Below are 72,089 nucleotides of genomic sequence, written 5' to 3'. Positions count from 1 at the left end.
GGTTCGATGCTCTTTCATTTCCCTGGAGAAAAGAGTGGGCATCCCAGGGATATCACCTGAACATAGCCCAGCAGGATGCAGTAAGGACAATAAATAAGTAATCCCTCATACGAGGCTGGACAAGACAACCCATTCAGAGGAAAATGATCCCAAGAGCTTACAAAGAAATCAGAAACATCCCCCGCTGTCACTGTTAGGAGTCCCAAGCTAACCAATCCTAAAGTATATGCAGAGGACCTGGCGCAGACAGACCCTTGCAGGCTCCACAATTGCCAGTTCGCTCTCTGTGAGCCCCTTATGTGCCATGCTTAGTTGAGTCTGTGGGTCATGTTCTCCTGGTGTCCTCAACCCCTCTGGCTCCTACAGTCCTTCCTCCCTGTCTTCTGTGGGGTTCCTGGGCTCTGCTTACCATGTGGCTGCAATCCTCCGCATCTGCTGCCATCTGTTGCCGGATGACACCTCTCTGATGACAACTGAGCTAAACGCCTATCTATGAGTTCAGCAGAATATCATTAGGAGCCATCTCATTGACTTATTTTTCCTCAGTCACATTTGGTTCTCTGCCCTAGGTCTCTAGTCCTTCCAGATCCTGACCACCCCAGCAAATGTCAGTCATGGGCTCCCTCTTGTGGTGTGGGCCTCAAGTTACACAGATCATCTGGTGGCCACTCCCACAAGTTCTGAGCCACCATTGCCCCCAGCATATCATGCAGGCCAGACAAGTTGTAGATGGAAGGTTTGTGGCTGGTTTGGTATTCCAGTCCCACCCCTGAAAACCTTGTGTGGTTACAGAAGATGGTCAATTCACACTCCGTATCCTCCTCTACTGGGGGTCCTCACTAGAGTCAACCTCATAGATTCTTGGTTAAAGTCCAGTGGTAGCACCCTGCCGGACCGTAGGCCTTCTAAATATTTATGTTTATGCCTATAGATCTGGGTTGCTCTGAACCTTGATCAGAAAACCTTCTTTTCAAAGTGGACGACAGTCAGTGTTGACATGATTAATTGTTCAAAGTATTGAGACTGAGTGTTAAGTCTTAAAAAGGTATCTTTAGCAAATCCTACCACCACTACCCTGGACCTCCCTCACCTGCCAATACTTAAGGGAAAGAAGAAATAGAAATAAGCTAACAGTCAGAGGAGTTGGAGGAGTTCTAGGAAATGCTGTCTTCTGAATGGGATATGGCTAACACACATGTACACACATGTGTAGAGGTAACCAACACACAGCAACTAGAATTACCTGTACAAGACCAGTCCAGCAAATATTCCAGCAAAGAGGTGTTCTCCCATTATATGTGGCCACACCCAACTTCAAGGAAATCTGGGAAATGTAGTTTCGGTGTGTGCTCAAGTGGAAGAGAAGAAAATTTCAAGAAACAACAATGCAAGCCATGTACCCTGACCAGTTCCCCATCCTTTACTCTTCATTTGAATTCATGAATGTAACTTTGGTTTTTTTTTTTTTTTTTTTTTTTTTTTTTTACCTCCAGAACAGGTTGAACTATTGACCCCAAAATTCATCACACCATCCAGCTTCTCCGTTAAGCCTTATTTGGAGATAGTGCTCTCTGAGTGTTTAAGGATCTCAAGATGAAATCACCCTTGACACTTTTTCTCAGAAGATAAAGGCTGGGCAGGAATCCCTAGAGGTTGTAGAGAAGGTTGAGGAAGATGAAGAGGAGGGAAGGAATCGGGGACATAGACATACCACATAGGTGACATAGGAGCATCAGAAGAGCCTGGAGCTGGAAGAGGAAGAGCTGAACTGCCCCTCCAGCCCTCAGGAGGGACACAGCCCTGGCTACCATGACCATGACAGGGTACAAGTCCGACATCTTAAAGCACTATTTTGTGGAAATTCACTGTAATAGCTGGTGTAACCCATACAGCCTTCCTCCCCATGACCTCCTGCCGGCCACCACGGCCTGATGAACTTTACCTTCCAACATCTCATGCATTCAGCCTGCAATCCATCCTACACTTTGAAGGCCTCTGTCTCGATAGGTGTGGTGGTCTGACTGAGAAATGCATCCTGTGAGCCCAGATATTTGGACATTTAGTTCCCAGTTGATGGCATGTTTGGAGAGATGGTACAGCTTTGCTGGAGTACATAAATCACCAGGATGGGCTTTGAAAGGCCATACCTGTCTTAGTCAGGGTTTCTATTCCTGCACAAACACCATGACCAAGAAACAAGTTGGGGAGGAAAGGGTTTATTCAGCTTACACTTCCACATTGCTGTTCATCACCAAAGGAAGTCAGGACTGGAACTCAAGCAGGTCAGGAAGCAAAAGCTGATGCAGAGGCCATGGAGGGATGTCACTTACTGACTTGCTTCCCCTGGCTTGTTCAGCCTGCTTTCTTATAGAACCCAGGTCTACCAGCCCAAGGATGGCTCCACCCACAATGGGCTGGGCCCTCCCCTGCCCCCCTTGATCACTAGTTGAGAAAAAGCCTTACAGCTGGATCTAATGGAGGCAGTTCCTCAACTGAGGCTCCTTTCTCTGTGATAACTCCAGCTTGTGTCAAGTTGACACAATACCAATCAATACAATAGCCTTACCCACATCCAAGTTTACTCTACTTTGTGTTTATGGTTGTAGATGTGAGCTCTTAGCTCCCTGACCCTGCCGCCGTGCCTCTCTCCCATGGTGGATCCTTAGCTCTCTGGAACCATAAGCTAAGATAAATCCCCTTCTCCTTACGTTGTCTGGTCATGGTGTTTTATCACAGCAACAGAAAGTAGCTAACACAGTAGTGTTCTCCGGTTTGCTTCCTCATCTTCTCCATTTCTACAAGCTCCAATCAGGCCAGAGCCCATCTTGCTGAACATGCACCAGAAATCATTGCTGCCCCCTAGAGAAGAGAGTTGACCTCCCCACTGAGTCCTACAAACCTGGACCTAGCTCCCTGCCTCACACAGCCCTTGCCACTCTCCAAGCTGCCAGGTTGCTTCACAGCAGGCCCTACCATCCTCTCCCTCTGCCAGAAACACAGCCTCTCACTGCTTGAACCCTTCCTCCACCAGGCTTCCATCCCTTCCTTAAGACTCAATTAATGTCCCCTCTACAGGAGGTTGTATTCATGAATTATCCGCAGGCCCGTGTGGGATTCCTGCACATACAGTTTGAGTAACACGCCATCACAGAACCCTGTATTGGGCGTGACAGCGCCTCCCCAGGTAGCCAATGAGACAAAAAGTATCCAAAGCGTAAACCGGCATTCATTTCTTTAACCATGGCAACATACTTCCAATGTAAACATCATTTCCATTTTACAGAAGAGGAAACTAAGGTGAGGGAGAAGCAGCTGGCTCAGGAGCTCCCAGTTCATCCTGCTGTGACAGAGGCAAGATTCAAGTCCAAACCACCCGGCCTTTGTCCTTCCCGACACAAGGGAAGTATTGCTGCTGTTTGCAAAAACCTACAAGTCACTACAAATACGTGGGGACCCCTTGGCAATAACCTGACCCATAAAGAAAGGGCACTGGGTCAAAACCAAGAACATACAAACAGGTTCATCAGTTAGACACAAGTCAACTGCTAAGAAAGCAAAAGCAAATGGAACCAGGCACAGGTTACACGGCTTCTCTGAACAGTCTTGGAAACTGTTTTCTACACTAAAGCTACTCTAAAATTAAAAGCTTATTTAAAAAAAATACTCTGTCCCCTGCCAAATGCATAAGGACAGAATTTCCACAAAAGAGGATTTCTTCTCTCCAGCTTCAGACTTGAAGTACTGATTGGCTTTGCGTGACGAGCTGGAGAAGGTGGGTTAGGATGCAGTTTTCTGTGGACGGTCCTCCTGGACATTTAAACTCTGAAGCTGTTGACTTCTGTGTACATTTTGTTCATGGAAACTTTCCTACGAAACTTGTGTTAATTACTCGAAGATTTCAGACCATGTCTTTGGATCGTTGCCACTTCTCCCACCCCTCCAGCTAACTCCTCCCAGATCCACCCCCACATCACCACACCCCACAACGACCAACTTTTTTTTTTTTTAAACAACCCAGTTTGTGCTGCCCATAGGTTCATGGGTGTGGGGCCATCCGCTACAGTGTGGTCCACCTACTAGAAGCCACACCCAAAAAGAAAACCGACGCTCCCTCCCCTAGAGGCCATCTCCTGTCAGTTGGTCCGGCTAGAGGCTCACGCTAGAATGCTAACAGATGCAAATGCTTTAAAGAAGCAAAGAAATGTAGACATTAGCACAATGGTTTTAAAATCTGTCAGGCTAAGGATGGAATTCGGTGGCAGAGCATTTGCCAAGTGTGCACAAAGTCCTGGGTTCCATCCTGCAAGATAAAAAAACAAAATCTATCCACAAACACTTGGATACTCCTCCCTTTTTAGAATTGGAGTCTTCTTCTCTCCTTGACACCAGCATCATCTCTAGAGGAGGTGAAGGTAACATGGTAACAGTCACTTCTGAAGCCATGTTGGACACTGCGTTTGGCTTCTTCTCTGCCCTCTCTCAGACATCACCTGGTCTCAGTAAGATGATGCTAGGAACATCCTGGCTACCCTGAGGTGTGTCCATAGGCCGAGGTCAACGACCACCTTGAAAGCAGTGCCTTCAGCCCAGTCAGCCCTTCAGATAGATGCAGACAGCCCCAACTAATAGTATGACTACAATCTCACAAGACAGCCATCTGGCAAAGCCATCCCCAAATTCTTGGCCCACAGAGACTGAACAAAAATGAAAGATTTCTAAACACTCTGTTGGGGTGATTTGCATCAGCTCAGCTGACAATCGCTCGGTCCACCAGCATCCCTATTCCCACCACAGCCACTGCCCACAACACTTCACCTCCACGCAGGACTTTTTGTACCTGAACCATCCTATAAGTAGACTGGTTTCTTTCTGTTGGTATAAAAAGCTCCCAGAAAGCTCCTGACTTAATGAAGACAGAGTTATTATATTATGGTTCTGGAGACCAGAAAAAATAAATGGGTCTCTTGGTGTTATAATCGAGACGTCAGTGGGACTGTCTCATCCTAGAGGCTCCAGAACAGAATCTACTTTCTTGACACCTCTGGCTTCTGGAGGCTGTTTGTATTCCTTGGCTGTGACACTACCAGTCAGCAGTCATTTGACTTCCATCCACTTCTGCTCACATAGGTACAGCTTCATCGCTGACATAGAACCTGACATCCACGGCTTCCTTCCTTCATCTTAAGGATGTGGGGATTCTTCCACGTCCGGTTACTCTTTAACACCAGCAGATTAACAACCTCAATTTCTCTGCAACTTCAATTCCCCTCTGCATATGTTAATATTCCACAGTCTGGAGAATTACCTGCCAGCCAGTCTGACAAGTTTCACTGACCCATTCTCAGAATTATGCTTTTAAATGTACAAAATACAGCACACAAGATTGGAGGGGGAAAAAAACTAATTCTCCTGGATGCAGTTATTAAATTTCTCTTGAAATTTGTGATGTGGTGAAACATGATTTTCTAATAACAGATTATAAATAAGACTGTGATAATTAACTTCCACTGTCAGGTTGTTGAGGTCCAGAATCACCTAAAAGACAAGTCTCTGAGAAAGCCTGTGGAGAATGTTTACATTAGGTTATTGCGGTGGGAAGACCTGGCCACTGTGGGTAGCTTCATTCCCTAGGCTGGGAGCCAGCTGTGTAGAAGGAGAAGATGAGTCATAATTCATTATTCTCTGCTTCTTGACATGTAACATGGCCATTGCTGTCTTGACTTCACACCATGATGGATTTTAATCCAGAACTGTGAGCCAAAACAAAGCCCTTTCTCCCTTTAGTCAATTTTACCACCGCAACAGGGAAAGTTACTATGACAAAGAGCTAACAGTAAATCAGTAGTTTCTTTAATTTCAAAATGTATGTGAATGCTAATGACGTTCCAGAATTGACTGTGGTCACGTAGTATAAAGAAGTCCCTCAATCCCAGGTGCCGATGCTGTTTGTAACCCCTACAAGCACAAGCCAAGGTGAGACTAGCTTCCTGCTCTGTCTTCTCCCAACAGATTCACTCACATGAGTGAGTGTCCTGGGGCAGGGGAAGGGATCAAGGTACTGTTTGACTCTTTAACAGTATAGTTCATCAAGTTAAAACGGAATTAAAATCTCCCTGTCCAACTCTAATCAGGCCGTTAAGCACCAATGTGTACTGAAAACATCATGTGCTCAGCCCAGGCAGGAAAGCAACCACAGTAATGGAAAGTCTGCGACTGTGTGGGAATGGAGCCAAAATTCCAGGAATTTACAGAGGAAAAATCTTCCCTCAAAGTGGACTTATTTGTATTATGACTCTAATGAAATCAAACCAGGGGAGGGAACCCAATTAGCAAACAGCAATAGTGACATCTAGTGGGGATCGTTGGTAAAGTCACACCATGGCCCTCCAGGAAGCAGCAGGGACCCAGAGCTCAAGGTCATTAGGCATTTGCTAAACACTAAAGGAAGTGACTAACAAGGCAGGAAATGCAGACCGTGCTGGCAAAGACAGACCCCTGGAGTATACACACTTCTGTGCCCACCTTGCAGATGGAAGGCACCCAGGGTCTGTTCTTCTAAATCTTGTCCTTCGGGAAATGGTAAACCCTGGTGGCCAAAGCCCAGTGTCAAGGGAAGCCTCAAACACCCCAGAACTTAAGGAGTTCCCGCACCCCAGGATGCAGATTTGAAAGCTAGAAGGTTAGCTTCCAAGTAGACAAATACCCAGTCCCTTACACCCTAGGTAAATGGCCAGAAACCACCAAGAGAAAGGGAACCTCTCGTCAAGATCGAAGGTCAGGCTGTTGTTCCCTGGGCTTCCTCTCCATACTTCCTGGTTCTCAGGATTGACAGCAATCACAGGAAAGAAGGAAAAGACTGCCAGTAATTAACAACACACATCAAAGTAGCTAGTGGGGTGTCCAGGGAGGTACTTTTTGGCTTCGTTGGTTTTGGCTATTAGGTTTTGTGTTTCTGTCTCAGTTAGGTTTGGTTTTGTCAGCTGTACACAAGTTAGAATTATCTGGGAAGAGGACTCTTAGTCCATCAGTTGAGAAAGTGCCTCCATCAGATCCCATGGAGACAAGCCTGTAGGATACATTATTAATGATTAAGGTGGGAAAGCTTAGCCCACTGTGGGTGGTGCCACCCCCTATGCTGGTGGTGCTAGGGTGTGTACAAAAGCAAGCCGAGCAAAACATGGAGAGAAAGCCAGTCTGCAGAATTCCCCCATCGTCTCGGCTTCCGTTCAGTTCATGTCTTTAGTCCGTGCCCTGACTTCCCTGGATGATGGACCACAAGCTGTAAGATTTAAACACTGTAAATGAAAATTCTGGCTGTGAACAAAGAACTCCTGGAAGGAATCTGTGTCTTCATTGACTGGTGGACCAGTTAGAATTTCAGTACTGTGGACAGATTGGAGTTTTGAAGGTTCAGAGGTTAATTGCCTTGGGCTACCTTTAGCTTTAACAGTTATTCCTAACCCTACTCTGTATCTGACCTAACACTGCATGATAATGAATGGAAACTCTTAGAGGCTCCCAACTTGGCAGAACACTGCTTTCCACCATCTGAGAGCTAAGAATGTCAGTGTCTTGGGCCTAGAGAATAGCTTCCCCATCTCATGCCTACTTCTCTGCTGTGTCCACCGATGGATTTTAAACCTGCCTTGATTTATGACTTTCTTTGTTCTGTCAAACTATTAAAAAAAAAAAAAAAAAAAACTGTGAAACTGCTTCCATGTAGAATTTGGGTCACTTAAACCTGTGTCCCTGGGACCACAGACACTCCTAATGGCTTCAGAATAAACTACTTCTTACTCGAAGCCGAGAGCTGTGGTTCTTTAAATTAACACTTTCCTCCCTGGGTTGCTTTTAGTCATAGTGTTCATCATGCCAAAAAGAAACCCAACCAAGCAAAACGTACCATTCTTTCCACGGGGCTAAATGTGTCTGTCCAGGGGTAGCCTCTGCAGACAGAACAAGCCAAAGATGACAAGAGTGGAGAGGGACACAGGGGAAGCCCAGAATCCAGCCTCCAGATTTCTCAGCTGGGTGTTTGTTCTCCCTGAGCCAGTAGTAAATGGCATCTTCCCTTGCGGTGGGAATTCTTCTCCATCCCATTCTACACACTGATGACACAGGAGAAGAACAGCTGGTTTCTCAGTTCAGAGACCCACTGTCACCAAGAGCCCCTCGGTGCTGGTTAGGGCTCATCAACTTGTCACAAAGTAGAGTCATCAGCACAGAGAGACCCTCAATAAAGGACTGCCTCCCTCCAATTAGCCTGTGAGCAAGTCGGGCGAGAGGGAGGACATTTTGGGGGGAAAGTGAGTACCTAAGAGGATGCCTGAGAATGCATTTCCCGAGTGCCTTGCTCAAACAGGGCTGCCTATGGAAAGGTTTGCCTAAGCCGGTTCGCTTGTGCAAGCACCGAAAGGCCATCATAACCATGGCCAAAGCAGAACTTGGTAATCATCCACGGGGTGAATGAAGGAGTTACAGGTCATCAACGCCCACCCCAAGATCCCAGCAGACCACGGTGAGGCTGATGAATGAATGTGCAGTAGAGAAATCCTGAGCACACCATTTGTAAAGCTGTGGTGGTAAGCCTACATCACAGCGGGGACACCGGGAAGTTAGCAATGCCAGGGACACTGGGTGGAGCTGAGGAGAGAGAGAGAGAGAGAGAGAGAGAGAGAGAGAGAGAGAGAGAGAGGCCATGTATACCACAAGCATAGGCTATAGACGCAGGCCTACTCAACCTCTTTGGAGTTTAGACAATGCCACCATTAGCCCTGAGTTCTGGACATGGAGGCATATCATCTTATGTCTAGCTTTACTGGATTTGGGTCTAGTCCCATCTTTCATTGCCATAGCCCCATTCCTCCCTGTTTGGAATGGGAAGATTCACATTGGATATTAGAAGGAAATGGCTTTGTTTTCAGTAGGAAATCATTGCTAAGAGTTTTTCTTGAACTCCAGAAGATAGGACTTTTGGCTTTTGACAGTGTTACCCTTTTAAGACTGTGACTTTTAGGGTAGTGGGGAGATGAATCGGCAACTAAAATCATATGCAGCTTTTCTAGATGACTCAAACTCCGTTCTCAAGCACCCACATCCAAATCCAAGGAAATCTGAGATCTCTGGCCTCTTCAGGTACCTGCATATCCTCACTGTCAGGGTTTCTATTCCTGCACAAACATCACAACCAAGAAGCAAGTTGGGGATCAATGGGTTTATTCAGCTTACACTTCCACACTGCTGTTCATCAGAAAAGAAAGTCAGGACTGAAACTCAAGCAGGTCAGGAAGCAGGAGCTGAGGCCATAGAGGGATGTTGCTTACTGGCTTGCTTCCCCTGGCTTGCTCAGCCTGCTTTCTTATAGAATCCAGGTCTACCAGCCCAGGGATGGCTCCACCCACAGTGGGCTGGGCCCTCCCCTCTTGATCACTAGTTGAGAAAATGCCTTACAGCTGGATCTCATAGAGGCATTTCCTCAACTGGGGCTCCTTTCTCTGTGATAACTCCAGCTTGTGTCAAGTTGACACAAAACCAGCCAGCACAGACACAATTAGACCTAATAAAAGCAAACCCCTTCCAAAAAAGCTGTTTGACCTTTGAAATTAGACTGGATATATATTGTATTATGAGCTGTTACCTGGGGCACAAGATGACCATGAGCTCATGGGTACCAGAGACATTATAATTACATAATGGCTTATAACATCATGTGTCTCAATAACTAGTCTCTACTCAAAGGTACAACTTTGGGGGTTGTAGAACCAGCAAGGCCCAGTTAGAAAAGTCAGGGCACTATGGGGAGGACCTTAAAGGTTCTAGTCAAGTCCTGCCTCTTGCCCCAGCGCTCTTTGCTTCCTGGCCTGCGTCTATGTGAGGAATACCACGCAAACTACTGCCCCTATAAACTCCATCATGCCTTCACTGCCATGAGGCACTATATCAGCTCTAACCCTGAGCCCAAACACATCTTTCCTCCCTTAAATCCCTTCTGTGGGTATTTTGTCACAGTTACAAGAAAAGTAACTGATACAAGTTAGAAAGGAAACACATTTATTTATCTCTCATAGAGGCTGGGGAGAAAACCATGGGTTGGTTGTATGCGGGGGAGAACCTGGGAAGGCAGAGGCCCCACAGCAAAAATAAGGGATGCAATCTCTTGGTGATTTCACTCCTGTGAGGTCAATAACCCACGGCTGTGAGAAGAGCATTAATCTATCTATAAGAGCTCAGCCCCCGTGACCCACAGAGTTCCCAGAAAGCCTTGCCTCCCACCATTGCCGCAGAGGGAAATTCGTGTTCTGGCATCAGAACTGGGGGAAGGGATATAGTTAAACCATAAAACATGGCAGCCCCAAACAGGGAACCTGCCCGACTGTTTCAGCTGAGTCCTGAGCTTCTTGCTAGAAAGCACCGCATGCAGCATTACCACAACTCCCTCTGTTTTCTTCTGATATCTTCTCAGTGGCAGACTATCAGAAAGGTAGGCCAACTGCTTGGGATTCACTCGGGAACTCTCCCAGAAGGTCAAATGGGGTTGTCCTCCAATCATGGAGAGCCCATTCCCTTGCAGGAACTTTCCAGATGAGTCCTACATCTTCAACTACTATCCACATCTTATTAAGCAGTGAATTGAATGCTTACATTTTTTTATTCTATGGGCGTGTGCACGTGTGCACAAGCACATGCCACAGTGCGCATGTGCAGGTCAGAGGACAACTTTCCTCAGGGTGTCTTCCTTTCATCATGTAGATTCCTAGGATCAAATTCAGGTCTCAGGACTTGGCACCAAGTGCCTTTATCTGCTAAACCACCTTGCCAGCCCATAAAGAACATGCTAGTGCAAATATTTGCCCAATAAAAACATTGATGCCTGTGTTTAAAGTACAGGGCAAAAAGTCATTTGAACCAGGGACAGTGATAATGCCTGCAATCCCAAAATTTGAGAGACTGAGGCACAAGGGTTATGAGTTCTAGGCCAGTGTAGGCTTAGAAATGTTTTCACCGTGAAGCAGGAGGATTGAAGTTGTGCTCGCTTAGTCCTGACAAGCTCTGCAGTGTTCCGAATAGTCTCTTCCTACAGCCGAGTATTTTCTTCAGTCTAACTGATTGATTTTATTAGTTGTAAGCTATTGCAGAAAGCAGTGTGGCATCTTCAAACATATGTCTTCTAATTTTGATCTCCTAAATTCCCTCATTCCATGCATTTCCCTACTACCTACCTTCTCTGATGTCTTCTTCCACCCTGGAAGGACCACCTGCTTCTGTTTTCATCTCTTACCCCTCCCCCACTTGAGATGTCTTCTTCCTCTCTCATGGCACCCTTTGTATTTTCTTTTATAAATATGTTGTCTCCTTAATATATAATTATATCACACACACACACACACACACACACACATACACACACCCCTTTCCCTTCTCCCAACTACTCCTTCCATGTAACACCTACTCACTCCCTCTCAAATCCATGGTCTCTTTCTCTTTCATTGTCTCTGTCACATACATGGATGAGTACATACATATTTAAGTAAAGCCTGCCTAGTCCATTCAGCAGCCTATATGTACATGATTTTAGGACTGGCCAGAAGAAATCACATAACCAGTTAGGCTCATCCCTGGAATAACTACTTCTCCCTTTCTCAGCAGTCCTGGTTGCTTATAGTTCTTTGTCTTGGGGTGGATACCATAAGATTCCACCCCTGCCCCCACCCCGTCCTTATTAGCATGTCTAATGGCACTGTCATTGTACAGATCTTATTTAAGTAGCCATATTGTTAAGATATCACTGGGGTAGCTTCCCTGTCATTTCTAGGAGATATTATTTGTATTGGCTAGTTCTGTGTCAACTTGACTCAGCTGGAGCTATCACAGAGAAAGAAGCCTCAGTTGAGGAAATGTCTCCATGAGAACCAGCTGTAAGGCATTTTCTCAACTAGTGATCAAGGGGGAGGGCCCAGCCTATTGTGGGTGGAGCCATCCCTGGGCTGGTAGACCTGGGTTCTGTAAGAAAGCAAGCTGAGCAAGCCAGGGGAAGCAAGCCAGTAAGTGACATCCCTCCATGGCCTCTGCATCAGCTCCTGCTTCCTGACCTGCTTGAGTTCCAGTCCTGACTTTCTTTGGTGATAAACAGCAATGTGGAAGTGTAAGCTGAATAAACGGGGCCAAAAGTAGTTACACAAGCTTCCAGGGAGGGAAACATCTAATAGTTCTACCCAGCTGCAACATCTAAGGGACAGAAATGACCAGCACGGCAAAAATGTCCCTAAAGACGCAGTGGTGGCATACGTACATTGACGGTACCCAACAGGTGTCTAATTGGACTTACCAGCCCACTCAGGAGGAGGGAAGTCATACCTGACGCTGGGAGCCTTCCTGCTGGGGCAAGAGAGGTCATGGATCTTAGAGGAAAGCCTTCTGCTGCTACTCTCCGAAACCAGCACAATTCTTAACTCGTTCTAAATCGAGCCTTACACTCACTGATAAGTACCTCTCTGCCCTCATCAGGGAAGCTTCTCTTTGCAGCCAATAGAAGCCATTAAACACACACACACACACACACACAAAACTGGTCAAAGTGCAGAGAAAAGCTGATTCTGCAGGGCTCAGACACATCTAAGGCTCATATTTTACACATGCTTTTACGAATGCTAGTATTTTTGGAGGATATCTTGAATTTTACTTGATTTTTTTAGTTGTCTATTGTGGGGCCTTTCATCTACATAGTTCTCATTTTCTGGGCTGATTTCTACCTCCAGGAGCTAAGTATAATAGTTATGAAAACTTTAAGAATATTACTAAAAGTCTTCATTCCTTTGTTAAATTTGTGTGCAGGCATGTGGGTGCATGGTATGCATGTGTGCCAATGTGTGTCCATGTGATGCATAAGTATGTGCATGACACCTGTGTGTGTATATATGCCACGTTTGTATATGTATGTGTGCATGTGTCTAGACCAATTGTATATATGTGTCTACAAAGCCAGAAGGATGTCAAATGGCCTGGAGTTGGAGTTACAGGCAGTTGCAATATGAGTGCTGAGAGCTGAAGTCTGGCCCTCTGAAAAAGCAACAAGCATTCTTAGCCCCTGAGACATCTCCCTAGCCCTTCTTTTAAAAGGGGGGGGGTGGTATTATCTCTTATTTTTTTAACTATCCCAATAAGACAAAACTCAGAAAGATAGCTTAAGTCTGAGCTATCCTCAGACTTGGCAGATGTTATTTGGTGCCTACTTGGACACAGGCTCTGAAGACAAATTGATAGACATCTACCTCTCTCACAGATACCTCCTCCCTATTTGATAAAGGCATCTTCCTATGAAAAACATGCCACTAAAGAGAGAAGCCTCAGCCTCAAGGGATCAGGAGAAGAAACATCGGTTCGCATTTTATCTTCCTAAGTATTGGCTGAATGTCTGCTTTTAGATGCGCTTTACAAAGTTCATGAGACCAGAGACCTTATCTTAGTTACCACTTTAGCTCCAACACTTAGAGCAGTGTCTGTAACTTAGAAGATATTCAACAAATAGTTACTGGATCCAATAAATAGTTTGAACATAATATTCCTGGCAGGTGATTGGAATAGGGAACCTCAGAAGTCAGCTCAAGACACCCCAAGACCAATTCCTCAGCATAGAGATTTATCTTCTCCAGAGGGACAGAGATTCAGGAGTAAGAAACAAAGACAGGAGACAGAGGACAGGGAGAAGAGACAGGCAGAAAGAATATTTGTCCCAGAGGATAGAGAGGAGACAGACATGGCCAATAGGCAGCTTACAAAGGTTAAAAAGGAAGCCTCGTATTAGGATTTAGCATTTAATTTTAATTGACTATGTTAATTAGGTGAGCCAAAGGGGGGTTTTAATTGCTGAACTTGAATACTTTGATAGTTGGACCTTGGTGGTCAGCCTCAGGAGGAAAAATTGGCCAACTAAAGGACTAGACCTTGGTGGCTAGCTTTAGGAGTTTAATCTAATGGTTTTTAGCCAGCCAGTGGCAATCAGAATGGAGAGAAACATATCCTGCCAGAGAAATGTTTACCATGCTTGGGCTGACTAGAGTCCTTACAATAGGCACTCATTTAGAGGTGGTTGGGTGAACAAACAGGTAACACATGAGTGGGTAAATGTGGAGGTCAATTAATGGATGTATTAAAAAGTAGGTTGGACAGTGGCCGGTGTTATAGTGTGAATGGAACTGCTCTTCACAGACTCATGTGTTTGAAGTCTTAGTCCCCAGCTAGTGGGTCTGTTTTTGAAAAAGATGGGGCTTGTGATGTAAGATACCAGCTGGTGGAAGTAGGTCACAGGGGGTGGACCTTGAAGATTATAGCTTCCTCCACTTCTGTTCTTCACTCTCTGCTTCCCAGCTGGAACCACGTGACTAAGCTACCAACGCAGCAAGTTCCCACCAGCAGCTGCACTACTGTCCTTATCACCAGCATGAACTGAAATTCCCCTGAGCAGAAAGTCATGGCTGCTTGTTTTACCTTCCTGGTGATTGGCTCTATGTCTGCTTTCACATCTGCATTACAAAGCCACCAGGACAAGGACCTGTAGCATTTTGCACAATACACACAGTGCTCTCTCTGCTCATGGCAAAGCACATCAATAGGTGCTGTTGTCCACACGCAGACCAACACTGAAACCAGAACTCAAGTGTGTGCGGCCCTGAGAGCAAGGAGATGGGGAAGGAAGATCACAAAGAGGAAAAGCCCTAAAGTGTTCATGACCAGGATGTTGCCAGAAGAAGTGGAGGTTCTGTCTCTAAGAATTCTGGGAAACCTTGTAAAATATCAGAGTTGTCTTGCCTGAAGACAAGAAAATTAAAAGCATATCCACCAACTCTGTCCTCCCTTATCTTAAGACAGGTCTTAATGGCGTTAATTTTCTCTGTCATTTTGGCTTATGTGGCCTTTAAGCCAAGAAATCTAGCTAGAGAGGCTTTTTCAAAAAGCTATTCACTGTGGTAGTAAAAGTGCATATCAGAGGCAAGCTACTCACCTCACAGTCAGCAGAAAGGGAGACCAAAGAACGCATGTGCAATAGGACACATTCCCAGTGACCTACTTCCAATTAGGTCCTACCTCCAAATGTTGCTACCATATCCAGACAATGTCATCAAATTATGAATCCATCAGCAGAATAATCCATTGATTAAGTCAGGTCCACCAGCTGGGACCAAAACAGATGAGAGTGAGCGTCATTGGGGGAACACTCCATAGTCAGACTGTAACATAGTGGCCATAAAGGGAAGGGAGGTGACAAGGGAATACAGTGATCTTGTCTTCTTATTGTTATGATAAAATATCATGACCAAATGGAACTTGAGAAAGAAAGGGTTTATTTCATCTTACAACTCCTAGGTCACACTCTCACACTGAAGGAAGTCAAGAAAGGAACTGAAGGCAGGAAGCTGGAGGCAGGAACAGATACAGGAACCATGGAAGAATGCAGCTTGCTGGCTTGCTCCCCATGATTTGCTCAGTCTGCTTTCTTCTGCCATCCAGGACCACCTTCCCCATGTCTGGGCCCTCTGACATCAATCACTAATCAAAAAATGCCTGACAGAACTTGTGTACAGGTGATCTGATGGAGGCACTTTCTCAATCGATGTCCTCTTCACAGATAACTCTAACTTGTATGAAACTGACATAAAACAAACAAACAAACAAAACATAGCAGCAGTCTACCGTGATCTCCTTCAATTCCCTGACTTTTCTTTATTTATACACCTTGAGTAGACAGACGTAGGAGGAGAGGGATCTAAAAGTCAGAATGGAGAAGAGATAAGGAATGTTATACATTATACAGCAGTCTAGGGTTAAAGTTGAACAGAAAGCAGAAAATACTTCTTGTTGGCACTTTCAGTCATAAGGATCTAAGTGAAGTCCATGAATCAGAGGTAACTTTTAATATCTATGAATCAGTCTCAAGGTTATGTTCTACCAATAGCACATATGGACTGGTTCTAAGGAATCTCCTGTCTTTGTTGCCCTCAACCAATCTCCCCACTGACAATAATATCTGTACTGCTTCAAGAGACACCTACTTTTTCAATCATATTCTCATGGTTAGATATATACTATAATGTGGGCACCCCGCAATTTGCTCCTGGGAAATAGAAATTTAAAGACCCAGGGTATTCTCTTCCCACTGTGTGGAATGAAAGGCAGCCATCTACAGCACAGAAGGATCTCCCCAACACTCAGTCCCACACTTAGAACCTGTTGGCCTGTTAAGATGATTTTATGCTGTTTTAAGCCACAAGATTTTGATGTCTTTTATTTCTTTTGCAATAACCCAACCTAGCTAAGATGCCTTCTTTAGCTCTTCAGCTCCTCATATGTACTGACAACATTGGGCATTCCTCAAGTTATAACTGAATCATCCTTTTCTTTGAATCCATTGTTACACACATTGTCTCCTTGGGTGTCTGTGTCTCCTCCTCTTACATGCCACTCTGAATATGTACCACTGTCCTTTTCTTAGTGACTCTCTCGACTCCTGCTCAGACACTTCAATATTTATTAAAATTATTTCTTAATAAAATTGTCTTCTAAATAAACTATCATTTTGGATTGAGGTCTATCTACCCAATGCCAGTATAGTTTGATTATACTTCTAAAGACTCTACTTCCAAATAAGGTCACATTCACAGATACTGGAAGAAAGGACTTCAACACAGCTTTTGGAAGGACTCAGTTTACCCTATTAACAGAAAAGATGCTTGAAAACATATTGAGCTCACTCACTCCATGACAGTATCCTGGATGAGCCCCTAGACCCATGATTCCCCTTAGTTTTCATGGTTGCCAAAGTCTACTGGGTAAATTTCTCATGGCTCTGTGGACCATACTCCACATGCTTACCATAGACTTCATTGTTTCTACTCTTTAAAGGTTTATACTACCTCTTAAAGGTACCATACTATCCTAACATTTAGAACCAATCCTCTTTAAGACATTGAGGTGGAATGTGTTTCAACACCCATCCCCATCACCTTTTCCATATCCCTTTCTCCAATAAACCTTGAAGAGTGAGCTTGACAAGACAAAGTGAGGGGTTCCTTGGTCTATCTAACTAAAATCAAAATATGCTCAGTGCTAATCATTGTTGCAGTAAATATTAAATAGGTTCTGTTGTTATCAGCACCGTGGTCTCACTCTGAGGACATTGCTCTAGCCAAGCACACCTGGGCACTATCACATGATCCGCAAGCTGCCCTCTTCACCTGGCTCCCTTTCCATTCAGTTCACTCTGCCCTTTCTAGCTGTTTCTGTCCCAGGTTTCACACACTGTCCTCGACTGCCCAGTAAAAACATGACTCTACCATCATTAACTTATCGAACAGGTTTATATGTTAAATTCTCAATCCACAATCCCTCTACACAATAAGCTTACAGTCAGTTGACAAAGATATAAACTGCCCATCTAGATAAGATAAATTGGCCCATAAAAACCCGTAGAAATAGTGATAACAACCTAATCCATCTAGAGATACACTGAGAGAAACATCCATGTCTGCTTCCATGTTGCCTCCTCCCAAATCTCCCCTTTCTCCACCTCCTCTCTCCTTACCAGAACTCTGTCTCCCTGCACTCTCTACTGACCAATCATGTACCACCTTGACATCAACCTACAAATTGTCTCCTTGAGAAAACCAAGAGTCACTTGGAAGAAGGACCTTTGTGAATATCGGGGGGGGGGGAGCTATCTTGATTATGTGAAATAAGGTGGGATCATGGACAGTGTAAGAGCAAAGAAGGATAAGCTGAACATCAAGCAAGCATCCATTCATTGCTTTTGTCCCCTTCTGAGTTTGGTTATTATGTGACCAAGTTCCCTCAAGTTCCTACCACTGTGACCTCCCTGCCATGACAGGCTATAAAATATGGGCTATGAGCTAGAATGAACCCTTCCTCCTTTAAGTTGCTTTTGTCAGAGTATTCTATCACAGCAAGAGAACAGAAATGAGACCATTCTTACCCATATTGTGTTGAATTGGTAATTCTTTTTCTCCAGACTTTAGTTCAAGACTTGATGTTCACCTGTTAGACCATAAAGAATCTTCACCCTAAAATTACCAGAGTTATTGTGAAAATTAAAGCAGGGAGGTGCGTGAATGTTTAACATGAACCAGTGTTCATAATACTGAAAATGCAGTTCTTTAATTGAGGAAGCTCAAACAGTAAATTTTTAGATTCAGAACAACCCTCTGGTTTATAACCACCTCCTTGGCATGGTTTGCTTTCCTTGCTGAACATTTCTAATATCTGAAACTACATTTTCTTTGTGTCTACCTGATCTGTCTTCATTCTTCTTCACCAGAAGGTACTTTCTAAGAAGATAAGGACTTGACTTCACTCACCGACTCATCCATGATGTCTAGAGATAGAACCTAGTCAGCTGAGAGGGGCATGTAAGGCTCCTGGGACAACCCGTATCCCTCCCAGAAATGAATCAAAGGAAGCCAATGAAGAGAATTCTTTAAAATTGTGATAAAGATGCTGAAGTTCAGCTCTCTACAATAGAGGGCTACTGAAAGGAGTGGATTGAGGAAGGACTCCTTTTCTTTAAGGGTCTGGCCACCAGGATTTGGAGCATGCTCCATGGGCTACATGGACAACACAATTGGATTCATGGGTTGTGTGTGTGTGTTTGTTTGTTTGTTTGATCTTCTGGGGAGCATGGAGAGACCACATGGGTAGGGGAGCAGACCTGAGAGAAGTAAGGGTGATCAGAATGCAGTATGCGAGATTCCCAAATAATCAATAATCATGTTTTTAAAAATATCATGTTTTAAAAAGGAAGGCAGTAAGTACAGCATAAAGAGATAAATGGGTGGATCAAGCTCCAAGTATACTACAATGTTTTTATTGTATATGATTTACTTTCATCAGTTTTCATTTCTCATCAGTGCTACAAAGATAAGGTGGGAGTGGTGGCTCACACCTGTCATCCCCACACTGGAGAGATGGGGGTAGAGGGGCCACTACCAGTTTGAGACCAGCCTTATTACATAATGGATTCCAGACCTGGGTTACACAGTGAGACCCTTTCTTAAAATCTCATAAATGATAACATAGATGATTTTTTTTAAATCTACCAAGTTAGATTATTACAGGAATTGAGATGCACTGACCCTGATTAGTCAAATGTAGCCTGCATTGGCTTCACCTGGAAGCTTGCTAAAATAAAACATCCCAGCTCTAGTCAAGACTCTCGATGAATCAGAATTTATACTCTAACAAAATCTCCCAAATACCTAATGCACATTACAGTTGAATATCTCTGAGCTAATGTACCTGGGAATGTGAAGCATAAGGCTATAAATGCATGTGTTGTTATATTTTAAGTTGTCTGGCATGCATCCCTATTCTCTCGCTTATGTGTCCAATGCAGAAAGCCGAGACCCTGGCAGAGCACTTAAGAAAAATACACGTATTTAGTACAAGTGCTTTGTATCACTTCGTAGCGATAATATTTTGAAGCTCTGACACGGTACTGAAGGGATCGTGTAAACAATCTTTTGGGTAAGAATTTTGGTAAACATACAAAAACCCCATAGCATATAATCTTTGATATAACCTAGGTATGTGGTTTCATCATGAGAAAGTACTTAAAATTAAGCACATACACACACAAAAAAAAGTAGCACAGGATTATGTTGAGAGAAAATGAAAATTATTCAAAATAGTAGAGTCAATGAATTAAATAAATTAGGATGTCCAACAATGCAAAGCTTGACAATCACATCAAGCAACATGGTAGACAACCAAGAGTGATGTTCTACAGTAAGAAAAAAAAACATTTTTATCATTTGCCCTTTTATCCTATGGGTGTAAGAGAAGGAGCGTGTTTTTCTGTCCATATATTAAAGTGGGGGAAGCCTTTGTGAGACGTACAGGCTCTGTTATGTTATGGAAAACGTTCCAGAAACAACTGCTGGTGGAAAGCAATCTCAATCTTGTAACATGCAGTCCAGTTCTGCATAATGAAACATCAATCTTGGAACAATTAAAGTTCCTCCTTCCTGTTGTTCGAAACGTTGGCTCACAGAGCTACATCTTAATGGAGAAGCAGGGCAGATCATACATGATGGAAGGCTGGGGAAGGTGGGGAACATGGGAAGGACACTCTAAACAAAGGAAGAGAAGCAATGAGGTGCCCCTCAGTGATCACCAGAAGCAACTCTAGCAAGCCCTTGACAGCAACAAGGTCTCAGACCCTACCAGAGATCTGCACAAGTAGTGTTGCTTGTGAGTGCAGACCTTGAGCTGCTGGAAGATTTGTACCTTAAATAAGGGTGTGTTCAAATCTTGAATTACTACTTAGTGACCAGGCAACCAGGGGTGAATCGCTTATGCTTCTTAAGCCTCGATCTCCTCATTTGTATAAAGATGCTTTCTTAGACTCTGAGGAATGATGACAGCTAGGCACTGTGCCAGAGGCACACAAAGTTCTCCCCAAACGCTGGCAGTGCTAACAGCTGCCCAGTGACCCAGAACACCTGCAGCTGGCCAAGCACCAGAAGCAGCTGTGCCATCCACAATCTGTACCAAGGATCTGGGGCACCTGCCTCATCCAACTGGAGGAAGTACATTGTTTTTCCTCCGGACAATGATGCCAGATCTTGGCATGTCTCAGAGCCACAGAACTAGGTTCAAAATGGGATCTGAAGAAATGCCTTCATTCAGCAAAGAGCTACAGACAAGGACTTCAAACTGCAGGGCATTTTGAACATACACTATTGCATGCATTGGTCATGTGGATGCCTCGGGTCTTTATAACACTGTTGCAAACCAGGGCTTTGGATGCTTATACCATCTTGACTTTAAATGAAGTGGTAGTTTCTTTCACTCTAGCCCAAATTATAGAGTTCTCAGTCAGCTTGGACCTCGAACTGTATATGAGCTTTCCTAGCGAAGGGCAGCTTCTCCCATCTCTCATCTTGGCATATCCTCTCTAGCAATCATGCTAGTTTGAAGGAGACATCCCCCATAGACTTGGGTAGATAAACATTTGGTCCCAAATTAGTGGTGCTGTTTGTGGAGGCTCTGTAGACCTTGGAGGAAGTGTGTCACTGGAAGTGGGCGTTGAGAATGTAAAGATTCTGTCATTTCCAGTTTGCTCTTTTTCTTACTTACAGTTCAAGGTCTGAACCCTCAGCTTCCTGTTCCTGCATTCATGGTCTCTAGCCCTCTGGAGACTTGATTCCAAGTCAACTTTTTCTTCTGTAAGTTGTCTTGATCGTGTTGTTATCACAGCAGCAAAGGAGTAGCTAATGCACCAATCTCTGCTGCTACAGGCAAGAAGTAACAAATATGAACAAACATTCTGCATGCCCCTTACCACGTTCTCTAGTATTACTGCCTCTCTCGGCTGGCGATATGCATCTCAAATATTACATATGCCACTACCCTATCTATAACAGCTAGAAAAAGGAGATCTGCCTAGATGCCGATTAATAAATAACAGATGATGAAAATATGTACCTGTATGTAATAGATTATTATTCAGATGTTTTAAAAAGTGAAATTTACATAAAAAGGAATATAATTGGAAAACATTACACTAAGTGAGGTAACCTGGCCCAGAAAAAAAAAAGTACTACATGGTCTTTCTTATGCAGATTCTACCTTTGGGTATTTAGATTTATGTGTCTGTCCTAGCTTTGAGTATTAAGATGTATGAGTCTAATTTGGAGTGTCTGCAAAGGAAGTTAGAAAGGATTAGCTGCAGGGTGAGGCTCCTAAGGAGGTTAAAGACATAGCACAACACACATGATGTGAAAACAGGGAGGAGGGATACAAATGAAAAAGGAAGAAGTCAAAATATCACTATTCACAGATGAAATAATAATATACCTAAGTGACCCCAAAAAATTCACCAGGGAACTTTTACAGCTGATAAACACCTTCAGCAAAATGGCTGGATATAAGATTAACTCAAACAAATCAGTAGCCTTCCTCTACTCAAAGGACAAACATGCTGAGAAAGAAGTTAGAGAATCGACACCCTTCACAATAGCCACAAAGAATATAAAATACTTTGGTGTGACCCAAACTAGACAAGTGAAGGACCTATATGATAAAAACTTCAAGTCTCTGAAGAAGGAAATTGAAGAAGATCTCAGAAAATGGAAAGATCCCTCATGCTCATGGATTCGAAAGATCAACATTTTAAAAATGGCCATCTTGCCTAGGGCAATCTACAAATTAGAAAGAACAATTTACAAATTTGTTTGGAATAATAAAATAGGATAGCAAAAACCATTCTCAACAATAAAAAAACTCCTGGGGGAATCACCATTCCTGACCTCAATTATAGATCAATTGTGATTAAAAACTGCCTGGTATTGGTATAGAGACAGGCAGGTAGACCAACGGAATAGAATGGAAGATTCAGAAATGAACCCACACACCTATGGTCACTTGATCTTTGAAAAAGGAGCTAAAAACATTTAATAAAAAAAGGACAGCCTCCTCAACAAATGGTGCTGGTTCAACTGGCCCGACAGCATGCAGAAGAATGCAAATCAATCCCTTTTTATCTCCTTGTACAAAGCTCAAGCCCAAGTGGATGAAAGACCTCCACCTAAAACCAGGTACACTGAAACTAATAGAACAGAAAGTGGGGAAGAGCTTAGAACACATAGGCACAGAGAAAATTTTCCTGAACAGAACACCAATGGCTTATGCTCTAAAATGAGAATCGACAAATGGGACCTCATAAAATTACAAAGCTTCTGTAAGGCGAAGGACACTGTCAAAAGGACAAAATGGCAACCAACAGATTGGAAAAATATCTTTACCAATCCTACATCTGATAGAGGGCTAGTATCCAATTTATACAAAGAACTCAAGAAGTTAGACTCTAGAGAATCAAATAACTCTATTTAAAAATGGGGTACAGAGCTATACAGAGACCTCCCAACTGAGGAATATCGAATGGCTGAGAAGCACCTAAAGAAATGCTCAACACCCTTAGTCATCAGGGAAATGCAAATCAAAACAACCCTAAGATTCCACCTGACATCAGTAAGAATGGCTAAGATCAAAAACTCAGGTGACAGCAGATGCTGTTGAGGATGTGGAGAAAGAGAAACACTCCTTCACTGTTGGTGGGTTGTAAACTGGTACAACCATTCTAGAAATCAGTCTGGCGGTTCCTCAGAAAATTGGACATAGTACTACCTAAGGACCCAGCTATACCACTCCTGGGCATATACCCAAAATTAGCTCCAAATTCTAACAAGAACACATGCTCAATGATGTTCATAGCAGCCTTATTTATAATAGAAAGAAGCTGGAAAGAATCCAGATGTCCTTCAACAGAGGAATGGATACAGAAATTGTGGTACATTTACACAATAGAATACTACTCAGCTATTAAAAACAAGTTCATGAAATTCCTAGGCAAATAGATGGAACTTGAAGCTATGATCCTGAGTGATGTAACCCAGTCAAAAAAGAGCACTCATGGTATGTACTCACTTATAAGCGGATACTACTTCCCCCACCACCACCCCCCCCAAAAACACCTCAAATACCCAAGAAACCATCCACAAAACCTATGAAGCTCAAAAAAATAAAGGAAGGCCAGAATGTGGATGCCTCAGTCCTTCTTAGAAAGAAGAACAAAACAGGGAAGGAAATAAAAGGTCAAATAGAGGAGCAGGGATTGAAGAAAAGATCTACAGAGACTACCTCACCTGGAGAACCACCCCATATGCAGCCACCAAACCCAAGCATTATTGCTGATGCCAAGAAGTGGTTACTGGCAGGAACCAGATACGAATGTCTCCTCAGAGGCTCTCCCAGAGTCGTATAGGTACAGGTGAAGATGCTTGCAGCTAAACATTAGACTGAACACGGGGACCCCAATGAAAGAACTGGAGAAAGAACTGAAAAAGTTGAAAGGTTTGCAGCCTCCTGGGTAGAACATCATCAGCCAGCCAAGGCACTGAGGTGGAGAGGGCGATAGGGAGAGGGGGCACCTTCATTCATGTAAGCAAGTTGAGGGGGGGAGGGGAAGGGTATGACCTTTGAAATGTAAATACAGAGACTATCCAATAAAATTGAAAAAGAACAAGAAAACAGGGAGGAATACTGGGGGCTAAAGGGTTAAACAGTGGTGAGATGAAGTGGATGAGTCCAGGTGGAGGGAATACTGAGGGTGGAATGGTTTAGATCAGTTGTGGGAATGGAGGAGAAGAAAGGGTAAGGGTCAACCAAATAAAGAGTATATGTAAATCCAAAAACATATGCACTGACTTAAAGTATTTTAAGGGATTTTGGATTGAGAACCTTGTACGGATGGACAACACTGCTCCTAGACACCACGTGTTATTCATTAAAAGTCACTGTGGTGGGTGTGGGATGCCTCCCTGTGCGTTACCAGGGAGGCTCCAGGAGTCCTCAAAAGAACGCAGCTGTTGCCGTTCTTACTGGTTGCCTACCAGAACTAGAGAGAGTGGCCATATTGCTAAAGTCACCACATAGTTTGCTTGTCAGACATAGAACAATCAAGCTTTCAGAAACATCCCCCTGCTGGCTAATATCATGGTGTTGGCATGTGCTGTGCACGCCATCATCGGTCTTACCCACGGTGGACTCCACACGTCAGGCACGATGTGCTCGCGGATACAAAAGAAGCTTGGAAGTTGTGAGGGTTCAAACAACGGGTTGGGTCTGAGGTCCACTCCCAGGAGGGAATTCATTTCTGGTGCTGTAAACAAGATTAAGAACCATGGTTCAGGAGGTCGTTCTGCTAACTGAACACGCTGTCAAACTGCTTCCTAACTGTGTTTTTTCCATCATAGCGCTGCTCTCAGCCTTGGTCGACCAAACTTCTTCAGTGGGTGACTGTTAACTTCAAGGATTCATAACTGGTCAAAGGGATAAGAATAAGAAGCTGCTGAGCATTGAGCCCTCGAAGGAGCTCTATATCAACCCCCAATCCAAGACTCAAGAGAGTGTCTGAAGAATGGAAGAGTAGAGGGGGGAAACGTTATGAAATGCTGGCTTCTGCCTTTGACACAGCCACTGTGGTCATGAATCCGTAACAGCTGTGGTTCATGACACATGGCCTGTACAAGCTCAAGAGCTGGCCAATGTTCCATCATGGATGGGAGCGGGGCACATGACATCATACTTCTAGCTGAGGAGCTAATAGAAGTTAATGATAGCTCGGAACTGGAGGAGTCATGTCTTTGAGGAGTATAGCCACAGGCAGATTGCTCATGATACAGTAACACCACATCCATACAAATATTTTATTTAGGATACACACACTGCCATTGTCAACTCATATTGAGTCTTGACAGTGTTTCCATATATATATAGGAAGAGAGAGAGAGAGAGAGAGAGAGAGAGAGTATGGTTTGAGCAAGAGTATATTAGGAGTCATCACCTTCCAGTCTGAAATGTTTGTCCCACCTCCCCTTATGAATCTCTAACATCAGCCTTACTTCTAATCACCACATTCTGTATCAGGTGTTGGGATTCTGTAAACCCCACCCCTCAGTTACCTAGCAACAGCCAGGTATACCCCATCCCTCAGTTACCTGGCAATAGCCAGGTATGCTCCGGCCCAGTTACCTGACATTATAAAAGGTGCTGCTTGCCCCCTGCTCTCTCTCTGGCTCTCTTGCTCTCCCCCCTTGCCCCTCCTCTTCCTCTTCTCTTCCCCCCTCTCTCTCCACGTGCTCATGGCCGGCCTCTACTCCTCTACTCTATTTCTCTCTCTCTCTCTCTCTCTCTCTCTCTCTCTCTCTCTCTCTCTCTCTCTGCCTCTACTACCCTCTTAACTCCCCCATGCCCTGAATGAACTCTATTCTGTACTATACCGTTGTGTGGCTGGTCCCTCAGGGGGAAGGGATTCCCAACATGGGCCTCCCAGAGGCATCTCCCCTGCCTCCAGGCCTCACCACACCTCCGAGGGCCATAGTCTGCCGCCCCGCCCCCTTCATCGTTTTCCTAACATTGGTGCCGAAACCCAGGACGTCATCTTTTAACAACATCAGGTACAAATAACAGAATCCACCATGGCTATTTGAGCAGAAAAATAACGAAGCATCAAATGCAGTGTCTTTGAGTAGAGCAAGCAAGGGGCGGAACTAGGTTATTAACAGTCAGGCTTGAGGACTGACTGGAGGAAGCCGCAGATGCCTCTGACCTCAGCTTCAGTGTGCTTGCTGCTGAGGCACCAGCCAGCACGGAGGGCACTGAACAACTGCCACCAAGTTAGTCACTCTGCCGCCATCGGGGAAGATGACACACCACCCCCGCCCCCAGCACATCCTGCCTACTCAGCCTTACCTGTTTGTGTGCAGCTGAATGAAAAAGCGTTAAGTCAGCCTGGAGCAGAGCAGCAAGGGCAACCAGGCGGCCTGAGCTCTGACTTCTAGACTACGACAGAGCCAAGGGGGTTCCCACAAACGTTAGATCAGATCTTCCACGGATGGGAGGCAGCCCTGAGACTATCCGCAGGTTACCGCCGCCGACGACGGAATATTCTAAAGGTACAATGGTGATGTATCTGGAATCCTGTCATAGAACCGAGTAACTATTATCTCCGGGGAAGGAAGATTTATAATCAGGGGTAGGAAGAAGACTTAATTACCACTGTGTGTTCTGACTGAGACACTGCAAAAAGGAGTAGGCGGCGAAGGCTCCCGAGAAAGGAAAACTGGCAGCCATGTTTCCGTGAGCGTCTGCAGCATGGAGTTTGTAGGATACCTTGTTACTCCTTTACCTCCATGTGGGGCCTGTGCTCTTTCCACTGTGGCAAGGGCCACATTTGACCTGAGCATAAAAGGTGTTGGTGAAAAGACTCCAGTGATTAAAAAAAAAAAAAAAATCTTCGTCTTTACAAAAACTGAGCACGCTTTCTCAGCTGAACCCAACTACCTTCGTGTACATCCTAAGAAGGCTATAAAAATAAAATCTTACGTATCTGCTTCATTCCTTACTTAGTTGCCAGACTTTTTAGCATACTTAAGCTAAAATCTTGTCGTAGAAACTTACATTGGGAAAGATCCCATTCATCTTAACAAATAAAGCCATCAGTCAGGACAGGCGGGTCACCTCTTTCCTCCTCAAGCAGCTGTCTCAAGCTATCTATCAAAATCAGTGTGCAGTTTAACGCCGGGGCGCATCTAGTGGACCGGAAGACTTAAAAGAGGGTAATAAAAGATGTGTTCTACTAAAATGCCGCTCACCATACAAACCTGAGGACCTGCGTTTGATTCCCCCCAGAACCCACATGAAAAGCTGGATGTGGTGACTCACATTTGTAGTCTCAGCACTACAGTTCTGTGCAAGACGTGGGTGGGGGGTCAGGTAGACGCTTGCACAGGTAAGGCAGTGGCAGGGGGGGTCAGGTAGAAGCTTGCACAGGTAAGGCAGTGGCAGAAATGCCTCAAAAACAAGGTGAAAGAACAGCAGACTACTGAGAAGTTCTCCCCTGGCCTCCACACACGTTCATCATATGTCTCACCTCCTGCACTCACGTGTGTACACACATACACACACACACACACACACAGAGAGAGAGAAAGAGAGAGAGAGAGAGAGAGAGAGAGAGAGAGAGATTCTCAAAATACTATCAAGATCTCGTTTGAAGAAAGCATCACCTCTTTTCTGTACCATGCATGGGTAGATGATACTCCTCCCAGAAGCCACAGGTTATTAAATGAAAATCCCAGGGCCAAGTGTAAGGTTCTTCTGTAAATACTTCTGTGTGCATTGTTGGTAACTGACTTTTGAGGCTCAGAAGGCACCAAAGTGATACAGTCTGTTGTTGCTCCTCGTTCCCCATCAGAACTACATGGTAAAGCCCTGCTGCTGGAAACACCTCACACTTTTGTTGCAAAACCAAGAAGTCACGTGGGAAATGACTTAGAAACTTCTTTCTCTCTGGCTGGTCCTGAAAGGTGCAACGCAGGCTTTTGGGGGCAGAAAGTCACCAACAGTCTTGTCCAGCTGTAGACTGCATGCTACGGTAGCAGGAAGCCAGGCAAGATGTGCGCACTGGTACAACAGCAGCATTGAAAGATAGGGGAGTAACCATCCAGTTACTGTCAGGTTTCGAAGTCTGCTCCACAGGATGGAATTCATGTCTGATACAGTCAACCTGAACAGAAGCCCGAGCCTAGGGAACCTTTGAAGAACACACCACTGCTATTTTGCTAAATAGGCAGGTTGTCAAGCTACTTTAAATATTCCTGTTTTTACCTATAATTTAGTGCAGTTCTCAGCCTTGGTCGGAGATGCTTCCGTTTGCAGTAGTTAATGCAGACGCTCAGACTGAGTCAAAATGATGAGAATCCGTGACTGAAAAGGGATGTACCGAGAGGTACATCTATGCCCCGCCGCCCTCGGGGATCAGGGCCCAGCGGAAAGGGGGTAAAAGAGCGTAAGAGCTGAACTGTGCGGGGGGCGGATATGGTACAGACATGCAGCTCATGAATCCACAGCAGCTTCGATTACACGTGTGCATGCAAGCAACCCTGGCTACGCTCAGCGTGTCACCAGAGATGGGGGCATGGGGAGAAAACAGGTGAAATGGCAGAGTAGCTTGCTAGGAAGAAGAGGCCTGGTAAAAGTCAAAGAGTGAGAGGGGAGGCAACTGTGACCACACATGGCGAAGCTGTCAGAGACTAGTAAGGAAATAAGTCATCTTCTCTCCGATGCCAATTCTCATGCCCCACCTCCACCCAGCCACCTGGCAGAAGTAGACGTCTCCATGTCCTATTGTTCGTTACACTTAAAATCTGAAGATAAGCCACTGTGTGTTTCTGATTTGTGTTACCACGTCTAGGTCCACGTCTAGGTCCACGTCTAGCTAACACAGTGACTAAGAAAATACATAGGCAAATTGAATCCACTGCCGATAAATATGTATTCATTAGTTAAATGAAAGACTCGGTGTTTATTCTGCTTGTGTTTTAAAGGAGGAAAAAGAGGTGTGTATGTGTGTATAGGTGTGTGTGTATGTGTATATAAGTGTGTGTGTGTATGTGTGTATAAGTGTGCGTGGGTAAGTTTGTATATATGTGGGTGTGGTTGTGGGTGTGTGTGTGTACTTGGGTGTGTGGAAGGATGTGAAATGTTGAAGTCCAGAATGCACTTTCCAGTCCATTTTGTACTTGTGATCTCTGCTCATTTCGGAAAACTTTAAATAACCAAGTGATAGGTAAAATTTTATATCACAAGTCTAGGATACATACTATGAAAGAAAAATCACAAAACCAAACAAGGTAGACACAGAATAACACGTCTATTCTGGGCATAGTTTTTGTTGTTGTTTTTAAATTATATAATCCAAAACGGTATGTTTTCCACATAATTTATAAATGAATATATATCACATTAATCATGAACACATGCTTCATGTGGACATGCATACATGCAATTTCCCTATAATCCCACAATTTCTTTATTATAACTTAAGCCATTGTTTTAAATTAGAAACTCAAAGGTTCTTCATTGTCTCTTTTTTCTTCTTCTCCTCTTCTTCCTCCTCCTCTTCCTACTCCCCCTCCTCATTCTTCCTCTTATTCTACCCTCCCCTCCCTCCACCTACTTTTTCTCAAATATTTTCTCCTCCTCCATCTTCTTGACAAAGTATTGCTACCTCTGGATGTTCTGGGACTCACTTGTAGACCAGGCTGGTTTGACTAAAAAAAAATCACCTGGCATCTGCCTGTTTCATGCTATTGTACTGAAATTTAAGCCATATACCACTACACTGAGAACACCAGTTATTCTTATATTGTATTCTGGGCATATTTACCTGGGTAAAGTCGAGTCAGGTAACAGCCTCATCCCTACGGCTGATGGTACTAAGTTAGGAACTCCCCCCCCCCACTTTAGTCATGGTCACTATAGCTGTGATGAAGCACCATGACCAAAAGCAAGTTGGGGATGAAATGGATTACTTTGCTTACACTTCTATATCTCAGTTCATCATGGAAGGAAGTCAGATCAAGAATACTACCTCATCACCCCGACACCTCACTATCACCATTACCCCAACACCCCATGAGTCCCACAACCCCAACACTCCACCCTCACTCTTGGGCAGAAACATGAAGGAGTGTGACTCAGCCTGATTTCTTGTAGAACCCAGGAGTGGTCTCACATACAGTGGTCTGGGGTGTCCCACATCAGTCACCTCTTAAGGACAGGCTCGCCTACAACCAGTTGTTATGGGGGAAAATTTCATTGAAGTTACCGCCTCAGATGACTCCAGCTTGTCAGACTGACGTAAAACTAGCCAGTACTTCACCCAGATTCTTATTTTAATCGTAAAATTTATCCTGCGTGTTCGGGGGAAGGAACTTGGGAACAAGTGTTCTGCCCCTGAACTGCACCCTCTGCTCTTAAGACCTTGCGTTTGTCGATAATGTTTAAGTGATGTCTATTTATTTAGGTATTGGGGCTAGCATGTAGAGTGGGGTGTGTTGTGAAAGCTCTGCACCACTGAGCTTTTAACTCAAATGTAAAATACTCGTAAGACAAAACAGTTCCTAAATACTGTGATGTTCTCACAAAAACAAACAAAGATTCGACTTTAAATTTGGGAATATTTTCGATTTAAGAAGCTAAAGTCAGATTCACCTCTTTGGTACACACACCCCAGGTCTGAGGCATGATGCATTCAGTTTCCCAAGGAGTGGCTGCCACCCAGCCGGTTACTCATTTCCAGTAGAAGAGCTTATTGTTTTTTCTTAACCACCATATCCCCAGAGCCCAGCCCCACACACCCCAGGCCTGGTACAGTGAGCATTCAACCAAATGTACGCTTGGGGGGGGGGGGGGCTCGGGGAGGGGACACGACAGGCTGTGGTAATTACCTAGAGTCGCTACACTTCCTGGGCGGGCAACTGTCTGGAGAATACAACCAACAGGAAAACTGACTGCCTAGAGTGAGCCATTCCAGGAGTAGACCAGCCTTTGCCTTGGAGCTTGGTCTGATCAGAGGGGGCTTCCTCCTGCCACACCTCATGGGGGGGGGGCACTGACATCACCCTCTTACTCAGAGGTGAATCGCCTCGGTGCATGCCACCTGTCTGGTGAGGCTTGCCCCAGATCTCTGCATAGGTAGACAGTTGCAGACAGGAAGGGATTCTCCCTGGGTCCCTGACGAATTTACCTAAGGGGCAGGGGAAACGACTGGGCCTTGGGTCCTGGGCCCGTACCCGAAGGGCTTCAGGGTATCCAGAACGCTGGAGGCGTCCAGAAAAAAGCCATATAAAAGTGGAGGCGGGGGGAGGGTGGAGTGTGTTCCAGGCTGCTTGGCTCCTGCCTGGAGCAGCCCTGCGGCTCCCTTCAAACCTTATTGCAACTGCAGCCTTCTCCTACTCGGAGAGCAAGACCTAGCAGGCCGGGCTGGACGTGCCCCCGCCTGCCCGCCCCGCTAGCCTGCGCGACGACGCTGAGGCCCCGGGACGCGGACCGAGTTTGGGCGCTGGGCGGCGGGCTCCAGGAGCTCGCACTGGCTGTCGCGAGGTCCCCGCAACGTCACTCGACCCACTGTACCCTTGCGCGGTCCCGCGAGACCCCTGCTCGCCCAAGGCGGCCTCTGGGGACACAGCTGCCCACGTAGGGACTACAGACGGGACGCCGCAAGCTCCATAGCAGGTGAGCTCTCTGGCTGCGGAGCGGGGATCGCCAGGCTGGAACCCGCACCGCGAAGACTTGGGGACCCCTGTCCCCCCTTCCTTTCTGCAGCTCTGTGCAGTTAAATGGTTGGTGGGTTGAAATAATTTTGTCTGGATCACCTTCTCGGGCCCAGGAATCTCGGGCCGTGCACAAGAACACTAATGTTCAGCGCGGGCTGCTTTCGTTAATGGGCAAAGGACAGGTGGCTGGCCACCTAGCATACCCCCAGGACCCTGCAACATCCTCCAAAAGCCGAGCGCCAGGTTATATTTCGGGCTTTCTTCTCTCTTTTATTCTTCCCGCATTCTCTCAGAACCGGGGTGGAGCGACCTTCACCAGTGAAGGTAAAGCCAAGGTCCCTGTTGCCTCCTAGTTTGGTCTCTGTGGGTGAGCTTTCGCCGGCTGAAGTTTGCCACAAGTAACAACTTGTTGTGGATGAGAACCTCAGGCCAAAATAAAGGCGCTGAAGGCGCTGAGAGATAGGAAAGGAATGCGGAGAAACCAGATCGGCTTCATTTTAGGAGGAATTTTCGTTGTAAGGGATGTGTCCGTTTTTTCTATACAAATGGGTTAAATCACTTCAAGGACCCTGTGTCCTTTGTTTGAAAATTGACCCTGAAGGCCCAGAAAAGGAGCAAAAATAAATCATCTTTAAAAAAAAATAAAGTTATTTATGTGCAAAACATTATTTGAAACTCAGAGGCTGTTTTTTATTGTCTCTTCGCTGCTGGTCTGTTTGTTGTAGAAATGATGGGTGTTGTTAAAAGCTAGACTTCGTTTACGTGTTAAGAGTTTTTCTCTCCTGTTGTTGCAAAATCACCAAGGACATTTCTCTGAGGAATGGATAAGCTTAGAGTAAAAGGGGGTGGATTTCCGTTCGGGTCCCCCCCCCCTGTCTAACTTAATGTTATTCAAAGTAAGTATCCTACCTTCCCTCAACCCCAGTTGCCTCATTTTTTAAATGTGTGTTGGTGAAAATGAAAGAGCTGGTGCGCAGGGCAGAAATACTGCAGATGAGGAGAGCAAACATTCAGGCCTGTTCAGTCAGTAACCGAAAACGGTCGGTAGGTCGGTCGTCTGTCCAGAGGGCCTCTCCAGAGGGCCTCGGTGTTGAGAGGCCCGCCATATCATCCTTGCAGTGCACCTTGGGATGCCTCTGGGTTATAAAGCACTCCTGAGCTCTCGAATTTGATTCGAACATCTTAAATCTGTCCTAACCACGTTCAGAGGCGCAGTAGTCGATCTTTGGATTTGTGGTAGTGAACGTATCTAGTGTGTTTTTGAAATTTACTTAAGGCTTACAGGTCCACCGTCTGAGATGAACACGTGGCGTGATATTGGTGGTTTGACTATCCATTGTTATAAAAGCAGTGCCCCTCACACACCATTACCGTCCCAGCTTCAGATGGGTCTGCTGGGCTGACTCCGGGACTGAGGCCTGCAGTTGCTTGTTCACTTACCTGTTGTGAGCCATAGAAGCTGGCAATGTCTCAAAGAGACTGGGTGTCACAGTTAGGAGTGCTGTCTCGTGAATGTTAGGACTGCAGGTTCCTCAGATACACCTTATGAAGTATGGGCTTCTTCTCATGAGCTATCATACATAGGGACATGAAAGGGAGACCTTACAGTCAACTAAGTGCCTTTGTTTAACATCCCTTTAAAAGCCCAATTTAGCCACATCCTTTGAGCAGACATCTCAAGTTTTGTTGAAGTTCTGTCTGCTTTGGGTTCTGATGTTCCTAAAACCACCAGATCATAACATTCTGGGTTATATTTGTTTTTGTTTGTTTGCCTTTGCCTTTTAGTCTCTCCAGTTAGGAGAAACTGTGGGTTTGAAAACTCCTTACCTGTCTTTTTTTTTTTTTAAATATTTTCTTTACTTACATTTTAAATGTTATCCCTTTCCTGGTTTCCCTCTGGATGCCCCTATCCCATCCCCCCTCCCCTGCCTCTGTGAGAATGCTCCTCCACCCACTCCTTCCCACCTCCCTGCCCTGGCATTCCCCTACACTGGGGCATTGAGCCTTCACAGGACCAAGAGCTTCTCTTCTTGTTGATGCCTGCTAAGGCCACCCTCCGCTACATATGCAGCTGGAGCCTTGCAAACTCCTTCAGCTTCTTCAGTCCTTTCTCTAACTCCTCCATTGGGGACCCCTGTTCTCAGTCTCATAATTGGTTGAGAGCATCTACCTCTGTATTTCTCAGGCTCTGGCAGAGCCTCTCAGGAGACAGCTATATCAGGCTCCTGTTAGCATGTACCTCTTGGCATCAGCAATATTGACTGGGTTTGGTGGCTGAATATGGGCTGGATCCCCAAGTAGGGCAGTCTCTGGATGGCCTTTCCTTCAGTCTCTGCTCCACACTTTGTCTCTGTGTTTCTGTGTTTTCTCCTGTGAATATTTTGTTCCTCCTTCTAAACAGGACTGAAGTGTCCACTCTTGGGTCTTTCATCTTCTTAGCTTGTACACTGTCTTAAAGACTAGATTTTGGCCTGTCACACGTTTGGGTTTTTTGGGAGGAGGGTGGGGGATATCTTTTACCAACGATGTATCCAAAACCTTTGTGGAACCAAGAGATGTGGTACACACCAGCCATGCCAGCACTTGGGAGGCTGAGGCAAGTGAATGAGAGGTGGAGGCCTGAGAGTGACCTTGTCACCAAACAAAACAAACAAACAAACAAAAACCCAAACAAAAACAAAAACTTAATCAATGTTATTCATGCACCAATTATCTTATGCTTTAAAAGAGCAACTTCTGAGCGCCGTCATCTTGTGGGAGCGAAACCAACGCCTGGCTGGGAGCAGCCGCCGTGGAGGTCTCTGGCCAGTATCGATTCCACCTGTCCACAAGCATGGGGAATATCTTTGCAAACCTCTTCAAGGGCCTTTTTGGGGGGAAAAAGAAATGCACATTCTCACGGTGGGCTTGGACGCTGCAGAGAAGACACCAATTCTATACAAACTGAAGCTGGGCGAAATTATGACCACCATTCCCACCATTGGTTTCAACGTGGAGACTGTTGAATACAAGACTATCAGCTTCACCGTGTGGGATGTGGGCGGCCAGGACAAGATCTGGCCGCTGTGGCGTCACTACTTCCAGAACACCCAAGGATTGATCTTCGTAGCGGGCGCAATGACAGAGAGCGTATGAACGAGGCCCGTGGAGAGCTCATGAGGAAGGATGCTAGCTGAAAATGAGCTCCGAGATGCGGTTCTCTTGGGGTTTGCCAACAAGCAGGACCTCCCCAATGCCATGAATGTGGCCGAAATCACAGACAAGCTAGGCCTGCACTCTCCACGCCACAGGAACTGGTACATTCAGGCCACCTGTGCCACCAGCGGGGACGGGCTCTATGAAGGACTAGACTGGCTGTCTAATCAGCTCCGGAACCGGAAGTGAAGCAGACCCCATCCTTCCCTCTCACTTCCTCTTCTCCGCCCTCAGCTTTCCTCTCATGTGTCAAATGTGCGACTCTGTGGTCCTGAGTGCCAGAAGCTGTCTCCATGGGTTGGTCACAGTGTGCATGGCACCGTGATATACATGTGCAGACGCAGCCTGCAGCCAGGTTTTTATTTAATGTAAATAGTTTCTGTTTCCACTGAGGCAGTTTCTGGTACTCCTATGCAATATGACTTAGCTTTTTTATTGTAAAAAGAGAATCAACTCACTGTCAGTACTGAGAAGGGATTTGGGTGTAGGGGCACCTGGCCTCCGGGAGCCATTGAGCTGTAGACTGGTGTCGGTATCCATTTGGTGGTTGGTTTTTAACCCAAACTCGGTGCATTTTTTAAAAATAGTTAAAAATACAGGACAAGAACACTTGGACACACAGAACGGAGACTATGCTTAGTGTAGGTTTTGCAGTTAGTGGCCTGAATGCTAGTTGTCAGATCACCTGTTTCCCTGTGGGAACAGGAGAGAAGGTGACGAGCAAACCACCATCCGCTGCATGGTCGCAGTAGAGCCCCTGCGACTCGCCTGTCCTTGGGTCACCTGCATTCCATAGCATTGTGCTTGTACCTGTGCTCATACGGTTACCTAGGGGTGGGCTGGGAGCCATTGCGGGGTGCAGGGCCTGGCTTGTACTTGATGTGTGGCCAACCCAATGGTAGCCTGCATACCCAGCTTACTCTGGGGCCCACTTGGACGCACTGGCAGGAGGCCTGGGTCTCACCAGCAGGAGTGCGTGCAAGGTGGGAGGGTCGGTCCATTACAGACCCACGTCCTGAGCACCCCCATCTCCATGTGTGAAGTAGCTTCCTCCCTCAGCCTGCAAGGGTCCGATTTGCCACCGAACGGCGACCTCTACTTTTTTCTTTTCTATTTTGATAAACACTGAAGAAGCCGGAGCTGTTAACTTTATCTTGGGAAATCTCAGAACTGGTTTATTTGGTATCATGGAACCTCTTACTGCTTTCCATACACAATTAGTAATCAGCTGTTTTGTATACTTGTTTTCAGTTCTCATTTCGACAAGCACTGTAATTATAGCTATTAGAATAAAGTCTCTTAACTATTAAAAAAAAAAAAGAGTGACTTCCTTTGGGTGGGGGCTATATTGCTCAGTGGTAAGATCATTTGACTAGAATGCGCAAGGCCCTGGGTTAGACACCCAACAGTATAGAAATAACACAGGAGCTTAAGTAAACCAAACACACATACACAGTAATTATGGTCATATGACATGCCATCGTACACATTAAGGTAAAATGATGGTTGATATGCAGCTATTTTGCTAAGTTCTTATTTTAGGGTTCTAGTACCAGAAGACACCAATATTAGTAGGAGGAAGGTAAGATCACTGACCTATAAGAGATGCTAAAGAGGATTTCAGTGGGAAATGGTGCAAAGCTTCTTAAAACTGAGTTTATGGAAGTATGTTTTTGCATGCTGCAAAGTGTGTTGAACTGCGGCACTAAAATCTGTATGTTTTATCACACAAACTATGTCTCAGTAAACATGGACGTTCCTGTAGGATCTCGTGGAAGCTTGCCGTGATTTGTTGTGTTCTGTTAAAATAGAGCAAACCAAGAAAAACTAGTAGAGACTGAAAGCCAAGATTGATATATTATATGGGCAAAAACTACATACCTCAGTAGAGAAAAGAAGATAACAGAACTTTAGATAATTGTGATTATTTTTATAAGTCTTTTTGTATATACAGTTAGGATCCTAATTAGGATCTAGGTACCAGGAACCTCACAGAATTCTTTGAATAAAATTATAAAATAAAATATATAACAGTGGAAAGCAATGGCTCTTCTCCCAGGACCCGCTGGCACCTTCTACTGTCCCCTGCCATTCTGATCTATATTTGTCTTTTGTCCCTGAAGACACCTGCCTGGACCACAATGCTGTCATCTGGTGACTTTACATCTGCGTCCTGGGAGCTTGTGGTCCTAGTCGACCATGCAAATGAAGGGCGGCAGACAGAAGTCACACTGAGGGTGTCTGGTGACCTGCACATCGGGGGAGTGATGCTTAAGCTCGTGGAACAGATGAGTAAGTCATTCCTTCTCCATGGTTTTTCTGTGTTTGAACCCCTCTCTGTGACTTCTCCTTCCATTACATTCTACGGCCGGCCCTAGATTTCCAGACGGCATGTCCCTCTTCCCCACCTCTAGTTTCTCCCAGGAAGAGAAAGAAGGAACCATGCAAGAGCTTTCGAATGAATCTAGCCATGTTTGTAAAAGCTCAAAATATGATGGATGGATGGATAGATAGATAGATAGATAGATAGATAGATAGATAGATAGATAGATAGACAGACAGACAGACAGATAGATAGATAGATAGATAGACAGATAGATAGACAGACAGACAGACAGACAGACAGATAGATAGATAGATAGACAGACAGATAGACAGAGATAGATGGAGAGATAGATAGATAGATGAGGTATAATGCCATACTCCCACAAGGTCGAGGCCCATCCCACCAGACAGCACAGTGATCTTAGGTGACATGGCATTAATGACAGAATCCATTCTTTGTAAACACTTGATATAAGCTCAGGTTGCTGTCAATGTGTCATCTCTCACTTTCCCACCGACAAAGAGAAGTCTTTTTGAGGCCTTGGAGTTTAATGTCTTGTTTTCTGGGGGTTTTTTTGTTTGTTGGTTGGTTGGTTTTTGGTTTTGGTTTTGGTTTTTTGAGGCCTTGGATGCTGGCCTCTCATTTACCCCAAGACAAAGTTCTTTTCTAAATGCATTTTGAATGGAAGGCAGTGTGCAGATGGAAAAGTGTATTGTAAGGCTCAGGTTAGTGAGCATCCATATTCACGTGACCATCACCCAAATCCAGAAGGAACGTCACCTGCTCCCTATCCCAAGCCCACACTTGCTACTCACTCCCCATCGCTGCCTCACTAAGGGCAACCCCCATTCTGGCCTCTCATTTTCCTGTTTTTGACTTTCACATAAATGGGCTCCAAAGGGATATACACCTTAATAGCTGTTTCCTTTGATTTAATTTTATGTTTAAAAGAAATCCATATTGTTGCATATAGTTTGGGGTCATCTAATTTTATTGCTAAGTGATGTCCTATGGTGTGGAACCTACCACAATTTATCCACTATCCCTTCATGAACATTTGAGTTATTTCCATGATCACTTCATATTGGTAGTAGAATATAATATCTCTTAATACACACTTCTTTTGAGGATTGGATTAGTTCATTCCTTTGTTGTTATAACAAAAATACCTGAGGCTAGGTGACTGTAAAGAAAAGAGGGTTATTTTGGCACATGGTTCTGTCCAAAGGGCTAGGGACTACATCTGATGATAGAAGACCAAAAGACTCTCAAGACAGCATGGGGTATTGTGTAGCAAGGAGTGTGTGTAAGAGAGTGTGCGTTCACATGTGCGTCTCTACCTGGGTTCTCCTGCTTTGTTGTAAAGGCAACAGATTCGACCAGAGAAGCTGCACTTTAGAGGCCAAACGTAATCCTGTTTACTTCCTAAAGACTCCACCTCCCAATACAGGGGTCAGATTAAATCTCCACCTTCTTCATCCCTGACAGTGGGGATCAACCCTCAAGTCATAAAGCCTTGGGGGACCCTCAAACCATATCCCAACCACAGCAGATATGTCCTGTGACAAAGAGAACAATTACGGATCCAACGCCCTCCAAAAGAATTTGATGTTTCGAGAAACCCTATCTCAAAACTCCCCTACCACCACAAAAAAAAAGGTTGATGTCTCCAAGTTTAGCAAAGCGAAAGATTGGACTGACTTCACACCAACAAAACATTAATTTCACCTTTGACACTAATGCTGAAGGAAAGCCTGGGTGTGGAGGTGTACACGGGGCACGGGGGGGTGCAACTCTGACACCAGTGCGTATGTTCTGCACACTGCAAATATGAAAGAGGAGATGAACACGCTGAGAGATTGATCTGTCAGCTTTCTGTGTTCTGTGTGGCCCATGGGGACCATTGCTGTTCCCTTGTGACCCAGTAGCACAAGAATTAATCTCTCTAAGAGATTACGATTGATGAAGCAATCAAGATGGATGCATAGAAGGCTTTGGGGTGAGGTTTAGCATTCATTAGAACTAAAGTTTTGTTTTAGTGTTTTCATGATACCTAGAAGTAAATAAGAGTAGAATTCAGACACCATTTGTTCTCTCTGCCCCTCCTGGGAGACTTTGGAAGGAAGCTAAGAACTGTAGAGCCTTTGAACCATTAAGAGAGAGAGAGAGAGAGAGAGAGAGAGAGAGAGAGAGAGAGAGAGAGAGAGAGAGAGAGAGAGAGAGAGATTGTAGCTAAAGGTTAGTGCTTAACTCGCCACAAATAGACTGGGGTGTCTGCAACCTGTGTGCTCGGCTTCCTCTCATAAACTGTCTCCTCCGCTTTTGCAGACATAGCCCAGGACTGGTCCGATTTTGCTCTGTGGTGGGAACAGAAACGCTGCTGGCTTCTGAAAACGCACTGGACCCTGGACAAGTGTGGGGTCCAGGCTGACGCTCAGCTCCTCTTCACCCCTCAGCATAAGATGCTTCGCCTTCGTCTACCCAACACCAAGACGGTGCGGCTGCGAGTCAGCTTCTCAGCTGTGGTGTTTAAGGCTGTCGCTGATATCTGCAAAGTGCTGAGTGAGTTCCCTGCAGGGGCCACTGTGCCCTTTAGACTCTTGGCAAAGGAAGACAGGAAAATTACTTGGGCTTTCTGCCCGCCTCAAGCCTTTGCTGGAGAACCCTCCTTTACAAGGAAGGAAACTCCCATGCCCAGGGCAGAGCACTGCAGCCCTTCCAAGTGGAATGAGAGGAGAGGAACACTGTTTGCATAAATCAGAGTCATTTCCACAGGCTTACAACTGGTTGTTCAAATACATTTGTAAGTAGAAGTGGGACATGTTAAGTGTGCCACTCCGAATTTGTTTCTCCAAACTGCACGCAGATATTTAAGACAGACCAAAGAATGGGAGTTCTGTCAAATCTTTTATTATGACACACTGTGTGGTCTCTGTCTTTGGGGTGACGGCACTGCACTTTAATTCCCTCGTTAGTACTTGGCTCCTATAAATAAAGACAAACGTCATTTAAGAAGCTTAAGCAGAAAAGCACTCTTTGGGGAGAGAGCTTAGTAAGTACCAGCGGTGAGGAGGCAGAGACAGGGGGATTCCTGGGATTCACTGGCCCACTAGCCTGCCCTACTTGGCAAGGTCCAGGCCAGAGAAAGATCCCATCTCAATAAAACAAGGTGCATGGCTCCTGAGGAATGACGGCTTCTGACCTCACACACATGTGCACACACAAACATCTGTATATATACTATACACACATACACACAAAATACATTTATAAATAGAAGCCTAATCTTTTGGGGAGGTGGTTTTTAAGTATGATCTTATGTAACCAAGGCTTACCTCAGACATGTGATCCTCCTGCCTCAGCCTAAAAAATACTAGAATTGCTAGCATGTGCCACCAGGCTTACCTGATGAACTGGTGTCTCATGGATATAATATCACAGAGACATCACTACTCTGACTGGTCTGTTCTCTGTACGATTCACTACAGAAACAGAGACCCTTGTATTCTGAGTGGTTCTTATTTCCTACTTTTTTAAACGTGTGGGTGTCTTCTTTGGTACCAAGAATATTAAATATCACTCAGGATGTGAACACAAAATATTAAATATTAGGTCTCACTGAGTATTCCCTCTCCCCCACTAAACTATAAGCTGCTTTATTCATTCATTCATTCACTCATTCATTCATTCAACATCTGCTCATCGAGCCCTACGGTGCAGCAGGCAGTGTGGAGTATGGCTGGTACTATGATGAAGATCCCAGACATCTTGCCCTTTGAAACAGGCAGAGATGGATGGGCAACAAATAGGCAAGAAAAAGTAGAAAGCTTTCAAATGGGATGGGAGGTAGAGCAGACAAGGGAAGATGTTCACAGGTTTGGGGATGTCCATGTTAGATGGTAAGAGTTCTGGTGGCCTGAAACAGGACAAGGACAGAAACACTAACTCCGCATAGCAATGTCCAGCACACACCGGCTGCCCAGCGGCTGTTTAGTGAACCATTGGATGCATGGAATATTCCATTGGGGAGCACAAGTTCCTAGAGTGTCCCTGACACTGGCAGGGGAATGTGAAGCAAAAGGACACATTGTTTTTATTGTTTTTTGTTTTGTTTTGGTTTGGTTTGGTTTTTGTAGTTGGCAGTATTCTAGCGAGGGTTCCAACATCAAGTCAGAGACCAAATGAAAAAGCCTTTTCCACACCCCAAAGGGACCAGGCGACACGTCACAGTTGAGGGCAAGCAGTCAGCTGCTCTCTTCCCTAACTGTGGCTTTGAAGACACATTAAGAGAGAGAGCTCTGCTCAGCATCTCTAATCACATCTACCACCAGGAGCTCAGATCAGTTTAGCAGTATGGCGCTTTCCCCTGAGGATCAGAGGAGGCACAGGTCTTTAGTGGAGCTTCACTTTGTTATTTAGGTTTAATGCTTACACTGTAATATTTAAGTTATCAGATGCATACGAAACATACATTTGGGATGGTCCCAGGTGTGTCTGTAGCCTGATGGTCAGGCATCCTGGCTGATGGGGAGAGTCAGACCTCTGAGCACCAAGCAGTTTGTGGATGCTGACTGGCTGAGAGGATCTGGGAGAGCAGGTACCAGAACCCTTAAAGCAGCCACTTCCTTGGATTACAGCTGAAATTGAGGGTGCTCAGTGGATTATCAGCAGCTCTAACTGCAGCTGCACTGTTGGATGAGCCAAGGAAGGGTTATAGCAGCTTGGTTTCTTCAAAAGCCAACTCTGAGATAAGGAATCCAGAACATAGGTCCTGATGCCAGGAGATGCTGTGAGGAACAGGAAGAGAGATGAAGGACAGACATTCATTTTCCAGTAAGAGTGTCACAGTGTGGGCAGCCAGGACCTCTGGTAGGCAGTGTAGACAGCCTTCAGGCTGTTCCAGGAGGTTGAAGGTACCAAAGAAGGAGCTTACCACTGAAGGCTCTTTTCCGGGAGCTCAAATCCTCTCACATGGACTGTTGGAGGTGCACAGCAAAGAACATGGCAGCACAGCCCTTGACAGACACCAGATGCTCTCAGGCGATTAGGAGTCAGGTTGGCACACATTGAAATGATGGCGACTCAGAAGCCAAAACAGAACTCAAGGACCCCTCCAAGGGATAGCAGGAAATGATGACCATTGTGTAGGGAAAAGGAGATTGCAGAGTCAATGGCCCACAAATCAGAAAGGATAAATCAGTAGCTCGTGGATAACATTAAGAGCCGCACAACACCGACTGATGTGTTTGGAGTTGTACGGCAAACCTGTGCTGAAGGCTTGATACCATCCCCTTTGCTCTGTGTGCATTTGAATATTTTCATCACGAGTTAAAACGACAACTAGACTAAGAGTTGAACTATTCTGAGCCTCCCACCACTATCTGCTATCCTTGCCCAACCTTGGGGTCTTGTTCCTTTTCTGCTGTTTCAAACCAGACGTAGTGGGTTCCATTTGCTGTCCAAATCTCCCGAGCCTGACAGAGACCTGTCATTACACAGGACAGCTGTGAGTCTCAGAAGGAATCCTTTTTTTTTTTTTTTTTCTCTGTTTCGTTTTCTTGCTTTTTGCTGTTATCAGGTGTTACTTTGTTTTATTTTAGACATCAGAAGACCAGAAGAACTTTCATTGTTAAAGCCTTCTGGTGACTGTTGTAAAAAGAAAAAGAAGAAAGATAAAAACAGTAGAGACCCAGTGATTGAAGACATCCTGAACCTGGAAAGTTCTTCAACAAGCTCAGGTTCCCCAAGTAAGGGGCTATTTAACCTTCTGACTGTAGACCCCAAGGGAAAACCAGTCTCCCCTTCCTTGCCTGCCTCCCTTCCTCCTCCTCCTCCTCCTCCTCCTCCTCCTTCTTCTTCTTCTTCTTTCTATCTTTCTCTCTCTCTCTCTCCCCTTTCTCTCTCTTTCATCAGTTTGTAAACTGACTGGATGAGAGAGTCTAAAGGAGCCCCAACCAGGACTCTTGAAGCAACAAAGGGAATCCATGTGTCCTCCCTCTTCCTTTCCCTTGCCCCTCCCCCTCTCCACTTTCTCTCCAAGCAAAGGATCAACTGACAAGTTGAGGGAATAGCTCGGTAAGTTTAAAGAGGTCTTAAATTTATACTCTTACAAAGGTATGCTTAGTAACTCATGGTTTTAATTGTGTATCATATGTTGTAAAATGCTAGTACATATATCCCTGAATTGTGGTTGAAAAAGTAAATTTTAGAAAGAAGATAATTCGGATCATTTAGATACATTTTTCTTTTTCTGGTTTATCTTTGTGTGACTCTTTCTTAAGCAGTTTCCATTGGCTTGTACAGGAAAGGCAGGTAAAGATTCTAAGGGAAAAAAAAAAAAAAAAAAAAATATATATATATATATATATATATATATATATATATATATATATATATATATATCAAAACAACTTCACTAGCTTTCTTGTAATAGCGAGGGCTTCCTTGTATAGTGTATTCCAAAGCAAAAGAATAAAAGGGAATTTGAGGTGTGTTCAGAGAGTCAGGTAAGCAGTTGCTGTGTTCTTAAAAGTAGCAAACACACCTCTTTGCTGTCTGAGACATTTGTATCTATGCCCTCAGTTCCCTAATGGCACCAGAAGACAAGAGAACTTTGAATGATTAGAAAAGGTTTACTTGCCAGCATTTATCTGTGATGATTTTCAGAAACTTTTACATGTCTGAAATCCTAGGACTGGAAGGTCCAGACAAGATCTTTACCTGTGTGTACCTGACCTCCCTATCACCCTGTCTCCTGGCACATTTGAATCAAAGTTGTTTCAGTATAACTTCTTCTAAAGATTCCTAAGATAAATCACCTAGTAACATGCCTCTCTCCTTGCCTCATAGTAAGCCCTGGCTTGTACAGTAAGACCATGACACCCACATATGACCCCATCAACGGGACACCAGCCTTATCCACTATGACTTGGTTTGGTGACAGCCCATTAACAGAGCAAAACTGCAGTGTTCTGGCCTTCAGCCAACCTCCTCCGTCACCAGATGTGCTCGCTGACATGTTCCAGCCTCGATCTCTGGTTGACAAAGCCAAGATGAATGCAGGGTAAGGATGGGACTTCATCTTCCTCTTGTCTGAACTGGTGATCATGATTTAAGAGATGTCAAAGAGATGGAACTGTATAATTTGGGGGTTTGTAGGCATGAACGTTGTGCTAGCAAAAGTCAGAAGGCTAACTTTAACAGAAAAAGAAGATGAACAGAGACTAGGGTGGTCTCAATGCCTTTAAAGGGTGACAAGACTGTTGTATTGTCAAATAACTTGATGCATTCCTATCCATAACTGACTCTTGCTGTTACAGGTGCAAAAAGAGTTTTAGGGGGATAGAGAGTAACTTACAAGCACGGTGCTCTCTATGAACCTGTTGGAGATGTTAAAGGTGGTCAGCCTGGCTTATACTGCATTTTACAGAACACTGCTTCTCTCTATTTAAAACTAAGCCCTATGGTTAGAGAGATGGCTCAGTGGTTAAGAACCCTGGCCGCTCTTTCAGAGGTCCTGAGTTCAATTTCCAGCAACCACATGGTAGTTCATGACCATCTGTAATGAGATCTGATGCCCTCTTCTGGCACACAGCTGTACGTGCAGATAGAGCACTCATACATAGAATAAACTAAAATAGAATTAAGATGCAACATTATTCACATTTAAATGTTCGATAGCCACATCTGGCTAGAGGTTAACGCATTGCACAGCACACGTGATTTTTCCCATCTCTGCAAAAGGATATACTAGGCATGTCCAAGCTGTGGCCCATGGGTCGCACATGCACAAGATAGCCACAAATACAGCACAACACAAAATTACCAAGTTCCTTCAATTATGAGTTTCAAACTTTATTTTGTTATGCAGTTGTGTAGTTCTCGACCATGAATTCTGTAGATGGCAGTGCTGTGTTGCTTGTCCAAAGACTGGACACTGGTTAAGCTAGATCTAGCTTTGGGTTGACCACAGCAGAGAAACAGGGCAGCCGTTAGGGACAGAGACTTGCATGCTGGTTCCATCATGGAGCATAGATCATAAAATTCACAAAGACTTGGTCACCTCATCAGCTACACCAAGGTAGTGGCAGACATGATGACATGTGTCTATAATGCCAGCACTCAGGAAGCAAAAGGATCACATGTTCAAAGCCAGCTAGGAATACATGTGAGGTTCTGTCTCAAAAAAAGAAAGCAAGGAAGGAAGAAAGGAAGGAAAGAAGGAAGGAAGTGAAAAGGGAGGAAAGAAGGGAAGAAGTGAGGGAAAGAAAAAAAAGAAGAGAAACACTAGATATCAACCCCCATAGTTTCTTCACTTTCATGTGTCATTAGGAATATTTTTTAACCTAACAACAGTAAGGTAAGATGCAAATACAAGCCATTACGTGCTCATTGGCTTTGCCGATATTGTTTCCCTTGCTCAAGACCATGGGTTTTTGTGGGGTGGTGGGTATGTATAGGAAGTGAGCTGGTTTTTAAATGCTAACCTGTTGTTTCCTAGTTGGCTGGACTCCTCAAGATCCCTTATGGAACAAAGCATCCAAGAGGATGAACAGCTGCTGCTGAGATTTAAATACTACACCTTCTTCGACTTGAATCCTAAAGTAAGAAACCGTTCTCTTGTTTCATTTTGTTCTCCTTTTGTGACGTGCTTGAGGACACTTTCCAGGATCACAAGGTGGCCCACATAAGACACCCCACCACCGTGTAAAATGTCTTTAATGGAAATAGATCATCTAAGTAAAGAGCACTGGTGAATCTCGACCCGACGCGTCTTAGGAGAGTTAAGAGCTAAGATGAGTCTTTTGGACTTCTGTCGCTGTCCTGCTTACAGGAAAGCTGTTTCATAGAGCTGAGTGTCAGCAGCTAACTGGCCCTATAGAAAACACGGAATGAAACAGTGTATCCAGGCAACCTCCTAGCATCAACCCTGTGTAAGGCTTGTGCATCCTCCTCTTCTTCATTTCTCTCTGAGCATTTGTGTGAGGAGCTTGTTTCTACCTCTCTACACTGTTCTCCCCTGCAGCAACACCTCTGCCCTCTTGGGTGATTTGTAACTCTTTCAGCCACCAACAGCCTTAGTTCCCCAGCTTCCCTACTTAATATCTTCCAAAAACAAACTACAACAAAATAAACAAAACAAAACACCTTACTCCTTCTCTGTGTGTGTGTGTGTGTCTGTATGTCTATGTGTGTGTCTGTGTCTGTATGTCTATGTGTGTGTCTGTGTCTGTATGTCTGTGTCTGTATGTCTATGTGTATGTCTGTGTGTGTGTCTGTGTCTGTATGTCTATGTGTGTGTGTGTGTGAGACCATGTCTCTCTCTCTCTCTCTCTCTCTCTCTCTCTCTCTCTCTCTCTCTCTCTCTCTCTCTCTCCCTCCCTCCCTCCCTCCCCCCCTCTCCTCTCCCTTTCTCTATCCCTCCTTCTCTCTCTCCTCTCCCTCCTTCCCTCCCTCCTTCCCTTCCTCCTTCCCTCCCTCCTTCCCTTCCTCCTTCCCTCCCTCCTTCCCTCCCTCTGTGTGTATGTGTGTTTTGGACACTTGCACATATGGAGGCCAAAGTCAAGATGAGGTGTCCTCCTCTACCATTCTATAACTTGTGTTTGAGACAAGGTCTTGAGCTGAATGCCGAGGTCACCAAATTTAGCTAGACTGGCTGGCAGCAAGTCCCTGGGACCTCCTGTCTACCCTTCCCCAGCACTGGGATTATCGAAACCACCATACTGGGCGCTGGGAATCTGAACTCAGGTCCTCATGCTTGCTCAGCAAAAACTTTGCAGACTGAACCACTTCCCTAACCTATTCCTCGTTATTTCTATCATAAAGCCTTGGATTGGACCCAGGGTAAAGATGATGGGTCTGTCCTGGGTCTAGAATGTGTCATTCCCAGTGAACTGTGGCAAAAGAGGACATTTGGGCAAGTGTTTCATTTTGCTTTGTTTTTAAGTTCCTTATGAAACCTGTTTGTGCTTCCCTTTTTTTGCATTTTCTACTAGATACAAATTGGTTCATTTTCTGTGATTTTATGTTTTTGTTGTTTAAAAAGTGCTTCATAAATTGTGAAATATTTCTGACCTACAAAGAGTATTAAAAATAGTACTTTATCCTAAAGTAAAATATTTTTCTTTTTCTTTTAAAATTTTACTTTTAATTAAAATATTATATCACTCACTTTCTCTCTTTCTAACCCTTCCCATGACCTCCTCCACTCCCTCTCAAGTTCATGGCCTTTTTTTTTTCTCTCTCTACAATATGTAAATAAATCTACAACTGCAATCTGCTGAGTTTGTGCTGTGTATTGAGCAGAAGAGAGGTCAGCCGGCCAGGAACATGGGGAGTGGGGGATGGGGAGAGAAGGGACAGAGGGTAAGAGAGTCAGAGGGTAAGGAGGTAAGAGAGTGAGGGGGAGGCCAACAACCCCTTTTATAGTGAGTCTGGCATACCTGGGTCTTGCCAGGTAACTGTGGGGTGGATCCTAGAAGGAATGCCAACAATGTGTTCTTAACTGAATAAACAATAAAACCCAGAGCAGATCTCAAAAGTCACTGTAAGTCAAAATGCAAAGTAGTCCAGTTTCCGCAGATAGCAATGTGGCAATATCAGAATTATAATTCTACTTTGACCTGCAAATCTTTGTATAGTGTAGTGGGACTTCTGTGACCTTATATAACCTATAGTGACTACTATAGGTTATTACTGAGTAACTGGTTTTTAAAAACTATTGGAAACCACCTGAATGTCCATCAGTAGAGAATTGCTTATGTATATCATGACACATTTATGTCATACCATTAAAAAGAATGCGACCGCTCATTTGTTATTTATTGGTGAACACATCTAAATATGTTTAAAGCATGTGAATTAAGGAAAGAAACTTCTATTTCTAGCTCTGACAGTCCACACTATCTTCAAGTTGTATAAACAATAAGAACATTAGAGGATCCCAGGATACTGACCTGGGATCAGGCAGAGAACCCTGTAGTCAGATTAAACAGTAAACTTATTTGAGACCATGGGGATGATGTCGTGACTGGCATGTGGGAAAAGCATTCACTGAGCTGCCGAGACAGAAACAGGAATGTGTATAACAGATGTGAGAATCCATCCATGCCCTCCAAGGTGTGAAGCCCTAGCTTTAGTCAACCAGGAGACTGAAGGCTACGTATTAACCCGAGTAGCCCATACCCAGGTCCTGGTGGTTATTATTGCAGTGACGAAACACCATGGCTAAAGCAGCTTGAGGAGGAAAAGGTTTGTTTGGCTTATTCTTCCACATCACTGTTCATCCAAGGAAGTCGATGCAGGAACTCACACCGAGTCATGGAAGGGTGCTACTTGCTGGCTTGCTCCTCTTGGCATGCTCATACTTTCTTAGAGAATCCAGGGCTACCAGACCAGGCATGGCGTCACCCATAGTTGACTGAGCCCTCTCCCGTTAATCACTAATTAAGACAATGCCCTACAGAGTTATCTCCAGTCCAATAGAGACATTCTCTCAAAGAGGGTCCCTTCTCTCTGGTGACTTTAGCTAGTGTCAACTTGACATAAAACTATCCACCATATCCATTGAAGAAAGAGTTGTCCCTAAACCAGTGGAGAAGAGATCAAAGTATTCTCAGAGGTAGAAACCTACAGGATGTTTACAGATTGATGCCTCAACCCCTGATGGGAAATCCAGCCTCTGAGAGGGAAACCTCAAAGCCAGGCGGGACCAATAGAGAGAGGCTCTGGACAGCTCTGGGGACAGGGCTTGGCCAGCATTGGTCCTATTGATTTCCTGCCGTTAAACTGTAATTGCAGATAATTGTAGTTTAATGTATTTTATAAGCCATTGTTTTATTTGGCTGTGGAGCACATAAAGATGTTCAGGTATGGGAACTTTTATTACACTTTTAAAATCTTTATTAACTACTCTGAAGTATTAGTACCTAGACACACTAGGACTGTGGAGCTGACAACCACATAGGTTGTTTTGACTGTTTTGACATCACTATTTAGATTTTGTCTATAATCTATGAAATAAAAGAGGTCTGGGGGGGAGGGGTGGTAGTGGCTGCATGGCTTTTAGTTTTGTTTCTTTTTGAGAGGAGACTGGCTATGTTGTCCAGGCAGGTGTCTCAAATGATCCTCCTGCTTCAGGCTCCCCAATATCTGAGATGGCAGCACCTGGATTCATGTTTACTGTACACGTGTGTTTCTTTTACTTGTAAAGTCTTGATTGAACAAAAATCTATGTACTACAATACCATTCCCTGGAAGTCAGGGGTCATGGCACACACTGTAATTCTAGCTTGTCAGCTTTCCTTCTTACCATTATCAGAGCTATTCACTGGTTTGGGCTTGCTTCACATTTAGACATTCCCTAGTGCCTCTATTCTTAACAGGCATAAGATTAATACAAAAGGAAAAATAAGCCAGTACTAACCAGCTCACAAGGAGTCTACTGAGGTCCTCTTGAGTATTTTTTATTCCTCCTTCATGTTTTCTTTATCAATTTTATTTCTTCTAAGTATATAGTATATATGTGTGTGTGTATTATATATTATATATGTATAGTGTATAGCTATTGTTTTTTAAAAAACATTCAAATGGACCTGGAGAATTGGTTCAGTGATTAAAACCGCTTGCTGCACAACCCTGAAGACCTGAGTTTAGATCCCAGCACCCCCAGTAGCTAATGAGGCATGGTTGCACATGGGCCTGTAACTCCAGAATGAAGTAGGCAGACACAGAGGCTTTCTGGATGCCAGCAAAGCTGAAAAACTATGAACTCTGTGTTGGGGAGAAGCCTTGCCTCAAAGGGATAGGCAGAGGGTGATGGAAGAGAATACTAACACAGTTCTCTGGCCTACTTTCACATGCCTACATGAATATATGCCCATACTGCACACAAACACATACCACATGCACGAGAGAGAGAGAGAGAAAGAGAGAGAGGGGGGGGGAGAGAGAGAGAGAGAGAGAGAGAGAGAGAGAGAGAGAGAGAGAGAGAGAGAGATTAGAAAATGATTTCCTAAAAACAGAACAAATCTTAACATAGAAACTATGACTTAATGAGAATAGAATCTTGGTCTTACAAGCTGAACAGTTTGTGGTGGTGTCACTTGTACAGTATTGTGGATGTACCTATGCCACTAAACTGTACATCTTAAATGGTCAAGACAGGTTTTGTTAGACATATCCTATCACAATTGACATTGTTTTAAGTCAAATGCAAAGAGGGGTTATTTAGGATAAAAATAGTGTTTAGCCTGAATGAATAAGCTCTGAAGTCTCATATACCTATATATGAATGACGTTAAAAAAGATCTTACTATTTGTCACAATACACATTGGTCTGGAGGACATATACGTGCCAGGGGCCAGGACTGGTGGTTGCTCTTTCTTATTTAGTTCTTCTTGAAGCAGCAGAGGGGGAAGAGCATTGTTGGGGGTAAGACTTGGTCCTACTAGATATTTAGGGTTGCTGTATAATAAAACACTTACCTACATTAATTCTAAGTCACTTGCTGTGTGGCTGACCTGCCTGTCTGAGTTCCTCTGAGGCCAGAAACTATTCAGCACCTCACTATCAAACAGCAAGGGATAAGTGAAAAAATTTATTGCTGGTACTTCTTTCTCTGGTCAATCTGCCAGAAGCCTCTCTGGATACACTAATTAACTCTTTGTGAACCGAAGAGGAAGAAATTAAAATAATTATGATGCTGTATACGGGCAAATATGCACAGACACATATACATTTGAACACGTATATGCCCACACTCTGTCCAGGCCCAACCATATGCCACAATCAACTTCATGAGTATTCTTACATGTTTACACATATATACATATACCTACACACAAACATATAGACAAACAGACATACACATTTGAATGAATGGATGGATGGATAGATGGATGGGGCAAAACTCCCCAAGTCAAAGCATCCAAACAACAACTTTATTTCTTTTCTCTGGTCTTTTATACCTTCTTAGACAAAACGTTCTTTAGAAAATTACCTCGGAGATAAAATGTTACATAGAATGGGAGTTACAGAAGGATGTTGATATTAAGTTCAAAGTAGTGGTTTTTTTTTTTTTTTTTTAAATATACTCGTTAAAAGTTCAGAGCAACAGTTTTTACATGGCCTTGCCTTATCATAGTGCACATCTGTGGCATTATCCTTGGACCTAAATGTTTTCCCTTGAACACAAATTTCTTTCCAAGTCAATTTCCCTTTTTAGTGGGATTATGAAAGATCATTGTATTTCTTATTATGCAGTCTTTACTTACTATTCTGAAGAGTGGGCACATTCTTGATTCAAACGTTATTGTATGTTTCTGGCACCTAAGACCATCTCCAAAAACTTTCTTCCTAAAATTATTTGAATCAAATCGGGAATTCTATAGAATTATTATCAAGTTGTCTATATAGCATCACTACAAGACAAGTATATCTTTATAGGTCTGCAGAGATCTTCTCAAAAGGGCCGGCTAATACCTAGTGATAGCTACATGTTTAATAATAACAGGGAAAGCATATTAATAGCAGGAATCTTTCCTAAAATGAATTTCTTCTAGGCCTTGCCTATCGGACCAAATCTATTGTGGATTTTAATCCAAGGCGGACTCATCTCAAGAAGATGACTGTTGGCTATTAGCTTCTCCTCTGATGGCTCCTGGCACATATGCCTGTAAAATAAAGCAAATGCTTGTGCATTGATTCCAAAAAGGGAAGAAGTAGGAGTTAAAGAACACAAATACACTAAGCTGCAGTATTTTAATATGGCTGTAGTTATTCCTTAACCAACTAGTTCCTCCAAACAACCACACAGAGAGCTTTTAATATTTCAAATCTTAGGCCTTATCTGGGCAGGCTTTCAAGTAGCTCATCTAAATCAACCTGACCATCTAGTTTTATCCCAGTACCTAACTGTACCTTCCAAGCCTATAGTCATATCTGTCTCCATTCATGTCTCCTGGCAAAAATGCCTTTCTCTATCTTTTTCCCAGAGTTCTTTTTTCCCTCCCAGGAAGTCCCACCTTCCACTTCCTGCTTAGCCAATTGTTCATCAGATTTTTATTAAAGCCAACCAGAGAATTCCTTAGGTAGGGGAGGAAGGACAACTTCACACAGTGCACACCAACAAGGCATGGTACTACAGACAGAGTTAACTGGGAATGGCATAGGCTTTGAGAGCTCAAAGCCCACCCCATAGTGACACACCTCCTCCAATAAGGTTACTCCTCCTAATCCTTCCCAAACAGTTCCACCACCTGAGGACTAAGCAGTCAAATATGAGCCCATGAGGGCTACTCTCATTCAAACTACCACATGGAATAAATAACATTCTATTGTGTGTATGTATTGCCTTTCATTCGTCTGCTTCTTCATTGATGTTGCTTCAACATTTTGGCTGCTGTGGATGTTTCTATGAATTAGTTCAATCTGTTTGAATTCTCACTCTCAGTTTTCTAAAGGAATAGAATTGCTAGGTCCCAGTTTCTGGTTTCTCTGTCCCATGTTAGACAGCTGTAGACTTACGTTCTGACTGCACCACAACCTCACCACCCCTGGATATTGCCTGGTTTTCAGATTGGATTCATCATAGTGGTGTGAGGTGGAACCACACTGAGCTTTTGTATTTTAAATTCTTTAATCCATTTGTCCATTCATGTGGGGTGGTGTTATTTTTTTTTTCTTGTTTTGGATTTTTATTCTCTGAATACCCATGCATTTCCCATGTTGTATGTGTTTTTGCTTTCTAGTAAATATATATGCATGTGCATTAGTAACTGATGTCCATCATAAATTAATGCCACACTGTTGTGGTTACTATGTTTCATGTCTGGTGTGTCTCTTTCAATGTGGTTCTCAGCTGTCCTGACAATACGTGAATACTACTTCCCCTAGTTTACATAAATAATTGATGTAAAGATCCATTCTAAAAGACCCTGTCATAGGATTGGCAGAGTCTGAAGACCAGCTTCATCTTTGACAATCTATTATCTAGTGCCTGTTTGTACTTTCAATAGAAACATGATATAGAGAGGGAAAACTGTGGTACCTGAGCTGGATTGATTTGGCTGTTTGAAGAAACTCTGGTAAATATTTAGGGAAGACAGAAGACTCCTTGCAGTTGCCCGAGCTAGACTTTAGAACATGTAATTCACAAAGATTTGGCCTCAGTTATTCAAGAACTTCTGTGCTGTGGAATATAAATGCCCCCACCCAACATACATATACCTCTTTCTCTTTCTCTAGTATGACGCCGTTCGAATAAACCAACTCTACGAGCAAGCCAGGTGGGCTGTTCTCTTGGAGGAAATTGACTGCACAGAAGAAGAAATGTTGATCTTTGCAGCCCTGCAGGTTATGGGATGTCTGAAGCTTTGTGTGAGAGGGGGCAGGAATTTGAGTTTGCTCTGGTTAAAGCATTGTTTGTTTCTTTGAAGAAAGTATGAAAATCGGGAGAGTAGGTTTCCATGTGAAATGTTTCTTGCCATTCGTGCATGTGCACACACTGTGTAAGGCACCTTTTCTGCATCTCCGGTCACTTCCTCCAGAGGCACAGTGATGAGGCAGAACTAGGTTTGACCACGACTAACTGTAAATCTCACAATCGGTGATGATTTCTCTGAACAGGCAGATGTCCTTCCAGGAGGTATTCAGGATTTGAGGGAAATTCTCCTCCAAAAAGAGATGGTTAATGATCCATTTGTGGCTGTAAGGTTTCTACAACCTCTGCCTTGAGCAAGGTGAGGTAGAGCACACCTGTAATCCCACCATCCGGGAGAACTGGAGGATCATAAGTTCAAGGACAGTTTAGGCTACCTAGAGAGTTTGAGACTAGCCTGAACAGTCTAGAACCTTTAACAAGATTCTATCTCAAGAACATTCATTGATTTAAGTCATTCAATAAAAATAAAATCTCTGCCTCTGTTTTAGTATCACATCAGCAAGCTGTCACTGTGTGCTGAAATACAGGACTTCACGGCCAAGTCTGAGGTTGACGAGGTAGAAGCAGCGTTGTCTAGTTTGGAAGTGACCCTCGAAGGCGGGAAGGCAGACAACACCTTGGTATGGTCACTTCTGTGAACTCAGAATTTGTTCTAGCGAGTGCAGATTGGAGCTAAGATGGAAAGTCTTCCAGAAAGAAAACTATGCTGTTCATGTGACGGGCTTAGTTAGCGAGAACTGGCTTCTCTTGGGTTAGCTCTGCGAGGGACCATTAGGAGAATTTTAGAGAATTTTATCGCCACCAGTCGAAGCTGTTGTATTGCATTTCTTCTTGGGGATCAGCTGGCACTGTGCGTAGCGAACCTACAATGGGCTCCTTTAAGTCTAGAAAGAGCCGTACGGCCTATGACACATGGCACCTATGAGGGTGACGAAAAGGCTTTAAAGGTCTTGGTGTCTTGTCGTCATATGTTGCCACTGAGTAAGGCCCACAGAGAGGATGTGGCCTTTCCCTAGGACACTGGTTCTCAACCTATGGGTTGTGATCCCTTTGTGGGGGTTGAATGTCCCCTTTACAGCTGCCACTCGGCACATCAGATATCCACACGACAATTCATTGCAGCAGCAAAGTTGCGACAAAAATCATTTTATGGCTGGGGGTCGCCACAACATGAGCAACTGTATTAAAGGGTCCCAGCACCAGGAAGGCTTTAGGATGTCATCAAACACTCCTAAACATTTTGTATTTCAGAAACTAAAACCATCCAGTCAGACCTTAGAAGGAAAACTGGTTATCACTCCTGACCCTCACCCCAGAGGTGGCTGGATACAGCCTCGCAACCACGATGCCCCACTGGTTCGATTCCCTTCCCGAGCGCTCTTTTAACTTCTTCAGCCAAGGGAATGGTCACTGGTTTAATCGAATCGAGTCCAAGCAGTGGCTCTCGCTGAAACTGGAGTTAAAATGAGTCACCACATTCTAACGTATTCACTGTGAACTCTCTTATCAATTAATGCCTTAAATCGAGAAGTTGATTTCTCAGGAGAGCAAACACTTAATACACAAAGCAGAGCCCTGCCCAAGCAGAAGTTGGAGCTCCTTTTTGCCTGCCACCTACCCTGAATATGTAACAGGAAGTTAATTCTTCTCGGGACAAATGAGAAATTCCCTCCTCCCTTCAGTAGCTTCAAACACTGCCGCCAGCCTTTAACTACCACTTCAGTACGAACTTTGAACTGGGTGCTTTTCAGGTTTAATCAACGACCTGGACGTTACTGGAGTTGCCCACATTGGCTTAAAAATTACAGAGATATGTTCATACAGATCTGTTCATATATCAAAGACATCATTCCTAACTCAGATTTTTAACTTGAATGACATGTAGGTGTAAAACTTATCTGTTGTTTTTTTTTTTTTTACTGCTTTTCATATTTTTATACTCACAAAATAAATATATATATATATATATACATACATACATACATACAAATTAACAATTAATATTGTCAACCAAGTCACCACCCAGAATTGGGAAAGAGGACTTTGTCACCTGCCCAGGGGCCCCTGTGAGCTTCCTATTCAGCTTCTACTCCCCCAACACCCGACTCCCCCAGCGAAAACTAATGTGGTTTCCATAACTAAGGAACTCAGTTTCTGGTTTTATTTCATTTTAATTGATTCAGATTTTAAGTCTTTGTGGCAAGTGATATGACACGCTGGGTGCACAGGTGTGACCTAGCAGCTCCATCCGTGAAGTTCCTGCTAGTAACTCTGATATTTTTCCTTAGGAGGACATCACTGACATCCCTAAACTCGCAGATTATCTCAAATTATTTAAGTAAGTATCTTGAAAGGGCAAAAGAATGCCTTGTAACTGACCCTCACAATCAGGGTCTGGAATTGGACATAATTTGCAGACAGACTCAAGGTTCAAAGGTGGGCTCTGTATTATAGGCTTTGGCAATAAGACAATAGTGGGTTGAACCCTAACTCCCTGCCACATGCCCTGGCTACATGGAGTGGAGTTTTTATGGCTCTGTGCTTTGGTTTCTTGTACTATAAAGTGGGAGTATCCTCTTCTTAAGTTTCTTGGGAGCACTGGATAAAATGGGGCCTTTGAAGAACTTAGAACAGTGCCTGGTATATAGATGGTCACACACCAACGGTGTAAACATGAGCAGGTCAGTAAGAGTGAACATGTATGCCCCCTGCATTTCTGTTAGGGTCTGCTTGGGAGGCTCGGGACATCCTCTGAGAGCTGTTTAGCAGTGTAAGAATCCTTTGTTGCAAGCACTTCATTCCTGGGCTTTCAGGAAGGAGTCCCTTTTGTTACCCTCCACTTGCCTGCTCAGTGTTGGCCAATCTGCTACTGTTTCTGTTTGCTTTAATGGGTGACTGTGGCCTTTGCCTTAGTGATAGTGCCAAGGAGTGTTGGATCCAAAGAAACAATGCAGTCACTGTGTCCCTTTTATGGTTTATTGACTTTTCTTAGCAAACCAAGGCTTAACTGGGGCAGCTGGCATTTTAAGGATGGGGTGGGGGTGTGGAACGCAAGTTGCATTTGACAATATTAGATGCAAAGGACTAGGACTTGCAAAGACTAGCGAATGGGGCCTACAAAAGAACCAAAGGTCCGAAGATGGCATCTGTCACTGACTTTCTAGTGTTGGTTTGCTCAGTCTTTGGATGATAGGGTGTGATCATGCAACGTCTGTGTCATAAGTGCCTACAACTAAAACTGACCATTCTAGTAATACCCAAACCTTCAGGGGGAAAGAGCAGTTCAATGTGTCAAGCATAGCTTTATAAAACATGCGTAATTGTCTCATGAAGAAATTTGGTCTTCATAGTTTCTAAAGTATAGCCAGCACTTCACGAGGAAAATGAAGACAGCCCTTTCCTGTATGTCCAGTGTTTTACAAAGAGGTGACATTAACAGTAACTTATACCCAGAATCACAAAACAAAATTTTAGTTGTTCTTTCAGAATATTGACCCTCAAACTAGTCAACACAATCAAAGAAAGCCCAAAAAGTGTACATTGAAAATAGGACTTAAATACACTAAGAAGACCCAACTTGTATCTACAGTACTGGGAGTCCTAGAAGAAGAAAAAAATTAGTTGAAGAGGATGAAACACTCGAAAGAGAATACTTAAGAGTTTTTCACAAATGTTTAAAATAAAAATCCTTACATTGGTGGATCATGGGTCTCTGGCAAGAAAAGTCGATAAGTCAGTAAGTCTTGATAAACCCAATCACTGGTAAGGGAAAGTCTTTCATACCAGAGGAAGAACAACATACAGGCGGCAGCCAAGTCATGTCACATAGGTGACCAGAACAGATGGGAAGCAGTCGGGGTGGTGCTGAGAGAGAACTCAGTCAAACCTTCCAAGCCTACTTCCTATAGGCCCATAAATAGTTACCAAACTAACATGATCCTAATAAATCCACATTTGAGAAAAACAGGTTTATACATGTTGGCACTACTAAGCAATATCACGTGAACAGGAAACACGGCAAAGCCGCAGGGGCCACTGCTGCAACCAGTGCCATTATGGAGGAGACCAGATGGCTCTATGAGTAGTTAATAGGAATGTTGCAGATAAAATTTGTTCAAGAGATAAAATTTGCTATGTATAGGCAAGCTATCATACCAAGCAACTTCTGTAATACTTAGACTTGAGCTATAGGCGTTACTTGATTTATTTCAAGATAAGAGTCTTAAACTATTCTGGTATCTTTGCAATACTTTGTAAATAAATTGGGAGTGATCATGAAAGCTTGGTCCCCCATAAGACTTCCTGATGGCTGGGGAGGAGAGGGTGGCACGTGCCTTTAATTCCAGCACTCGGGAGGCAGAGGCAGGTGGGTCTCTCAGTTCAAGACCAGCCTGGTCTACAGAGTGAGTTCTAGGACAGCCAGGGCTACACAGAGAAACCCTGGCTCAAGAAGCCACAAACAAAAGAAAGAAGCGGGGAAAGGCTCACTGGCTTTCTGTAGCAAATGCCTATAAGTGGTATTGTGACATTTTGTTTCTCAAAAATAAGGATCCCAAACTGATGAGCCTGTGAACGTCACTTGTAAGCCACCAGAACAATAAACCCACTGATTTCCCCCTTGAAAGAACAAACAGTTACAAAATAGCAATAGTATGACTAGTTTTTGAATGATAGTAATGTTGTGAAAATATCATTTTTGAACTATTTTATAGTTTATGTATATAAGTGTTTTGCCTGCATGTGTGTACGTGTGCCATGTGCATGTCTGGTGCCCACAGGGGCCAGAAGAGGGCACTGGACCCCAGGGAAATAAGAGTTACAAATGGTTGTGAGCAGCCGGTGGGTGCAGTAAGTGCTCTGAACCGCTGTGCCAACTCTCCAGCCCCCAAAGGTAGCATTTTAAAAATATTCTGCAACATCTCCATGGATACCCTGTTGCCAGTAATCATGCCTTGCATTAAAACGAGAAATCTAGATCCAAACATCAAATTTGTAGACAGTAGCATGGTGGTGTAGTCTGACCAAGGAGACGAGCTAATGATGAAAGGAAACAGAGATTTGGTGTGTAGGATACAGAGCCGCACAGGTCTGTGCAGCAGAGAGGAGCTTGCTAAGAGAATTGACTGTGCACTAAAGAGAATAGTAATGAGGGAGGTTCAGGTACAAGGAAACTTTGAGACGTATCAAACACATATGGGGCACTCACAGCAATGACCTCACACTGGTACCCCAAATCCATCCAGATTGATGCATCAGGTCTTTGTAAGCCAATCGTACCTCAATCCGGTGTTTGAGTGATGTTTAAGCTGGCATGCACCTTCCCAATGAAGCGTCATTATACATTTCTGCTCCTAATTCCCCTCCTCTGCCCCTTCCCAATAAAGCGGTTTTATAAGAACAGTAATGACTAAGGTTCAATGGTAGAGTGCCCGTCTAGTGTGCCAGGTCCTAGTTCCGTCCTGACAACCATAAAAGAAGATTAAAAAGTCTGAATGCTTTTAAGACTCGGTAACATATATTTACACGTTAAACATCATCTAATTCAAGAGCTACAGTGAGTTTGAAACCTCCTGATTAATAAGTCAGTATATTCTACTTAACTTCCCTAAGTGAGTGACTAGCATCTGCGAAGATGAGAATTAGTAGTTCTGTCTCAACAAATACTTGTGCAAGCGGGGCAATGCACCGTGGTTCAGTAACCACAGTTGGGATAAATGCATTGGTTTTTGTGTAAGTAACAGCTTCCTTTCTTGATGGGCTGCATATTACATTCACTTTATGTCATTGTGTAGGTTAATAAGGTTTTAATAGTGTGGTGTTACTGTTTATAAATATTTACACATGCATCAGGGAGGCAGTTGCTCTTTTTTTTTTTTTTCAAATAAAAAGTGGCAGAGGGGTGGCTGGAGAGATGGCTCGGTGGTTAGGAGCACTGACTTCTCTTCCAGAGGTCCTGAGTTCAGTTCCCAGCATCCACATGGTGGCTCACAGCCATATGTGATAGGATCCGATACTCTCTTCTGATGTGTCTGAAGACAGCTACAGTGTACTTATATAAATAAAATGAATTAAAAAAATCTGAAGAAGAAAAAGAAGAAGGAGGAGGAGGAGGAGGAGGAAGAAGAAGAAGAAGAAGAAGAAGAGGAGGAGGAGGAGGAGGAGGAGGAGGAGGAGGAGGAGGAGGAGGAGGAGGAAGAGGAAGAGGAAGAGGAAGAAGAAGAAGAAGAAGAAGAAGAAGAAGAAGAAGAAGAAGAAGAAGAAGAAGAAGAAGAAGAAGAAGAAGAGGAGGAGGAGGAGGAGGAGGAGGAGGAGGAGGAGGAGGAGGAAGAGGAGAAGGAGGAGGAAGAGGAAGAGGAAGAATGTGGACCAACTGACTGACTCCCAACTTCTGGGCTTTTGCATTAATTCCCATTAATTTGTCCATTTCACAGTGATGGTTTGTTTCTTGCTTTTATGCTAGTGTTCTGGTGATGCAGCTCGGTAGGATGACACTTACACATGCACAAAGCCCGGGGTTTGATCCTCAGTGCCACTTAAAAAAATAGAAGTAAAACCAGAAATTTGGAAATTGTTTTAAAAAATAAAGCACATGTTATCTGAAAGCCTAGATCCACTCACATTTTGCAGTGTGTTTGGCAGTTCTGGCTGGCATTTAAATATTGGCTTTCTTTTCATTTGCAGGCCCAAGAAGCTCATGTTAAAAGCCTCCAAGCAATACTGGTTTGTCTTTAAAGACACATCTATAGCCTACTTTAAAAATAAGGAACTGGAACAAGGAGAGCCAATAGAGAAGCTAAACATTAGAGGTAAGAGATTCTTACATCTCCCCATGGTGCAGACTGAAAGCACGGTTTCAGCAGGATCCAGAAGAACCTCTGAACATTGCTGCTTGCCAAACAGTAGCTTCTCTCCATCATAGGGCATGGTCACTGCATGGAGTCTGAACAAGGCCATTGCATGGAGTCTGAGCAAGGCCATTGCATGGAGTCTGGGCATGGCCATTGCATGGAGTCTGAGCAAGGCCATTGCATGGAGTCTGAGCAAGGCCATTGCATGGAGTCTGAGCAAGGCCATTGCATGGAGTCTGGGCTGTGTTCTCTGGGCTGTGCTCTCCCTTCTCACCCAGCATGCGAGGCTATCCAATTTAAAAACAGTTGTGTTCAGGTTGGAGATGTTCAAGGTTCCTGGTTCGATCCCAAGACTGCAGAAGAGGAAATCTTGTGTTTCATTCTTAAGTGCATTAGTGTCTGTTCTCATGTCTGAGAGTCACTACGAAGGTGTGCTCAGCTCTGCCCTCATGGTAGCAGAGAGTCACTTCTGCTTTAGTCTCTTTTAAATTTTGTAGTCATACCAGGAATGGGGATAACAACCAGGAGTGGGGATAACAACCTGAGGCAGGAAGATTCTGAATTCAAGGTCAGCCTAAGCTACACGTATAATTCAAGGCCAGGGCTGGAGATATGGCTCAGTGATTAAGAGCACTGACTACTCTTCCAGAGGTCCTGAGTTCAAATCCCACCAACCACATGGTGGCTCACAGCCATCTGCAATGAGCTCTGATACCTTCTTCTGGTATGTCTGAAGAAATATATGGTATACTTATATATAATAAATATTTAAAAAAACATTTAAGGCCAGCCTGGAACACATTGAGATTTTTGTCTCAATATATATGCACATATGTACATATATGTGTGTGCATGTATGCATATGTGTACATATATGTGTGTATGCATATGTGTACATATATGTATGTATGTATATGTGTGTATATATGTATATACATGTGTATATGTATGTATGCCTGTGTAATTATTCCTAACAAGATAGCCAATATCATCTTAAAAATGAATTCAATCAATTTTTAAAGAAAATAATAAAATCACATTTTTATCCATTTTTATAAGCCTAGTTAGTTTTTCTTGTATTATTGCTATTGGCTGCTCCTCTAGCTTTTGCTTATGGTCAAGTAAAGGCATTGTGTTGACATTTATTATAACAGATTTCTTAGCACTCAATGTTGCCCCTCCTTTCTGTTCTTCAGGCTGTGAAATTGTGCCAGATGTCAATGTCGCAGGGAGAAAATTTGGAATCAAGTTACTAATCCCTGTTGCTGATGGCATGAATGAAGTGTATTTGAGATGTGATGATGTAAGTAAAGCCCCTAAGTATCATCAGTTCCTCTGCATTAAGACTAGGAACAGGGGCTGATGGCTCAGTGAGTTAAGGTGCCTGCTGCCAAACTAAACGATCTGAGTTCAATTCCCCAGATTCACACAGCAGAAGGGAAAAGCTGGATCCCCCAGCTTGTCTTCTGACCCCCTGCATCCATGAACCAGGATACACATTGCACTTACCCACCCCCAACACACAAAAATAAATAAATACATCATACATACATATGTACATATATACATACATACAATTTAATACTAAAACAAAATACAGATAAGTTACAGATTTTCCTGTAATGGTTAAATCTCATAAGCACATCACAAATTTAAATTACTGTTCAGCCAAAATTACACTTGAAACACCTAACCTGCAAACATCCCAGCTTAGCCTACCTTAGGCATGCTTGGAACACATTCATTAGCCTATATACAGGCTGAACCACCGAAGACAAATCCTATATTACAGCAAAGTCCTAAATACTATATGCAAAGTATTGAATTCTCTAATGAAAGGAAAAAAATAATGATCATTAAACCATTTTTTTCACATCATGGCAAACCTGAAGGCTTCTCTGTTGAACTGTATAAATAGCAGCCGTATAGAAACAGTATCTGAAGAGATGGCTCAGTGGTTAAGAGCACTGACTGCTCTTCCAGAGGTCCTGATTCAAATCCCAGCAACCACATGGTGGCTCACAACCATCTGTGATGGGATCTGATGCTCTAGACTGGTGTGTCTCCAGATAGCTACATATATAATATATGTATATTATAGATAATACATATTATATATAATAAATAAATAAATCTTTTTTAAAAAAAAAAAAAAAGACAGTATCCCAAGCCGCTACTCTGTAACAGACATGTGTTGCACTGATGTTCCAAAAGCACCTGAATTCTGGCTGCGGGAGTCTGGTGTTCCAGGCTGCTATTAGCTGGCTGCATCCGGCTGAATACAGGTCTGGCTAGGTGTGGCTCCTTGCTGCAGTTGGAGCTGACTTATTTATTCTGGGTCCCAGGCTGCATGGCACAGACTTTCAAGGCTAATAGGAACCGCTGTTGACTGATTCAAATTCCATCCAAGGCCCTGATCGCCTCCCTAGGGTTAGAGTCTTCACCTAGGATAGATGAGGTTACAAATAATACAGACAGCTGATGGGAGGGAGGGGTTCTTCGTCACACACATCAGCCATGTTATGAAGACAGGAATCAGATCTATAAAGTTCTCTGGAAGTCTGAAGCTTCATTTGCCTGCACAGCTCACGACTCCCATGTCTGCATCATCACACAAAGTTCCCTGTGCAGAATGGCTCAAAGCATGCTGGGTGATGAATTCAGCGGTTAACAGCCACTTGGACCATGTACACCTCCTTGACTAGAAGGTATCATAGCCCAAGGCCTCTATTGCCTGTTGACCTTTTGGCTACAATAAACTATAGAGCCAAGCTCTGTTGTGGCAAGGTGACCCTACAGGTGAACCTGCTTCTAAGTTCTCCCTGGCTTTTGTTTCAGGAGGATCAATATGCCCGGTGGATGGCTGCCTGCATCTTGGCATCAAAGGGTAAAACCATGGCAGACAGCTCCTATCAGCCAGAGGTCTTCAGCATCCTTTCATTTCTCAAGATGAAAAACCGGAACTCATCGCCTCTGGTGACTTCCAGTCTCGAAAACATGGACGTGAATCCGGAGTGTTTAGTATCTCCCCGCTGTGCAAAAAAGCACAAGTCTAAACAGGTTCTTGCTTGGTTGGTTGTTTTATACTACTTGTGTGCTAAAAGAAAAGGAGGGGGCTGGAGAGATAGCTCAGTGGTTAGGAGCACTGACTGCTCTTAACCTCTCTGCTTCCAGAGGTCCTGAGTTCAAATCTCATCGACCACATGGTGGCTCACAACCATCGGTAATGAGATCTGATGCCTTTCTTCTTCTGGTGTGTCTGAAGACAGCTACAGTGTACATTGTGTGTAATAAATAAATAAATCTTTAAAAAAAGAAAAGGAGGGACTCCATCCAATTAAGGCCATCACCATGGAAAAATAGGTTAATAGAAAATTTTTACTGTGCACTGGGTAGTAGACAGTGTGATGGAATCGCTATTGATCTTGGTAGAGATTATTTTACCAAGGTTTGAATATAGTAATAGTCCCAGGCTGAACCTCATTAGGGATAAAGGCATTTAGTCCCTACGAATTAGGGATCTAAAGTATGCTTCCATAAGTGGGTTAAAAGTTGTGCAGGTGAACCTATTCCAGTGGAACCAACACTGGAGAGAGCGAGCCATTTGTCTGAACCTTACAAGTGTGTGCATGATGCCTGGTCTTGGCTCTCCTTCTACCCAGTCATTTTCACAACTCAGCAGAAAGGGGAGAGCGAATCGGTTCACCAGTTAATAGAATGAACCATCTGTGCCGAGGCCAGTGGAGCCCCCTGTCTATTGTACTCCCCGGGGATCTGGAACAGGAAGAGCAGCTACAAAGCAACCAGTATCCGTGAAGTTGAGTTTGATCTTTCTCATTTCTGCTTAGCTGGCGGCCCGGATCCTGGAAGCTCACCATAACGTAGCCCAGATGCCTCTGGTCGAAGCCAAACTGCAGTTCATTCAGGCATGGCAGTCCCTACCTGAGTTCGGCCTCACCTACTACCTTGTCAGGTGATTACAGGGTCCATTGGCCTTCCATCTGCCGTCCAACCATGTGTGGCTTTCTGGAAGACAGCTGCTGTTTTCTCTTAGTCTAGAATGTCAAGTTCTTCTTGTTTTAGAATGTTGCCATTTTACAAATGGCCCGAGTACTGTGACTGCCCTTAAGAATCTTCCACACCATCTGCTCAGTGAGTCAACTCTCTGTGAAACTCAGCTGAATGTGGAGAGAATGCTCACATTTTACAAAGAAATTGTGTTCTTTTAGGCTAACCCCCTGGGCCAAACTCAGCTGCTGAGTTGGTGGCACCCGTGACTTCCCTGCCACGTACCTCACATGGCGGCCCAGATACAGACCCTGTTCCTGTGAACCACAGTGGATTGCTGGGTCTGAATGCCCTGTGTGTGGCTCATCTGTTATTACTTTCTTGTATTTTACAGATGAGAACCTATTTTTCCATGGGAAAAAAAAAAGTTACATGACTCATCTAAGTTCTCCCAATGGTCAGAGATAGTGACACTGGGAATCCGTACCGGTAGGATGGCTGTGTCCACTGTATAGAGTATGATTCTCCAAAATGTGTCCATAGACAGGCTTATAAACTGATGTCCTCATCAAATCTACCTTCTACCAGCCCTCCCTTCTCTCCAGAACCTTCCAGATCTCTCCAATTATTTTCCCAACCTCAAGTACTCTTTTTTTTTTATGCTGAGTCTGCTTTTTTTTTTTTTTTTTTTTTTTTTTTTTTTTTTTTTTTTTTTTTAAGTGAGGGAGAATGGCAGCAAGTAGTATGTCACAATCTCATGTCACCACGTGGCTGATGAGAGTGTGTTGTAAGATACTACTATACATGAAAGCCCATTTTCCCTTGGTTCTGGCCAAAGGTCTGCTTCCTCCTGCCTCTGCTAACAAAGGAATGTGTTCATACTTCTTGGTCCACTTCCTTCTGTGTCTCATTTAACTTTTGCTTGCACTTTTTGTTCTCCCCTCCCCCCAAAAAATTCCTTCTGCTCTATTCACAACAAAGAGGTAAGGGCACAGAGTGGTGCACCCTTATCAGCCCGCCAACCAAGATAAAGGCAAGGGAATGCTGTGTTTAAGGGCAGCCTGAAGACCAGCCTGAGCTACATAGCCAGATGCTATCTCAAAGCATCAAGGACTAGGGATGTAGCCCAGTGGTGGAGCACATGTTCAGGGCCCCAGGTTCCATCCCAAGCACAAAGAAGAAAAAAGATGGGGAGAGGACACATGACACATACTTACCTGTAACTCAGAAGTCAGCGCACAGTGGAAAGCAGAGATACTTGAACCAACAGGACCCAGCATGTAGTCCCACCTCTTCCTGTGTTAACTTCTGACCCTGGGCATTTGCATTGGCCTTCCCAAGATTGATCTTTGGGACGCGCTAGGGAACATCTGGACCTACTATGTTGAGCTAATCTGCCTTCCCAAGATTGAACTTTGGGGCATGTTGAGCAAATCCAACAGGGAAACAGTGAGTTACATGGTAATCAGTTGTAAAGAATGGGTAAGTCCTGCACAGATATCCCAGGACGATTTCTCCTGGACATGACTCCTCCTTTAGTCCTATTAGTCCTGCCAGCTCCTACACCAGTAAGCTCCAAAATTTGTTTATAAAGATGTTGAGGCAGAAGCCCTAGGTGTATGTATGTGTGTATGTATATATATATATATATATATTAATCGCTATTTCCCAAGGCTAGAACAGGGCAAGAAGATCGAGAACAGACCCTGTGTATAGGATGACAGGGTCCTGTGTGGTCCAGGCTGATTCTCTTGCTTCCATCTCTCAAGGGCTGGGATTACAAGTCTGCACAGCCATGCCCAGTTTTATGAAATACTGGTGATGGAACACAGCCCTCCACGTGCTAAGCAAGCTCTCTATCAACTGAGCTACTCCTGCAGCACCTTCAACATTTAATATCAAAACTTAACACGTGCCTCACTCTATTATATGAGGAGCCTTTCCGTTGCTCTATAGTTTCCATAAAGTTGTGATACACAGACCCTGAGGGTGCCCTCTCTAAAAATGCAGATTCGTCCATCCAACTACATCAGAGTTTCTATGAGTTGGTATCTCATCTTACCATATTCAGAACTTCTAATCTCCACACCCCCTACCCCCGTCCCCGGCAGAGTTGCCTCTCCTTGTATTACTCTGCACCCCAATAAATGACTCTGTGGTCTCTGTTGCATTGACATTGTGTATTCTGGCAAATCCTAACAGTTCTGCCTCCAAAGCATACAGAGAATCTCACCACCACCACCAGTGCCAGGTGACCTTGTTTAGTCTCCCTGCTGCTAGCCTTTTCTTCCAAAACACCAGATGAAGTGATTCTTGGAAAACCTAAGACAGTCTATGCTAAGTCTTTCTCAAAACAACCTAGAGTCTTCCTGTGCCCCTCAGAGTCAGTTCGTTTTTTTTGCAGATTAGCTCTCTGTGTCCACTCCTGGGCCCTCCTTATACAAGCTCACTACCCTGGCCTCCTGGCAGTCTTTAAGTATACTCATACACATAAGCAACCGCGCTTTCTGCTTGGAGTACTTTTCGTCCAGATGTCATGTCGCTCACTCACCCCCGGGCATTGGTTCTTTATTTCTGTCATCTCCTTTCCTGACCCCTATCTAAAATGGTAATAATCTCATGCTCAAACTTCTCATCAGGCATTGCTTTTTTCTGTTATCTTACCAGGCATATGTACTTCACTTATCCATACCCTTTACTCCCCGCTAGTCAGGAACATTCTATCCCCTCAGCCTAGGACACAGCGGTGCTGACTTCGTATGAAGTGATTTGACTTCCTCTGATTTCGCTTTCCTCCGGTGTCATCTTCTTTTAAAGACGATCTTCAGGAAAGCTTGAATTCCCTCCAGTTCTTCATAACTTCTTTATCACAAGAGGGCCCTCCTTTAGGAGCAGGTTGCTCCTTGTCTTTTCTTCTCGGATAATTTAGAAATGTTATGAGGTGGCCTTTAGGAAACTGTATGTGGGGCCAGTGAGCTCACAAGCCTAGTGACCAGAATTCCCCAGAACCCACACAGAGGTTGAAGGAGAGGACTGACATCGTAAAGTTGTTCTCTGGCCTCCGCACGTGTGTTTCACACCCACACATACACAACACAATACAAGCAATAATAAGTGATCTTAAAGAAATTGTATATGAATAACAGTTGTTCCCTTCATTTATACTATTATTTTCAGGTTTAAAGGGAGCAAGAAAGATGACATCCTGGGAGTTTCATACAACAGGTTGATTAGAATCGATGCAGTCACTGGGATACCTGTTACCACGTGGAGATTCGCCAATATGAAACAGTGGAATGTCAACTGGGAAATCCGACAGGTGAGACAGAAGATTCTGATAGTCCAACTGGGCTGTAAATGCACATTCTCCAAGATTCAGCCTACTCTGATTTTTTTTTAATGTACCTTTATAGTTTGAACTCTGGAGTCATGGACATGTAATAATTGCCTACTAAAATACTAGCCTGTGTTTATGGACATTTTCCTAACAAGTCTAGACCCAGAGTTCTTCGGCTAACACTGCCAATTGGTTTAGATTCTATAAAGATTTTTCTATAAAGATTATAAACCCGCTCTTCGGTTGGTTCCACTTTTATAAACTCACCATATTGAGCATATGTGATTGAGCAAAAACTACCTTAGATGAACCCTACACCAAACAGATCCATAAAAGCCTCATCTACCTACCTGTGGACCCACAGGCTCACCTGCCTACTGAACAGTTCAGGCCCAGGAGGGGAGTAGTGCTGAAGGTATAATAGAGATGCCCAGAGATGACCAAGGAAAGCTTGTCCTATGAGATGAGCTCTTGAGCCCACGGTTGTATAACTTTTTCCTCCATTTTACATCCTAGGAACTATATTTAGGCCAATACCAAGCATATATCATAGAAAATAACAGATAAAGTTAGAGGTACCTTAGCATTTTACTGATGATGCAAAATAATTTGATGCTACTGGTATAAAAATCTATTCAGTGGGGGCTGGAGAGATGGCTCAGCAGTTAAAAGCACTGACTGCTCTTCCAGAGGTCCTGAGTTCAATTCCCAGCAACCACTTGGTGGCTCACAACCATCTGTAATGGAATCTGATGCCCTCTTCTGGTGTGTTAGTGACGGTGCACTCATATACATTAAATAAATCTTTTTTTAATCTATTTTTCAGAGAGTGGGGGGATGAAGAGATAGTTCAGCAGTCGGACGTTCTTCCAGAGAACTCGGGTTCAGTTCCCAGCACCCACACAGTAGCTCAAAACTGTGTGTAAGTCACATCTTCACACAGCCATACATAGAGGCAATATAACGATGCACATGAAATAAAAAATAAATCATCTCTTAAATCGTCTTGCAGATTAAAGGTAGGGTATCTCAGTGGTTAAGAGTCCGTGCTATGTAAGCATGAGAAATCTAGATGTTGAGTCCTTAGCATCCCTGTAAAACATTAGGCACAAGTATACATGCATTTAGCCTCGGCATTGAAGAGTGAAGTCTGGTACATCCCAGGAGCTTGTGAACAGCCAAGCCAGCTCCAACATGGAGATTTTGTTCAGCAACAGACCCTGTCTTAACGGAGAAAGTAGGGTGAGAGAAACAAACATGATCGTGTTCTCTGGCCTCCACATGGATGCCCAACCACCCCAGCTCACACGCCAAAGGAAAACCAGCACCACCAAGGAGCAATAAGAGACCCACGTTCTTTTCAGAATGTTGTATCCCTCCCTGCAATGTTATATGTCTGGTCACATAGGAGTAGAATGAAGATCAGACTGTAGATCTAACGCCTTAGGGCAATCTAATATTACTGTCCAGGAATGGGAACTGAGCGTCAGCCATTTTTAAAGATATGCAGGGAACTCCCAGGGCCATCCTCTAAGTCTTCTGCCATTTAGAATTGTATAGCCCTTGGGTAGGAAGGGATAAAGGGCGGTGGCTCCCGGAAAACTAAGGCAGACCTTATATCCTTCATTAAGCAGTCTGCAGTGCTCAATGGGGGCCCACAGCTGTAATCCCCGCACTCAGGAGGCTATGACAGGAGAATCAGAATTAGAGTTTCCAGTCTAGGCTACAATGAGAACTCATCTTAACGAGTCCACAGAGCCTCCTGTCCCTCCACACAGAGAGTAATTAGGACATTCTCTTTTTAAAAAAAAAAACTTATTCCAGGACTGGAGACATGGCTCAGCTGTTTAGAGCACCACCTGCTCTTCCAGAGGTCCTGAACTCAATTCCCAGCAACCACATGGTGACTCACAACCACCTGTAATGGGATCTGATGCCCTCTTCTGGTGTGTCTGAAGACAATGACAGTGTACTCACATACATAAAATAAATAAATCTTTAAAAAAAAACTTATTCCAATAGTTACAGTGAAAAACTAGAGAGCTTTTAAGCAAAAACTAAAACATTTAATGGAAAGTTGAAGTTGGAAAAGCTGTGGCATGTTCATTAATAGTACTTTGTTCATCCTTTTCTCTGCTTCTTTGCCTGGCCTTAGTGGGAGAAGAAACACCTAGTCCTGCAGAGACTTGATGTGCCAGGTTTGGGGGGACACCGGGTGGGGACCTCCCTCCTTCCCTCTCCTCAGAGAAGAAGGATAGGGGAAGAAACTGTGAGAGGGGAGGCACAGGAAGGGGGACAGTAATCAGGATGTTAAGTGGATGGGTGGATGGATGGATGGATGGATGGATGGATGGATGGATGGATGGATGGATGGGTGGGTGGGTGGGTGGGTGGATGGATGGATGGATGGATGGATGGATGATGGATGGATGAATGATGGATGGATGGATGATGGGTGGGTGGGTGGGTGGGTGGATGGATGGATGGATGGATAGATAGATAGATAGATAGATAGATAGATAGATAGATAGAAAGATAGATAGATAGATAGATAGATAGATAGATAGATAGATAGATAGATAGATAGATAGATTAGCAGACAGACAGACAATTGTAAAGGAACATTCTTAACCTCTGAAATAAAGCAATGGACCTAAGGAAACACTCAGTAATTTACCAGGCACGCATCAGAGCTGATACCACAAGAGGGCGCAAAGAGCAAAGCCATTTTTTAGAAAGCCATTTTACTGTGTGGTTTATGGGGATGTCACTAATCCTCAGCTTCAGGGACTATCTCCAGCTGCTTCCTCGTCCTTCCTTGCTGGAATTTAAGTTTATCCATGGCTTACTTTTCCAGGTGGCAATCGAGTTTGACCAAAATGTCTCCATCGCGTTCACCTGCCTAAGTGCAGACTGTAAGATAGTCCATGAGTACATCGGTGGCTACATCTTCCTGTCCACCCGATCCAAGGACCAAAACGAGACGCTCGATGAGGACCTCTTCCACAAACTGACCGGCGGTCAGGACTGAGGTGAAACAGACCTGCTTGGCCTTCATGGACCTAGGATCCCCTACCTGGATGGATAGGGTCTGTGGCTCCCCCTTGTGCAGCTTCCAGACCAACACAAAGTATGCTTACCATCAGATGCCCAGGTCCTTGCCTCGTCTGAGCACACTGAACACATCTCTCTCCTGACTTTGCCTCACACTGCCAGCAGTAGACTGGGCTCCTGCTTCCTAAAAAGTGGGTGGGGAGAGAGGGCCGGTACTCTAAGGCCCACCGAGGCTCCCCAGCTCCATGGCTTTGCAGGCACACGTGAGTGCTAACCAGCAGCCAACCTGCTTCCAAGCCTCACAGTAAGTCAGCAGTGAGAAGAGCCGGGTAAAAGTGATGTGCAGCGAGAACAAATCTCACTCCACGCACTCGGGTCCTTTCGTAACAAAACTGAGCGTAGCTCTCATCTTGCCAAGATGGCAGAGGGGATCTCGACACTTTTTTTTTCTCTGGAGGTCAAAGAGATGAGTGGGGAGGAGCAGGTCACAGTGGTCTTCAGCATCATCAGTTTACAGGGACTGTCACGTCTGTTAAGGTGACCGCTCACCATCTGGTCTAATCATCGGTCCTCATCGTACCTCGGACATGAGAGGCACCGTTCCTAGGAAATCCCTGAGACACACTGAAGCCCTTCTTAAAGACATAGGTGCTGACGGAATACATGGGAGCCCATTCTTAGCTAATATCCATGACTCTGTCAATTTGATTCTGGACTGGGTCTCAAGAAAACAGGCCCAGCACTCTGTTCATTAAAAGCACCTATACAGAGCTAGAAAGATGGCTCAGCAGTTAAGAGGGTTTGCTGCTCTTGCAGAGGGCCTCAACTGAGTTCCAAGTACCTAGCTTTAAGGGATTTGATGCCTTCTTCTGAACTTAATGAGCACCCTCACACATGCACACACACACACACACACACAAACTTTGAAACTACTCAAAAACCAAATCTCTGGCGGGATTTCAAGTCCAGTCAGGCTTCTGTTCCAAACAAGTAAAGAAAGGAGGGCAAATCTACGTTTGGAGTCCACCATGTTGAAATTCTGCTTTCAGAGCCCTGGCTGCTCTGAGTTGTAAGGATGTGTTCGTTTGTTTTTTTAACCACTCCGCTGCATTCTGGATGTGGGGTCTGCCTCTATAATTCTTGCCATTTTCCTTCAACATCTTCAGCTTTGAAAATCACAGACTCTTGGAG

At 44.1% G+C, this 72,089-nt stretch overlaps 1 protein-coding gene and 1 pseudogene across 2 annotated transcripts; both read left to right on the top strand.

The window, feature by feature from the left end:
* Nucleotides 1–34,448: 34,448 nt before the first annotated feature.
* Nucleotides 34,449–35,072, top strand: LOC308431405 (ADP-ribosylation factor 1-like; annotated as a pseudogene). The gene has a single exon. The product of its transcript is annotated as an ADP-ribosylation factor 1-like (transcript).
* Nucleotides 35,073–37,024: 1,952 nt separating this feature from the next.
* Nucleotides 37,025–70,875, top strand: FERMT1 (FERM domain containing kindlin 1; the record flags this gene model as incomplete). The annotated part of the gene is made up of 14 exons (XM_080930984.1): nucleotides 37,025–37,175; nucleotides 39,538–39,771; nucleotides 42,810–42,956; nucleotides 44,059–44,272; nucleotides 45,710–45,812; nucleotides 53,456–53,563; nucleotides 54,140–54,271; nucleotides 55,940–55,989; nucleotides 60,333–60,457; nucleotides 61,696–61,802; nucleotides 63,338–63,559; nucleotides 64,348–64,472; nucleotides 67,685–67,826; nucleotides 70,702–70,875. The coding sequence occupies 14 exons, from the start codon at nucleotides 37,025–37,027 to the stop codon at nucleotides 70,873–70,875; spliced, it is 2,034 nt and encodes a 677-aa protein (XP_080787110.1).
* Between the last annotated feature and the right edge of the window lie 1,214 nt (nucleotides 70,876–72,089).

The sequence above is a fragment of the Micromys minutus genome (genome assembly GCF_963924665.1).
Source record: "Micromys minutus genome assembly, chromosome: 17".
In the NCBI taxonomy this organism is placed as follows: domain Eukaryota; kingdom Metazoa; phylum Chordata; class Mammalia; order Rodentia; family Muridae; genus Micromys; species Micromys minutus.
The sequence above is the reverse complement of the archived record's forward strand: the minus strand, read 5'-3'. Positions and strand labels throughout refer to the sequence as shown.